At 34.3% G+C, this 70678-nt stretch overlaps 7 protein-coding genes and 2 long non-coding RNA genes across 10 annotated transcripts in view; 6 read left to right on the top strand and 3 right to left on the bottom strand.

The window, feature by feature from the left end:
* The first annotated feature begins 4982 nt into the window (after positions 1-4982).
* On the top strand, positions 4983-7599 carry LOC122609614 (cell division topological specificity factor homolog, chloroplastic). Its single transcript, XM_043782614.1, has 2 exons — positions 4983-5168; positions 6874-7599. The coding sequence occupies exons 1-2, from the start codon at positions 5085-5087 to the stop codon at positions 7465-7467; spliced, it is 678 nt and encodes a 225-aa protein (XP_043638549.1). The 5' UTR covers positions 4983-5084; the 3' UTR covers positions 7468-7599.
* A 2547-nt stretch (positions 7600-10146) lies between these two features.
* Positions 10147-14846, top strand: LOC122600826 (mitotic checkpoint protein BUB3.3). Its single transcript, XM_043773601.1, has 11 exons — positions 10147-10273; positions 10577-10693; positions 10798-10928; positions 11517-11599; positions 11771-12013; positions 12664-12736; positions 12893-12973; positions 13049-13130; positions 13298-13398; positions 14142-14220; positions 14345-14846. Exons 2-10 carry the CDS (start codon positions 10586-10588, stop codon positions 14218-14220), a joined length of 981 nt encoding a protein of 326 aa, XP_043629536.1. The 5' UTR covers positions 10147-10273; positions 10577-10585; the 3' UTR covers positions 14345-14846.
* Positions 14847-16520: 1674 nt separating this feature from the next.
* Positions 16521-19025, top strand: LOC122600832 (eukaryotic translation initiation factor 5A). Its single transcript, XM_043773610.1, has 5 exons — positions 16521-16740; positions 17549-17671; positions 17771-17827; positions 17911-17985; positions 18593-19025. The coding sequence occupies exons 1-5, from the start codon at positions 16618-16620 to the stop codon at positions 18692-18694; spliced, it is 480 nt and encodes a 159-aa protein (XP_043629545.1). The 5' UTR covers positions 16521-16617; the 3' UTR covers positions 18695-19025.
* A 1160-nt stretch (positions 19026-20185) lies between these two features.
* Positions 20186-23867, bottom strand: LOC122606880 (isopentenyl phosphate kinase). The gene is made up of 12 exons (XM_043779765.1): positions 23743-23867; positions 23127-23363; positions 22940-23037; positions 22443-22485; positions 22232-22293; positions 22086-22142; positions 21965-22000; positions 21812-21889; positions 21526-21592; positions 21370-21429; positions 20500-20603; positions 20186-20418 (listed from the first exon to the last, which is right to left on the bottom strand). Exons 1-12 carry the CDS (start codon positions 23801-23803, stop codon positions 20323-20325), a joined length of 999 nt encoding a protein of 332 aa, XP_043635700.1. The 5' UTR covers positions 23804-23867; the 3' UTR covers positions 20186-20322.
* A 956-nt stretch (positions 23868-24823) lies between these two features.
* Positions 24824-27017, top strand: LOC122592753. The gene is made up of 2 exons (XM_043765054.1): positions 24824-26896; positions 26952-27017. The coding sequence occupies exons 1-2, from the start codon at positions 24824-24826 to the stop codon at positions 27015-27017; spliced, it is 2139 nt and encodes a 712-aa protein (XP_043620989.1).
* An 830-nt stretch (positions 27018-27847) lies between these two features.
* On the bottom strand, positions 27848-34722 carry LOC122600914 (disease resistance protein Roq1-like). Of its 2 annotated transcripts, none has more exons than XM_043773701.1 (5): positions 34233-34722; positions 29917-31021; positions 29510-29731; positions 28715-29431; positions 27848-28583 (listed from the first exon to the last, which is right to left on the bottom strand). In XM_043773701.1, exons 1-5 carry the CDS (start codon positions 34709-34711, stop codon positions 28050-28052), a joined length of 3057 nt encoding a protein of 1018 aa, XP_043629636.1. In that variant the 5' UTR covers positions 34712-34722; the 3' UTR covers positions 27848-28049. The 2 variants fall into 2 exon arrangements, with proteins under 2 accessions (XP_043629636.1, XP_043629628.1); XM_043773693.1 differs by lacking the exon at positions 34233-34722 and adding an exon at positions 32356-32918.
* A 1955-nt stretch (positions 34723-36677) lies between these two features.
* On the top strand, positions 36678-39686 carry LOC122600947. The gene is made up of 4 exons (XR_006324114.1): positions 36678-36899; positions 39107-39228; positions 39401-39424; positions 39530-39686. It is a non-coding gene; the product is annotated as an uncharacterized LOC122600947 (long non-coding RNA).
* A 5-nt stretch (positions 39687-39691) lies between these two features.
* Positions 39692-49326, top strand: LOC122600941. The gene is made up of 5 exons (XR_006324110.1): positions 39692-39874; positions 39990-40061; positions 40662-40764; positions 47458-47602; positions 48979-49326. It is a non-coding gene; the product is annotated as an uncharacterized LOC122600941 (long non-coding RNA).
* An 18456-nt stretch (positions 49327-67782) lies between these two features.
* The window catches only part of LOC122600930 (disease resistance protein Roq1-like), a 6944-nt gene continuing 4048 nt past the window's right edge, over positions 67783-70678 (bottom strand). Inside the window, exons 3-6 of the mRNA XM_043773712.1 lie at positions 70386-70601; positions 68837-69614; positions 68688-68752; positions 67783-68098 (exon numbers count right to left, since the gene is read on the bottom strand). Of these exons, the coding sequence (XP_043629647.1) occupies positions 69450-69614; positions 70386-70601 (381 nt within the window). The 3' untranslated portion in view covers positions 67783-68098; positions 68688-68752; positions 68837-69449. The remainder of the gene's footprint in view (positions 68099-68687; positions 68753-68836; positions 69615-70385; positions 70602-70678) is intronic.

Raw genomic sequence — 70678 nt, forward strand, 5'->3', positions numbered from 1 at the left:
AAGAGATAAGGAGATCACGAATAAGAAGTTTATAGTTTTTTTTAGAGAAAGGAAAGAGGATACAAAGTGTGTAAGGTGAATTAAATTTATAACCAAAATATCCAAAATGCTCTTCTTTCCAAAAATGTAATTTAAGGATGCGTTTTGTCCATAAAATGTTAATGTTTTCTGAATGAATGAAACCTGTCAAAAGAATTAGAATTTAAAAGAAATAAATTTGACGGATATTTTTTATTCTTTGAAGATTAAAGTGACGAACGTAATGATGTTTTCCCTCATCCTTACCGAATGAAGATTCTATTAAATTGATAAATGTTTAGATTCAACAATATGATAGTTTTTAATTTTTGAATAACCAAACACACTAACAAATATAATTCATTTCCAATTATATCAGAAGTTATCAAATTCCGTAAAAGCACGATTTAAGACTTCGACTTCTTAAGACTAAATCATGAATGTCGATTTGGTCTTTACCTTTCAACTTAAAAGACTTTAAAAACGACTTCAAATAATGAACAAATATCTTTTTGTAAATTTAGACGAATACACGCGCAATGCGGGTTGTAGGCGGCGGCATGTCGGTGGTGGCGGTGATGACTTGTAGTGGCAACGACGACAAGTAAGATAGATAATTGATGTGAAATAACTCATGTGATTTAAGAATATAATGAAGGTAATTTAGTAAATAAAAAATGTATGTTATAAACTTTTAAAAGATTAAGAGATTCCAAAAATAGAATACTTAGTTTGCTTTATAAGTAGTTATAGACATAGATAAAAAAGATAGTTTGGTATTAAAGACATAAACTATATAATCAATAAAGTTGTAGTTAAATAAAAGTGTTATATAATACAAACCAACAATTTTAATTGTTATATAAGTGTTATATAATATAAACCAAAAATTTTATGGTTAAAATTAAAATGAAAAGACTCAAGTCAAAACACAATATGAGATGAAAATAATATTAAATCTAGATAATCGCTTGTATTTGGGCATTCCTATACGACATTTTTGCTTTAATATAATATACTATTTTGTTTTTCAAAATAATAAAACATAACAATATTTCATAAGGGTACATTAGTAAATTCATATATTGAAACATAACAATATAATATACTATTTTGATAGCGCAGTGGACATCCCCGTCTTGCAATGAAGTTTGGGCCTTGAGAGATCAAGGTTCGAATCCGAGCAAGCAAGGTTTTTCCCCAATTTATGGTTGTAGCGGCTAAATTGGTGTGTTTTTCCTTCTCATGTGGTTCTCTGACTTCGTAGATTGGTCGTTAGTGACTGTCTGCCCAAATGGATGTAACGGCTAGCCGTCCCGTGACACGAAAATTAAAAAAAAAAAAATAGTTTGTATGTTGTTTCTCTTTTTATTACTACATATGTATTTAAAGCGTAACTTTTAAACTTAGTTTGACATTAAAAACATGCCAAATCGATTCAATAACATATCAGTCATTAAACCCATTATACTTGGTTATTACAAAGTTAATGTCTAATTAAAAAGCTGAAGAAAAATTACAAACCAAAAGTCAAATTTTGTTATTCCTATTAATACATGCTTCATTTTGAATACTTCGATCAAATGGCCAAGTATAATTGCACAGATTTTGAGTTTGACTATCTAAAGGGAGTATTTTCCTGATCATTTATAAAGGCTCATGATCTTTATCTCGTAGCTTAAAGTATGTGTAGAACTTCATCATTGTATGATGAGGTATCTCTGATGATATAGAATACGGACTAATTAACTGTTAAAAGAAAAAGTAAGCAAATTTTATAAGGCCGGTCGTAGTAAACTCCTTCTGTGCTCTTCTTCCCCCTCTTCCTCTACTACTAGTAAGCTCTTTCTCAACCTCTTTTTCGTGGCTCGTCCATTTCAGGAAAAGGTTAGACGAGACTGATGTGTGTAGTGTTGCATATATTTTTATTATTATGTGTGTGTGGAGGAAGATGTGAAAAACAAGCCTTATTCAAAGTGGGTATTTTTTGGTATGTCTAGGAGAGTAAAAAGGTGATATAACAATGTGAAGAAAATGATCTTATTGAAAATGGCTTATAAAATTAAATTTCTTTTATATGTTTATAATGTAGAACACGTGATACACAAAACTATATATCAATTACGTGGCATCTATACTGGTAATTAGAAACAATAAAAGTCGGAATAAAACACCTACAAACAAACGTGCATACACATTATATGCATTACTATCACTCAATTCCCTAATACACCTATAATATTTTTTCAATAACATTTTTACCACAATCACCAATTGCCTATATCACTACCAATCGCCTCCATCACTACCAACAGTCACTGTCACCATTACACCAGCGTCATCGCATTGAGAGTAGGAATGACAATGGGGCAGGTTCGGGGCAGGTACTATCATACCCGATCCCGATCAAAAACATAGTACTTGAACCTAACCCGATACCCGTTGGGGATGTTATCGGGGCACCCTATTGGGTCAGATGGTTTCCTCAAACCTGACCCGATACCCTATACCCGTTAATATACCCAAAATCCGACCCGAATTTTTTTGAAAAAAATACGTACGGTCCATGATCAGTGTGTAACTTTTGGCATTTCAAACCACTACTTTGATTATATAAATACAAAGGGTAATGATCAATCATACTAATTGGTTAGCCTAAAAATCCTCCTAATTTATAAGATTGTGACATGTGGAAAATCAAGGGGTGAGATTAGGAAAGAGAATTAGTGGATTACATGTGTTAACAAGTGAATATATTAAAGGAATTTTTAAGAGGATTAGTTAGGATGATTTATCATTTTCCAAATACAAATGATGCTTTACGTAGAGTGTGGAACTTCTGTCATTCCAAACCACTGCATTTGATGACGAGACTGTAAAACAACTTATAGTCCATGATGCTTTATCTAATACTTCATGTATATATATATATATATATATATATAATATTATTTTTAGCCTATCGGGTTCGGGTCGGGGTAGACATGTCCTAGTCCCTGCCCCGAAAAAATCCCCGTTAATTGCCCCGAAACCCAATCCGTGCCCCGTTAAGCTCGCCCTTACCCGATCCAAAATTTACTGGTATTGGTTTTTCTCATCGGGTTCGGATTTTATTGTCATCCCTAATTGAGAGGGTATTCTATAGAGATTTTTAATATTCACATTATAGATAATTAATACATAATTAATATCAAATGTAAAGTTTGAAGCAAAATGCAAATCAAAAGTCAACTTCATTGTACCTAACTAATACAGAATTACATATTTAACTTTATATTACACAGTTATAATTAATTATGACATTATAAAATGATCGAAGGGCGATAAAAAATGATTCAAAGTCTATAACAAGTCTTAAAACTCATCCACTATAAATAAAATATAGTATATGTTAATGAAGAAAATGAAACACAAATACACATTATGATTTCATGATATATCTATTATGGCAACAAAGAGTTTGTGGTATTCTAATTGTAAGGAAGTTTTTTATGAGAGTTTAGATTTAGGAAACTCAGGTTCAAGTTTTAAAGGACAAAGTTTTCTAATGTTCAATGGCGGATCTAAGAATGAAAATTACGTGTGTCCAAATTTAGTTAACTTGGGTCAAAAAAATTTCTTTCCCGATATCCAATAACGGGTCGGGTCTTCACAAAACATCATATATATTTAAATGAAATTTTTTCGCAACGAAAGTTCTTTCACAAAGTACCTATTAACGTTTACGCGAGATTCTTATAAGATTTTATAGTTCTACCTTGTCATATCGTTAACTCAAGTTCTATTCTGACCACTATCTTAAATACGAAAAGATAGTTTTTTATTATTGTACAATTTTTATTATAAGGGATTCTTGGCAAATCTTGTTTGGTTTTTTCTTCCTTTCATGACCACTTTTAAATCTTGCAAAATTAGTTGTTGAGTCATTATTATAAGTATACGATAGGATTACTCGAAAAAATCTTTTGATAATTAAGTTTAGTGTTTTAAGTGTTAGAGATTTTAAATTAGAAATGAAAGAAGAGTGATTAAAACTCTCAAAGTTTGAAGATATGCACTAGTGAACCATTAAGATTACAAGAACAACCTATGTTGTTTGTTTTTTTTAAAAAAAAATTGTTTTATTCTATAAATAACTGATATAAGAATTAAAGAATATGTATATCTAATTATAACTTATGTACTTCAAATGATTCAAAAGACTTGCTTTATAATATACCTAGGTCCGCATCCTTAAATAACATGTGTCCAATTATATTTTCTATATGTTTGTTATAAAAAATTCCGATCTAACTAGTTGGGTAACACATGGAACCGCCCTTACTGATGTTGTATCTTTAGATGGATTATTAGAAAGGTTTATTCTTATTAGGTATTGGATGAAAGTCTCTCAAGGATAAACCCAAGTAAAATAACATAATCTATATTATCTATATAAACAAACTATTCCTTAAAAATTTAACACTTTACCTTTAAAATCTCTAATTTATCCTTTTAATTTATACTACTATCAAACATTTCATCCATGAAATTCCAAAACTACCCTTAAAAAAAATCTTACGCGTGTCCCTTCCCTTCCCTGAAGTTGCTCACATAGTATACCAAAATAACACACATGCGTTACTGAATTTGATAATTAATCAACATAAAAAAAACGCTCGCTCTAAAATTACAACGGTGGTTTGCACTTTCAGCCGTACTAAGAAACACTTGAGTTGAATCATACATTCACGTAATAACACGGTACCGCTACTTAACCAACGTTTTTTCCCAATGTCCTACTGCATCGTGCGAGTACAAGGCTAGTCTAAACTATATTCGATTCGCAACTATTAAAAAAACAAGAAGGAAAAAAAGAGTCTGTGACACCAAATGGATGTGCGTTGCCGGGCCTTTATTGAAAGTGGAAGGGTTTCTTTGAAATAGAAACACACTTGAGGAGTTGAGCTGTAACAGTAAACTAGTCAATATTTCATCACATTTTGTCTCTGTTATACACTACTTACTAACCAGAGACCCGAAATTTATCAAAATCCTAACAAACCAAACACCCCCAAATCTTCCTAATGGCGATTTCCGGTGACTTTAGGGTTTCAGCTGCATTAGGTCCTTCTCCTACTAATCCCATCCGCATTACTTCACCACCTAAGGTCTGTATATATCTTTACACACACATATATATATTTCAATAATTTATACTTATGTGCTCTTATATTTTCGGATCCTTTTTTAATCATTAATTGTTACTTTTAGTACTCTTTCGATGAAATTGAATTGTAAAGTAAAAATTAGGGTTTTGATTTGGGGATTTTTGGAATACTGCTACTTAGTGTTGTTTACTAGACCTAAGAATAATCGAGTTTTGACAGTAGCATTGTATATGTTATGCGAAGTTGAATCGTATCGTTATTTTTTGGAATACTGCTACTTAGTGTTGTTTACCAGTAACCGGTATTTACAGATTTCTTCTTGTTTTCGCCAGCCGGATTGAATCTGTTTGTTTTGAAATCTGAACCCAGGCCTGACTGATTCATTGGAGTAGTTTGATAATCCTAGTCTAGTCGTTTGAGGTTTTACACGCCATTTTTGGTTCCAGTAGAGCCATGTTTATTTTGTATATTCCGACTCCATATGCTGCAGCAAGCTCTTGTGCGATTGTGCCCCTTCGAAAGCAGCATTTTTGTTTCCGCAGAAGTTCAATCTCAAGTGATTATTGCACATAGTAATTAAACAATTTCTTCACTTACGCTCCCCAAAAGCAGCATTTCAATATTGGCAGAGTTTTGGTCTAAACGATATCTGCGCCCATTAGTGACGAAACTTAAGAAATGATGATAGTATTGTTTTGGGTTCATAATGATTTCTTTCCATTTTGAGTTGTTGGTTTCAGTTTGGTTTTGGGGAATTATCAAAATAAAAAACTGGACCTAACCGGTAACCAGTCTATTAAATCTTTTGTTTTCCTAGCTGGATTGAACTTCTCTTTTACGAAAGACTAAACCCAGAGCAGACTGATTCGTTTATTTTAGTTAATATAGTCTGGACCTAACCAGTAACCAGTATGTTAAATCTTTTGTTTTTCCTACCTGGATTGATCTTCTTTGTTATGAAAGACTAAACCCAAAGCAGACTGATCCGTTTAATATAGTTGTTATAGTCTGGTTGAATGTGAGGTTTTACATGCCATTTTGGTTCCAGTAGACCCATATTTATCTCGTAATTACTGACCCCTTTCTCAGCAGCAAGTTCTTATGCCCTCCTGAAAGCGTCATTTTCATAGTAAGTTTATGTTAAAATGATTATTTGCACATACTAACATTTTTGTTCAGTTGTGTACCTTTATGCTATGTCTGCAAAAAAAGCATTCCTTTTTGGCAGAATTTCAGTCTAACATGTTCACTTTGCCCCATTAGTAACACTTCTGTAATTTTTGGTGGTATTGATTTGGGTCCTTAAGAATCTCTTATTTGGTAGTCATTAAGGAGCATTTTTGGATATTTTGATCAATACCCGAATACTACGTACTGAACCATCGTTAGACTACTTCCTCTGCACAAAGTCAATTTGATTTTGAGACAGATCTAGCCTACGGATTCTTATGTTTCTGTGTATATGTGATGTACATTGTATATTCAGTTCTCGTAGTTACTTTTGAACAGAGCTCGCAGAGTCTTTCTTTACAGTTTAACTTTACCTAGCGGATTTGATCAAGAATAAGCCTTTAACACGTCTATTTCAACATTGATATCATGATATGGAACATCTGTGATCTGTATACCTAAATAATGCATCTTCTTCATTCATTTTAGTACATATTTATGTTTATTCTCAATCATGTATCCTTCTTGACTACAGGCCGATTCTGTTAATTTCCTAAATGGAGGATCGAGTCTTTCTAGAAGTATGCCTAAATGGTCAACTTCTATAGCATATATGCAGAGCACACGATGCCATGTTAAACGGCCACTTGGGATCATCAGTGACTATGAAATGTCCACAAGGTCCTTTAACCAGGATGCAGAAAGCTTCCTGTTGAATGCCATAAACATGAATTTCTTTGAGCGTTTGAGTTTAGCTTGGAAGATTATCTTTCCATCACCATCATTGATAAAGAACTCAAATGCAAACGTGGCCAAACAACGGTTGAAAATGATTCTGTTTTCTGACCGGTGTGCAGTGAGTGAGGAGGCAAAACAGAAGATAGTCAGCAATGTCGTCAATGCCCTTTCAGATTTTGTTGTGATTGAATCTCAAGACAAAGTCCAGCTTAGCGTCTCCACCGATCCTGCCCTTGGGACTATCTACTCAGTCACAGTGCCTGTGAGACGCGTGAAAGCAGAATATCAAGAAGAAGATGGGGAGGGAACGATTATGAATATGGAATACAAGGACAATGGAGCATCTTCTGGCTCGATGGATGTGACATTTGATTTTTATGTTCCTGAGTGAATGATTTTTGGTGTTTTAGGTGATCATGAAATTTGTTTGGTCGACTGTGAGGGTGATGCTTGAAATTTGTTATAATTTGTAGCAAACATTGTAAATATTTGATATATCTTGACTCGTTTTAGATGCTTTAAATTCAAATTTGACAGGTGATATCTTTCCACTTGATTTAGTTATGAGCACTTGAGCAATGATATTTCGAACTACCAATCACCTATCGGCTATAAGATGGAACTTTAAAATCACAGACTTGGTAAATATTTTTAAAACTTCATTATCTATCTTCTTTGCACCGGACTTTTTAAAGAAGAAAGGTGAAGATGGGGAGTCCATGTTAGGGTCTGAACTAGACCGTTTAAAAAAAATTGGTTGCATTAGTGGTTCACGCCTTCTCGGTTAAACCGGCCTGTCGATTCCGGTGTCAAAACCATGATAAAAATCAAGTAATGCAATTAGAAAGTCATTATCTATTTTCTTTTATTCCACAACTATCACAAATTGCTATACAAGTCTAACAATTGCAAATTCAGACGTCGTAATCTTTAACCTTTAACTGTAACATTAAAATAACTCAACTATCGCATATTACGTGTGTAAAAAGTACAATAAAACCTATATAAATTAATAAAATTAAAGATTTTTGCCAATTAGTTCTCTTGGGGCACTAGTTATGGTGTATTTAATGATCTTCAAGTTTCCTAAAATATAAATGTATGCATTTTTTATTCGCATAATAATGATAACCGTTAGTGCTCAGGGGCACTCGATCCTATTAACATGTCTCAGCCTCCCAAGAACACTTTTTAACAAATATTGAAATATTTTATCAGTTTAGCAAGATATTTATTATATCGATAGATTAATAATTTATTTATTTAAATAGGTTTTATGATGTAAATCTGATTAATGGTGAAATTTAGGATGGTCTAATAGCTTTAAAACTGATCATTTAAAAATAAACATGACAAGCGACAACATGACAAACAACAAGAACTCTTCATAACTTTTGTTGCAGTACGTGATGGCAATGGCCTAACTCTTAGGTACAATGAAAAGATTTAAATATAAAACAATATAAATTTGCATTTAAACAAAAAGTTGTGATTATCCATTTATATTAGTAGGCAGTTTTAAATTTTGAAGTCTTTTAATAAATATTAATTAAAAGTTTTGTGGAGACTCGAGACTAAGAGCATCTCTAAAGGAAAAAAAAGTTTTTAAAAGCTTTTAACATATAATAATTTGAATGATAATAATCTCTTGTATAAATAAAACAAAATTCCTATGATATCATTATTTTCTAGAGAATGCTTACTTGTCACTATAAGACTTTTTTATATTAATTAATTTCTTTTTATTTTCTTGATTTATGACATCATCCTATTTAAAGTTTAAATTATTTTCTAATTAATTTATGATTTTTATTTTTTTTTGCCTTAGTCTTATGTAAGTTAAATGTAACTATTTGGTTTATTTTTTTTCTTAAAACGACTATAAGTCAATTTTTACAAATTGTATTATCATCACTTTTCGTTTTAATGTTATCAATCAACCCATATATATTATATAAAAGACAATTGTTATGACAACATCATTTTCTAAATAAGCCCGAGTTGAACCCGGATTAATTAACTAATCTAACAGTAAGTTAAAATGGAAGTTAAATATTCAGTTTTGTCATTTTCCTTTTACATTACTATTCTATATTTCTATTATTTAATATCCATATTTTATTTGTAATTGCAATTTTTCCATATAAATATCCATATCAAACAAAACTTTTACTAGCATATTTAAAAGGATATAAAATGATATTACAATTACAAATACAAAAAGAAGGTTAAAAATAAAACTTGAGACGAGTAAAATAAAATATTGATTAAAAACTTTTAATCAATAGCTTGACGTTTCAAGCTTTATTAAAAATAACTTTTGTACCCAATGACAAATTTTTTTAAAGACTTTTTTCTTAAAAAAAGCTTTCCATAAAGCTTTCATTGGACATTGGAGTTGCTCTAAGACCATCTCCATCGGTAACTCAATTCTTGGTTGGTCTCCATAAAGGGGAAAGAATAAATATTAAATAAAGTGAAGCCAACCAACTTGAGCCAACTTTGGTATCTTCACCCACTGAAAGTCGGCACAGGTTTACACACAATTGCATCTATTATCTTTTTTCTTTTTAAATTTATAAATTCATTTTTATATAATTGAAGTTGTTCCAAAGATATATGTGCAATATATAAATTTTTTAAAAAAATATAAAATACATATTTCTTTATATAATGTATCATTATCTTTTAAAGTATGTAATATGTACATTACAATTTTTTATTTTACTTTGAATGACGCACGTAGATATAATGTTAGTAGATTTAATCTAAAATACATAATTTTTAGATATATTTTAAATAATACTAATTATGTTAAAATAATAGTTTAGTTGGGTTGTTAATGAGAATGTAAAAAAGAGGATTTGGTTGGGTTGGATTGAGTAACAAAGAGCAATTAGTATTATAATGAATAGTACCGTTGAGTTGGATTGTGGATGAATATGGTCTAATATATTGCAATTTCAAAAACAAATTAATTTTATTAGGTATTACTGTAATTTATACTCGTAAAGAGTTTTACATAACTACGTGTAATTTTAGTATCCCTAAAATGTATTCTACCCTCCATATTTTACAAAGTTATTCAAAAGTATTCAAAAATAGGGAGCGGGAAACCCTTTCTACAGTCAACAATTCCAAAACTCCGGCTGCTCCCTCACCCCTTCGGTCGCATCACCGCCGTCAGCCACCCATAGGTAACCCATATTGAATCTAATTTTACTTTAGGGTTTTAGTATGTTAGGTTAATAAGTTAATTTATTGATTATAAGACAAAGATATAGAATTTTGATTTGTATTAAATTTACTTTAGGGTTTTAGTATGTCTTATGTTCTAAATAAGCAAACTACTGCACTAATAAAATGTAACAAGATTGAATCAACAAGTTAGGTATCCAGTTTGGTGAATATATCGGTTAAAGTAGTTGCATAAATAGGTAATTAGCTGTTATTCAAACCGTAATGTAACTTGAGGGCTAAATAAATTCAACTGTTTCCAGTTAACAAAGATGGACGGAAGTTGTTTAAACTTCGATGAAAACCCAATTCAAGACGGTATTTCCAGAATCCGTTTTGCTCCAGAATCTAACAATCTTCTCATCTCATCTTGGGATACTGTAAGTAATCGTTTCTATTTGAAGTTTGTTTGTGTGTTTGCAATTCTTTTTGCTTTTATAGTTGATGTCAATAACTACTGATTTATGAATTCTTGCATTCATAGAATCTTAGATTGTACGATGTGGATCGATCTAAGCTGGTTTTTGAAGCTTCCGGGGAAGCTGCGCTTTTGGATTGTTGTTTCCAAGGGGAGGCGGCTGCATTTAGTGCTAATTCTGACTGTTCCATAATCAGGTACGTTTCGAGGTGTATGCTGTCCTTTTTTACAGAATGTCAGGTTTATACGTTTTAGGTATAATTAGTCGAGAGTTCAAATTTCGTACTCAAAATCTAGTAATAATTGTGCTTCTTGGTTCCGTTTTTGATATATTTTTTAAGGAAAAGTCAAAAACACCTTTTGTTTTGAACGGAAAACTGGGAACATTGATTGGTCACTAGCCCACCCGATCATCTCCACGTTATAATGATAGTAACAATTGTGGACCTTATGGTTGTCTTAAATGCAACTGAGCTCATCTTCAGTTACCAATGTAGGATTGTATGTTCGACCTTCATTAAATGCGTATATAGGTGACACTTGTACATTGAACTTATGGTGCAGCAACAAGATAAACTAATTTCGATAGAACAGCTGAATCTTGGTTAAAACTTCCCATTCTTTTCCTTAAATACTGACTCAAGAATACTGGAAATATCTTTTAGCTGTTGAACTCCTTAACATGTACTAAATTGATACGCTATTCAGTTTTTGTCCATCACATATTCATTTTACTTCTTTTGAATTTTGATTCAAGCAATACCCATCTATTGAATCATTTGTAGGTATGATTTGCACTCAGGTGTCAGCAATTTTTTTGGAAAGCATGATGATTTAGCCACTTCTGTTGAATATTCTGTTGAAACAGGTAAACCGTTAGTAGTTGTTATTTCCAAACTGCTAGTTGGAGAAGGGTACTAATTTAAAATCACAATTTAATAAGTTATAAATGGTTACTGTGAATAACGAACTCATATTTCACCTGTTTCTCCACTTCTTTTGTATCTGAATTTTTTGAAATATGCCTTCATTTCTGCAGGTCAAGTTATAACTGGTGGGTGGGATAAAAAGATAAAATGTTGGGATTCACGTTCAAATATGGCACTGACTTGTGAAAATACTGTTGATGTGGCTGTTAAATCTCTGTCCCTCAGGGGGTATATCGCAATGGTTGCTGTTGGAACATCAGTTAATTTGTATGATTTACGCAAATTCAGCAAATTATATAATAGCAGAGACTTTAACTTCCGAATTAAATGTGTTCGGCCATATCTTGATCGAGGTAACAAGTAATATATTTTCACGACCCTTATGGTACTTATGTATTGATGTTTAATGCTAGTAATTTATTTTCTAAGCTTAGTATGTTGACCAAATCTTCACCTTTTTTTTCTTTAAATTGTTCTGTTAAGACATACTGTAGGAATATCGTACAATGATAATTACTAGGCGACATTATTATTTTACAGATACTGCAAGGTTTAAACCTCTTGTTGCAAACTTGTACAGAAAGTAGTTGTTCTATGCCTATTGATCTACTTATCGTTCTTGTGTAAGAAAAGAATTATGTGGAATTTTTCAGACAGGGAAATATGGGTGGGTTGGGCAGGTTGGATGGCAAGTCAAAACATGATTGGCTTCAAGTGTGTAAGGATTGAAACAGGCTGGGCCAGGTTGCATTGTCCATTTGACCCACATACACTTCTTTTGTCCATTACTATTTTTTATAAATAACTGTGCATTAGTTATGAATAAAATAACAATGTTGTTATACCTTTGATCTAAATATCTGAGTAAATTAGTTTCGAAAGTTGTATGCACTTGAAATAAACTTAGGGTGACGTCCATCCTGTTTTACTGGTTTTCATAAAACCAAGACAATCAACGAGTCATTATTTTTCACATCTACTTCATATATTCATTTTAATACAGGATTTGCGGTTGGATCAGTTGAAGGACGTGCTGCATTGAAGTATTTCAATCCATCCAACCAAAACAATGATGGGTATGTTTATGCATCTTGCAACTACACAAGCTAAAGGTGTATACTTTGGATGTGGTACTCTATCCGGGCATGAAAATGAGTTACATTTTTCATTTTAAGCATCATTTAAATATTCATGTATAAATTGTGAATTTTACTTTTCCTTTTCCTTTGTAGATACACTTTTCTATGCCATCCAAAGGCAAAGGAGAAAAGGCATAACACTGCAGCTGTGAACGATATTGTTTTCAGTCCATCGTATGTTTTTCCCTTAAGTACTCAAAAATTATGAATCAGAGGTTTACAACTGATGATAGTTTTTTTTGTGATTAGGATTCACGGCGTATTTGTAACTGGTGACAATGACGGTTATGTCACGATATGGGATGCTCAAAGTAAAAAGAGAGTATTTGAGGTATGTTACATAATCCTACTATGAAGTTCTTTCCGAAATAAAGTAAAAATATCAATGGCATTCTGTATGTATTCAATTATAGGCAATCATAATTGGAAGTTTTTTTTTTTTTTTTTTGTCAAAAGGATTCATGGGGCTTGACACAGTTTTGATATTGTGTTATTTAGATGCTGAAGTTTGAAAACAGTATAGCTTCATTATCTTATAGCCGTGAAGGACGATTTTTGGCTGTTGCATCAAGCTACACATTCCAAGAAGCGAATGAACTGTTAGTATATATTCTCATGCCTTCTCTTGCTAGCTGCATTATTATTGTCATGCTGTTTAATCTGCCATACGCACAAGACATGCCTGGACATAAGCGTTACACCTGTGTTGTCTTAAAAAGGTTGAGACCTTTGTTAACCCTGTTGAGCCATTTACCCTATCTTACTGAGCCTATGCTGAATAACTAGCAGAGTAAATGTGACAAAATGGGTGGGTGGTCATCCAGGCTGGGTAACAGGTCAGAATGGGAATATACTAGTATGAGTCTATCGGGTCAGGTAGGTTAGGTAATCATTCAGACGGGTAATTTCTAATTCAAGTCAAACAGGTCAGGTGAGGATGACACATTGGCACTTTTTGTTAGATACTTGAATTTTATATATAAAATAATGTAATAGGCATGATTGTAGGGTTTAAGCAACCAAATACGTGTACATTGTTGACATTTGTTGATCTGTTATGCATGAGCTGTTTTAGCTTAATCCTTAAATTCTACCTTTTGACCTGTCCGGTAGTGATACACCTAGTACACTGTATTGTCCAAATCGAACAATGCTTTGGTAAATAGGCTTAAATTTCCACCTGTACAAGACTACAACAGAAAATAGATTATTTTTTTATCGCTTGTCCTCTCTACTCCTGGTTTGCATATGAATTTACCCTGGTAGCTTTATCTCTATCTTCCATTCTTGTCAAATACTTCCTTAGGGTATTATTGTTATCTGATCTTGAAATTTTATACAGGGAAATACCTCCAAAGATATACATACATCAAATGGATGAGCAATACATCGGTTCCTTTTCAGCTGGAAGGTCAAATTAGGTTAGTTTTTTTAAATCAAAATTACAAAGGTCAAATCTTCTGTACATAAATGTAACTTAGTTTTTTGGTTGAAGGGTGTCAGGAATGCATATTATTCTAAACTATTGGTTTTATGTCTTTGCAGCTTTTTGTTTGCTCAGTGATGAATCTGTTGTGTCTCTAGCTCATTTTCTTGTACAAAGGTTCAAAACTTGTCCCAGATTCATATCCTTCTCCAACCCCACAAGGTGGTGGTTGATTAATTTATCAGCTACGGCCATGTAATGCAAAGCGTGGAGCAAATGGCAGAAAAATAAATGACACCGGGGTAGTTTGTATTCATTCTTCCTGTATCGGTCTGTTGTTGGCAAGCGAGGTATCCTCAATCATTACATAGTGTTTGTATTATTGTATAGAGTCGTACTTGTTAGACTTTTATGAGTTGTGTTGAATTACACCAAAAACAAGGCGACTCTTAAGGTGACTCTTATTTGCTCCCGACTCTCGAGTCGGGGTGTGGCTCGGTCCGAGTCAAGGCGATCACTTACTCCTTCGAGTTAGGAGAAGAACAAATGAATCAATGGTTGTAGTTTTATACTTATGATGTCTAGATATAATATATTATTATATACTATACTTATGGTTTATACTTATGATGTCTAGATATTATATATTATTATATACTATACTTATGGTTTAGATCATTTTGTATATTATATATGTATTTTTGATTTTTAATACAGGGCTAGTTGGCTACCTACTAGTTTTGGTCTAATTGTACGCAACCTCTTGTACTGATAACTAGATAGACGATTTTCCGTTGTTGTATGTACAAGATAGTCATTAACACATTAGTGTAATCACGTTGAAAGTTAGGGGAGTTGATTGTATCAATCTTGTTTGAGATGAAAGTGCATTGAAATGTTTACTTTGTTAAGGGTGTTGACCTCTTTCAACCATTTCAAATGCATATGCAACTAAGTTATCGAGCCAAGATAAGTCGAAACATTGAAATGGATATGAGTACATGACCTCTAAACTTGATGCTCAAAAATGAAACACGCCTTTTGTTTTCAAGTTGAAACTTTAAGTAATTAACATGTTAACATGCAACGTCGGTTTAAGGTTTTTTGAGGCCTTAAACGAAATCAAATTTAGGAGCCTATTTCATTAACATACTAATTAAAGTAAAAAAAAAACGGATAACTAATTTATGCTGTTGAACCACTAGTAAAAAATCTGTAAAAGTTGATGAAAAAACAATAAGAGTGTTACTGTAATGCAAATTGTCTAATAATATGTGGCTCAAATTCCAAACATTAAGCCTATTATACAAAAAGAGAATGCCCTTTACATTGAGAATAGGATAACTTATCTACACGACTATACATTGAGAATAACACGACTATACATTGAGAATATAAGATAAAGGATCTTTTAAAGTTAGATCAACTTTATGGGATGAAGTTGGTTGGATCTTAACCATTGGATAAAAATTAAAGGTTAAAATTTAAATCTTAACCTTTGATTTCAATAGAAAGGCTAAGAATTGTACAACTTATATGTAAAAAAGTTTTTACACTTTTATTTTAATAGGTTGAAAGATGTGAAAGCTTTTCGAAGAAGTAAGAGCGCGTTTAGTTCGATAAAACACCCCTTATTTTTCATGTTTGTTTTCCATATAACAAGAAAAACAGAAAACGCATTCAAATTGCATTTTCCTAAAACAATTTTCCAAGAAAACAAAAATACTTGTTTTCACTTTTTGAACTAAAATTAGAAAACTACTTTTTTTTTTTTATTTTCGTTTTCTATTTTCTGTTTTCCAAACTAATAACATGCAGAAATAAAAAACAAAAACAAATGAATTTGAACATGTTTTTTTCCAAGTTGGAAAAATGAAAATTGCATCTTTTATTTTGAACGCGTTTTCAAAATTTCTAAAGGTTTTTCCTAAAAATGAAAAACTTTTTAATTTTTAAACTAGAAAATATTTTCTTGAACTAAACGCACCGAAGCTATTACTCTCTATGATTTAAAAAAAAAATTGTCAATAGTCTTTTGTGTGGATGACAAAAAAGGTGTTTTTATCACGTTATGTTAGTAATTTCTAATGTTGAAGCTTTTAGGGTTATAAAAAAAGAGATGTAAAGTCGTGTTATATTTGATAAGATAAATATAAAATAAGGGGGCTAATAGCAAAGAGAAAAGAAGCAGAGGGACGACAAAAAGCAAATAAAACTTAATCCAACGGCCAGGATATCACAATCCTTCGCATAACTTATAAACCCTAATAAAAAGCAAAAGACATCAATATATATAACAAGTAGCCCCAAGCTGGCGGTGGTGGTGGTGTAAAGTTTTATTTTGCAAAAATCAAAAGAAAAGAAGAAGAAGAATTGAAAGAAGAAGAAGAAGATGTCGGACGAAGAGCATCACTTCGAGTCAGGGGCAGATGCCGGCGCATCAAAAACTTTCCCACAGCAAGCTGGTGCTATCAGGAAGGGTGGTTACATCGTTATTAAGAATCGTGCTTGCAAGGTATTTTTTTTTTCTATTTATTATTTTTTTTTGTATTTTATATCTATATATATTTTTGTTAGAGTTTTAGATCTATTTTGATTTATTTTTATTTTAAGGTGTTGGATTAACTTTTGGTTATAGATTTGATAATATGTTTGTTAAGATCTGATGCTATTTGTTTAATATTTGTATGTATATGTCCATCTGTGTATATATATTTGTGTATATGTATGTTTATTTGTGTGTATGTGTCTATATATGTATGTGTGCATGATATATCTGTGTGTGTATGTATATAGTCAGGTATGTCTGTGTATATATGTATATGTATGTATATATTCTTGTGTGTGTGTATGTAATTATTCTGCTATGTGTTTGTATTTGTATGTTCAGGTATATGTGTGTATGCATTTATTCATGTATATGTGTGTGTATGTATTCAGGTATGTGTGTGTGTGTAAATTCAGGTAGATCTGTGTTGTATGTCTATTGTAGCTGTTATGTGGAGAACGTTTATGTAATTTTTTGTTGTAAAAAACTAATGTCGTGACCTGTTTACATAACTCCATGTGATATATTGAGAGTGGTTTGACTTGTATTATTGCGACAAGCGATTTGTGTGATGGCAAATATATGATATACTGTTTGATGTATTACCACTCACTCATACAGATCTACGAGCAATGGTTATCCACTTTGAGTGCGTGTTGTTTGAGCTTGTCATGGATGTTTGTGACGGAAAATTATGTCGTTGCAGATTGTGATAGATTGATATTTATGTTTATCAGCCTGTTTCATGACTTGAATATGTAAATCGTTGCTGCAGGTTGTGGAAGTGTCAACATCAAAGACTGGCAAGCATGGTCACGCCAAATGTCATTTCGTTGCACTTGATATCTTCAATGGAAAGAAACTTGAGGATATTGTTCCTTCTTCGCACAATTGCGATGTATGTTTTGTGTTTTCATTGACAAGTTATTATCAAACTACTTTTGTTTTGTGTTTTTTTGATTTATGGTCTTACCTATGATGAAATTATTGATTGCAGGTTCCAAATGTTAGCCGTACTGACTACCAGCTCATTGATATTTCTGAGGATGATTATGTATGTGTTCCTTGTTTTTCTCTAATTCCTTTACTCTACTGTATAGTTTGTAGATGCTGATACTGTACTTGATTTCTGTATAGGTGAGTCTATTGACTGAGAGTGGTGGTACCAAGGATGACCTCAAGCTTCCAACTGATGACGCTCTACTCAAGCAGGTTAGCATGTACAACTTATTAATGTCGGTTTCATCTCCTATTGTTTAACACTCCCACCACATCGAAATTACCATCTTTTGACTTGGCAATTTGTCTTATAGAGAGTGATTATGATTATTTGTTAAATGTACAAATACAAGGGTGGTGGTCTGATAGGTGAAAATACCTGGACCCAAAAATAATATCCCTCTTGTGGCCACTGAAGTTCACCTCCGATGCCTATGGGCTATCTGCATAGTGGGTGGTCGCCCTAGAATTGGTTGGCTCCTAAAGGGGGGCAGATACCTTGGATTACCGATTACCAAATTAAAATAAAATGTTTTAATGATGCTAATTCTGTTTTTTTAAACCAAAACTAGGTATGTTTGAAATGATGATCATGGTCAAATAAGCAAGTTTAATTTAGATGTTTCTAATTTGATCTTGTTGACACAAATGTTAAGCTTTGTTGAAAGATTGCTTATTTCTATAGTAATTGTAAGGGTTCTTACATATGTACATTAGTATGTATAATGATTTTTATATTTGTAAAACGTGAGAGATTTGGTGAATATTTTCATGTTATGCTCATCATTGCATACTAGATAAGTGTTGAAATCGTTTGCAGATTAAGGATGGTTTTGAGGAAGGAAAGGACCTTGTTGTGACAGTCATGTCTGCCATGGGTGAAGAGCAAATCTGTGCCATCAAGGATATTGGTCCCAAGTAAAATGAGCTTCTGGAAAAATACTTGTTGAAAAGGGCAAGACTTACTTTTAGATTTACTATATATGGTTTTTGAGCAGTTAATGGCTTATTCAGAAACATATACTGGATTTATGGTGGTTATTTGATGTCTATTAGGGTTTATGCAGCTCCTAGTTTTATTTCAGTTTCTATGTGTTTTCAAGATTTTGGCTGTTAGGGAGAAGGATATGTACACTTCGCATCTCATTTGTTGGGAAGCCACTTGTGTGAACTTATGAAGTGCCTATCTTTGTTCTTTTGGCCTGTCTTTCTAGGTTTCAACTATTATGCTATTAAGTATTTTCTTTCCTCTATGTGATTAATCATTATATCTTTGATTTTAGGCGTTCAATTTAAAATTAAATATAACGATATACGTTATCCGGGCGTTGCCTCGAGAGACATTATATGAATTGTGTTCCGTACTATTTAAAAAATTACTACATACTTTTAGTAACATTATATTGCTCAAAACATGAGTTGATATTGATTTTTTTTAATGAGTAACTAATTATAAATTAAAAAAATCGATATTATATTTTTATAATAGAGTAATATTATATATAAATTCTAAAAGATAATAAGTATGCAAGTAGAATATTTAAAATAAAAATACAAATTAATAATACAAACATAGTTAAAGCTAATTTGCCAAATCATTGAAAATAAAAAGTGAAACAAAATAATCCATAATAATAAAACATTAACCGAAATAACATTGAAACTAATAAGTATTGCAAACAAATTTTTTAGAGATAGTTAGGTGTATATATTCAAAACATACACCCTACTGTTATATGTATATATATATATGTAATAGTTCACTTATGATAGGATGAGATAATTTTTAAAATGTTACAAATTTAAAAAAAAATATATGCAATTAAATTAAATGATCATTGTAAACAAACTGGAAACAATTTAAAAAATCATAACATAATTTGTCAAGCCCAAAATTATGAATATAAGATGGTGTAAAAGAAAATAAAGTTGGCCCATTAAGAAAGTAAAAACGGGTCGAAAGAAATAAAATGGTCTGTTACTATTCTTTGTACGCATTTCCGTATATTTGTTTTTAATATATATATTAATAGTTTATATTAAAAATATTTTAATAGTTTTAAGTCTAAGATATTTATCATTACTAATGTAGTGCCACATCTGCAACGATATGTTGCTTTGACGCCTGTTCGTTGTATCTTGTTTTACTCTTTGATTATTCAACCTGTCCTCTTTGTTCTGCATAGGAGTTCCAACTTTTCAGGTGTACATTACAAAGGTCTTTAATTCGACTGGTCTGCTATTAATAAAAAGGTTAGAGAGCCAAATTTAAATGAATCTGTAACTATACAAAAACAGAGAATTCGTCTGATGACAATGAGATGTTAACTAACCTAGTAAATTAATGAAAAGGTAAGAGGGCGGCCAATTTTCAAAATTAAAATGGCCAAAAGTTAATTAAAATGGCCAAATGTATTTCCAAATTCTGATGATATTTATTATTATGAATGTGTAAAATTGCATGATACAACAACAAAGAGCAGAAGTGCAGATGCCCAACACTCGGTTTTGTGAAAAAATATAGTTGCAGAATGCACTTTGATGATCATTTTATGAAACATAACGGATAATTGTTCCAAGCCAATCTTCTGGGATTTCCTCTCTCAATTTGCCGCTTAGGGCTGTCAACGAGTGTTTCGTTGCTGCCTGTAAAGAGAAAAATACTCACAGTGAATAATGGCTATACAAACTTACAAAGTAATGAAGAAATAAATGGATTATATGTACCTTCACAATATACACATCAATCCCAAGTTTAGCAATCAATGCGGCTTCAGATATTTTAGTTACCATCCCCCCTGTTGTATCATGGGATGCTACACTAATCTCAACTGTTACATAAAAAGTCATAAATCAAATTTTAGTCATATATGCCCCTTGAAGATTACAGCAGTATATATTCTGGTAAACCACTCATCATCATGTCTGAGAGGGACTTTTGAATAACATAGAATCGGACTTTATTCCGGTTCCCAAATCTAGAAAAAAGAAACAATTAACAAAATTTGAAAGTTGATTTTAATTTTAGAAACTTTTCATAGTTGCTTTCTAGATTTGGGAATTAAGTAAAGTTCGTTTTTATTGTGCAAAAAACCCTTTTTGAGAAGGTAAAATTTTTTATTATGTTTTAAGACTTGCGCATACAAGATTATATAAGAACCAAATAACATAAAACCAAATAAGAATCTGAATAACATCCACAAACAGAGACCAAAACCGGCTGAAAATCCATTAATATCAGAACAAACACGGAGAAAGGTTTGTGGAGAGATGCAAATACATGTATTGTGAGTCCTACGATTCAATGAACAAAATAGTTTGCTAGATTTTTAGGCTACAAAGATGGAAGCAACGAAAAATATATTATCCAGATTTCTCTCACTTTGAAGAGAAACAATTTCTGTCATATCCTTATTACCATTCTTTATACTTCGACCTACCAAATATCCCTAAGATAATCGTATCATCCCCTAGTTGCCATATATCTTAGACTAGATTTAGTTATCTGCCAATCATCAATCCTTATTGAAGAGTCGCATAAAATTCCATTTTGTAATTGTGTTCAAGATAATTCACAAACGGTTAAGAAATGCTAACCTTGCTTAGTGCCTTCAAATGTTGGTTTTACAACGGACCAGCTGCCATCTTCACGTACAGCTGTCATTGCCATCATCAGATCAAGTCGAATACTGATATAAACATGAATCATGGTTATGATACATATATGGAAGTGGAGGTAAAAGGTGTGCTCACCAATCTCCCTGAGGAGTATGGCATTAGGTTCTGAGGGAGGACGATCATATACTCCAGAAACATCTGTCTTCATTGCTTGTTATATAGGAAAACTTGCAGATAATATGACTACAAAAATGACTATGACAACAAAAATGACAGATGCACATCCTGGAATGCTACGTTTAGCTGAAACTGAGCATATTAACCTTTCACAAAAACAGGCTCACCCAATATATAAATCTAACTTTTTTGGTTTCAAGCTATTGATATTGCAGAAAAAAAAAAGTACAATGGCTAAGGATACAAGGAAAACAACGAATTGAGGCCTCAGGTGGGCTGCCAGATGGCTTATGATTACATCTCCACTTAATATAGTGCAACCCTGGAACAATTAGAAACAAATGCTAATCAATATAATCGTTGGCATACACAAAGTCTCTTATTAGACACCACATACCAGTGATTCATCAAGAACAGCATCACCGTGCAGAACCTAGATCACAATTACCGAGCAGAATTACCATTAATATGATAATCTATGGAAAATAGTACGATATAGTGAGAAACTTAAAACTTACTGGAACAAAACCAGAGTCAAGAGCCTCAACCACATTCGACACATCAGCAGAAACTATCTGTAACAGCATAAGCCTTTTCAGTGTTTTGTTTTTCACATTTAAAAGACTAAAAGGTGCAAAAGGAAAGTTTATAAGCACATCCTGACATTTCTTTGACGGGTTGACCATCCACATGAAAATGGAGACATTGCAACTGACGGAATACCCTCTGCAAAAACCAATAAACAAAAGTAAGAGATAACATCAACCACATGTCTTCAATAGTAAAGATACCTGAAAACATTGTATAAAAGTTATATAATATATACATAAAGAGGAAGAATAACTAGCAAGCTAATACTAGTAACCAAGTTCTACCTCTTGCAAGAGCTCTAACTATTTCAAGATTGAGCGAAGTTACCTAATAACATGAGATACATTAGACATAATCTGAGCACTAAATGTAGATTCTCTTCGACATCAAAGGGAAAAAGGAGACGTAGATTATAGATTATAATATAATGGCAATGAAGGTTAAGTGTAAAAGAGTGGACCACAAAGTCTTTAGATAAACTCGATAATAAAACAGAGAATATCGCCATGTACCAAATCACAGCACCTGGACTTTGACAGAGAGAATCAGATCATGCGACACGGATTGTTCAAGTGGCCAGGACTTTGCTCAGAGGAACGACTAGCACTATTAAGTGCCAAATAGTTTTGGCATTATTAGTACTGTCGGGTTTCACTTTATAAGTTGGACTTGATTCAAGCAAAGAATAATTACTAGTATAGGATGAGGTATTAATAAATATTCAGTTCAGATTGCCTAAGAAACCATAATGAAAAGTTGCTGTTAAAAGAGAAGAGCTTACCGAAATACGAGTGGCAACAAAACCTGCTTTCACAAGAGGTTGATTTAGCCCCCCTTTATGAACACCGGATTTGCTAGCTTGAAAGTGACCAAAAGAACCTAAGACACAAGATAAGTGGAGATAATGTTTTACTAACGTTATGGAACATAGCCAATAGAATAAATAACTAACAAGATTCTTAACTGACCCGCGCCATGAATAACAACGAAATTGTGGTAATGTAAAACCTGCTGTCCCGCAAAATCATCAACTCTACTTAGAGTTTCTGAAATTCCAGGTCTTTTGCTCCAGTCCATCTCAAGTACGGGCCCAGGTGAAAAAGATTTAGACATGATCATTGCCTCCCGCAATTGTGAAGAAACTGTAATGAGGTCGTCTTCATTGATCTTTTCAAAGTCATTTTTGCATGTAATTGCAGCACCTCCTATATTAAATTCACACATAAAGAGCTACCAATCAGTAGGAAATGCAGATAAATCTGCAAAGAAGTTGGGCATCACAAAATTCGATTTAAGAGGTACATAGCCCTGTTGAATGATAACTTTGTTTCTTCACAAACGCTCATCACCAGAAACAAGTCTATAGTAGCAGCATTAATTTCTCTTTACATCAATATGTAAGAGAACCAAATTTCGAAATGAACAAATTTTGTGGGCAAAAATTCCGACATAATAGTAATAAACACTAGGCTAAAAAGTGAATTAACCTACTAAGCATGAGGAATGAATTAATCAACACTAGGCTAAATAAGGTATAGAAATAAAAAGAAAAGGGGTGGGGGGATGTAATTAGCTGAAGCTGACCGAGTTTGACGATGCAACGGATTGGGGATTTAAGTTTGATTTCCTCCTCCTTCTTTTCCATTCTTCAGTCCTGTTGAAATATGTCAATCCTTGCTTATTATCATATCCTTAATTCTTATTTTCTATGTTGAGTACTGTGTAGGTACTTGGACTAAAGGAGCCAAACTTATCAAAGAAGGACTGTATATGTCAAGCTGGATATTCCTGAAGTAACCTTTGGACTATATTCATTCAAAAAAAGAAGATCAAGATCAGAGTGTCAACTTATCTAAACTTGGAGGACTTATTATGTATTTTGAGTGATGAGATTGTTGTTCATATGTGGCCTTATATACACATCTCTGTCACTTAACTATTCATTTATTCGACACTCTCTTTTGTGACAGTACGATGTAGTATTCCATGATTGTTCGTTTGAATCATTCCTCTTTTATATTTTCCGTTAGAATATTGTACTAAAACCTTTTTGTAAATAAGTTTCTTTATCAATTCAATCAATCATTCAGCTGCGTAATTATTAGCCTTATTTCTTTATAAAAGTTTTCATGGTATCAGAGCCAGGTTCCTTCAAATTTAATCAATTGATTTTCGTTATCTCAAACTCTTCTTAGGATTTGGGATCATCATTGATTGAAAATATTAAAACTTTCCCAATATTAAAGATTCTGCTCCTTTGTTTTTTAGGGTTTGGATTATTATTTCATATATAATCAGAATTATATTGATTCTCTGTGTTGGGCTCAATCTTCTTAGATTCTGAGCTTGACCATTGAAGAATCTTTTTTTCTTTGTCCCTGGATACATATTTCAGTCCCGATTTAAGTATTAAGGAATTATTGTTGGCGACCCCACTGTAAGTTATCTTCTCCTACCCATATCAGTAGCAAATAACCCTTACTTGAAGTGCTTTAAGTCTTGGGAGTTTGGCCTATAGGTTGGGACCCCTACTTGGTTAAATTCAGTGTTGCCCTTTCTTTTTTTTTTTTCTGCATTCTTGTTTGAATCTGGTTGTTTGTCTTTTTTCTTGTAGTATTATTGTTTTTTTGCTTGCCTGCTAAGTGTTTATTTATTCTAACTTGCTATGGCTGATATTAATCCTATTGCTGATATAAATCAACAAAATAATGAAGACTTCAATGATAATTCCAGTGACCACTCTTTTTACCCAACACAAATAAGTAAACTTGATTTTGGTGACCCCTTGTATCTTCATGCAAGTGACACCTCTGGAACACCCCTTATCAACTTTAAACTTAAAGGGACTGAGAATTACAAGGTTTGGGCTTGTGCTATGACTTTAGCTCTTGAAACAAAAAACAAAGTTGGTTTTATTGATGGTTCTGTTGTTAAAAATGAGGAAGATGAAATTTTGTCAAAACAGTGGGACAGGTGCAACTCTGTTGTCCTATCTTGGATCTTAAGTTCTCTTAATGAAGAAGTGTATATGAGTCAAATTTTTTCAAAACATGCTAATCTGGTATGGGAAGAACTAAAAGAGACCTATGACAAAGTTGATGGCTCCATAATTTTTAACCTTCATCACAGTATTCACTCTCTAACTCAAAATGGAACACCCTTGTCTGAATATTATCATAAACTGAACTCTCTTTGGAAACAATATGATGCCTTGGTACATCTGCCTACTTGTGTTTGTAATGCTACTAAGGAAATTAAAAGTCATACTCAGGTTATGAAACTCATGCAGTTTCTGATGGGATTGGATGATGAATACATTCCCATAAGGAGCACTTTGTTGACCAGAGAACCTTTACCCACTGTAAAAGTTGCCTTTGCCATTATGTCTAGGGAAGAGTCTCACAGAGGAACCACTGTGAGAGACTCCAGGCAGAAACCACAGGCCTCTGCCTTTGTGTCAAAAAGTTTTGAAACCAAAAGACCCTTCTCTAGACCCACCTTCAACAAGGGTTCAAATTCTGAAATGAAATGCACTAAATGTAACAGAACTGGTCATACTATTGACAAATGCTTTGAAATTCATGGTGTTCCTTCACATTACAACAACCCTAATTTTAAAAGAAACTCTGGTGTGCATCAAAACACTTCTAGATATACCATTCCTCAAAACAGATTTTTTAATGAGCAAAACAGATTTTCTAGTGACACTTATGGCAATAGAAGGTTCTCTAATAACAGCATGGTTCCTGAAACTGTTCAACCTAATTTCAATTCTCCTTCTTCCTCTTCTCAAATTATCAATCCTTCTTCTATGCAATTTACCCCTGATCAGTTTTCTCAAATCCTGAGTCTCCTTAATGAAAGGAATGGATCTCAAAAGACTCAAGCCAATATGGCAGGTACTATTCAAAACTCAAATCATTTTTTCAATCAAAATTTCAATAGGTTCTATTGTGCTACTGTCCATATAAAACATGACAAGGAATCTCTGGGTTGGGTTGTAGATTATGGTGCAAATTCACACATGGTGTGCACTGAAAATGATTTAATTGATCCCATTGACATTACCAGTCTCAACCTTACTGTTGGACACCCAAATGGAACCAATGCTAAGATCATAAAAATTGGGAATCTTAAAATTTCAGATGAAATTACTATCTTTGATGCTCTGTTTGTACCTGAATATTGTGTAAACTTGTTATCTGTTCATAAATTAGCTAAAGATAGTAAGTTATTCATTGGATTTGATGAGGATAAGTGTTATATACAGGATTTGAGAACAAAGAAAGTCCTGGGGACTGGTAGTGAGAGTGGTTGCCTTTATCTATTTGATTCACATAGAAAAGGTAGGAGTTTTGTGCTTAGCAATAATACTTTAGGCAATACTTGTTCTACTAATATTTGGCATAATAGACTTGGTCATCCTGCTGATCAAGTCCTGAATGTTTTAAAGTTAAAACTGGATAACTCTTCACCTTGTGAAGTCTGTCTTAAAGCCAAACATGTGAGGGAACCCTTTCCCTTAAGTGACCACACTAGCAAAGCTATTGGTGATCTTGTGCACATTGACCTTTGGGGACCATATAGGGTCACTAGTAGAGAAGGATACAAACTGTTTTTGACCATTGTTGATGACTTTTCCAGGGCAGTATGGGTCTATATACTTAAAACTAAAGCTGAAACATTTGATAACCTTATGAATTTTTACAACTTGCTTCACACTCAATTTAATGTAAGGGTAAATAAGAATTAAGGATATGATAATTTACAAACTGTTTTTGACCATTGTGTAGGTACTTGGACTAAAGGAGCTAAACTTATCAAAGAAGGACTGTATATGTCAAGCTGGATATTCCTGAAGTAACCTTTGGACTATATTCATTCAAGAAAAGAAGATCAAGATCAGAGGGTCAACTTATCTAAACTTGGAGGACTTATTATGTATTTTGAGTGATGTGATTGTTGTTCATCTGTGGCCTTATATACACATCTCTGTCACTTAACTATTCATTTATTCGACACTCTCTTTTGTGACAGTACGATGTAGTATTCCATGATTGTTCGTTTGAATTATTCCTCTTTTATATTTTCCGTTAGAATATTGTACTAAAACCTTTTTGTAAATAAGTTTCTTTATCAATTCAATCAATCATTCAGCTGCGTAATTATTAGCATTATTTCTTTATAAAAGTGTTCAAGTCCTCAGTCTAATGTTGGGTTATTTGGTACGCCTCTTGTTTTCAGTAGTACTCCCCCTTTTATCTTTTGGTCATTCTACTCACAAAATTCTACCAAAAACAAAAGTTATTTATTTAATTTGACCAAAATTATTATAGCATATAAAATGCTACATCTAAACTTTGATATTGGTAATGATTACTGATAACATAATTTAAAGTGGTAAACATGGTTCATATCGTTTGAAAACTTTCATCCATGTTTATTTAGTTTTTTTTTTTTAAAAAAAGCGTGGATCAGTTGCTCGCAACAGGGGATCTAGTTTACATTGACTTAACCGGGTCGGACTTTACTTAACGTGCGTAAAAATGTTGTATATTTTCATATTAAAAGTTCACCCGTGAATTTATTGTAAGTGTACAACTAATTAATGCACTTTGACAAAAGTCCTTAGAGCTTTGTTTATAGATGAATAAATAATTAAGATATAAGAAAAATCAACTATGTTTACTTATTAGATAAAATCTTTATTAGCAATCTTTATTAGATAAAAATGATAGGTAATTAGTCATTGGGAAAGAATAGAAACTAGAAATCAAAGCCTAATTAATTAAGCAAAACTACAACGTCTTAAAAAACTACTAGTCATGATGATATTAGAATTGGAACCAATAAAACCCAAAGATCCATGATTTTTAAGAATCCAATGAGGTTCAGCATGGGCACCACAAGAGGTTGATAGAGGTTTTCGAATCATGTTGAATCGTAAACGTTTTTCTATCTTCTCGTTCCCCGTCCCAAAATTCTGAGCAATCCGATGTCGTGTCTTCTGTTGTTTCAACGTAATGACTACCTTTACCTGTCTTAGGAACGAGTTCGACTTCAAACTTAGTACCGCCTAAGGAAAAGGAAATCACACTGAATGCTGGATTCCACCATGTGGTGTGCCTCAATGAAGTGAAGGAAATATATCCTATATATGTTGGAGGATGTCGACTCACTGATGACTCGTTTTGATGATTACCCTCTTCCTTGTCTAGCTGCACCACTTCCTGCTCGATAATGATCGTAACGTTGGGTTCCTGATGCTCAATAACACAATGTATTAAGAACCCGGAAAAGTCATTGCACCAATTATCTGGAACCCACAATATACATTTACTTTCATCAACGACGCTCTCTTCATACAGCTTTAGAACTCGGTGTTCAAGAGCTAGACTCATAAAATGATGTTTGACCGCATTTCCCTGCCGTACATACACACACAATACAAAAAGGGAAAAGATTTATGGTCAAAATTGAAAGAAAAGACTCAAAAAGTCAAACTATGACATTTGAAATAAGACAGAGGAAGACTAGTTTAGGTTCATATAACAACCTGTAGCATGGAATCCAGGATTAATTTATCAACAGCAGGGTCTAGTTTATTCTTGCCAAAAAATGAGACTTTCCATAACCATTTGCAATTTGAAATATTTCCAAGAGTATCAAGTGAGTAACAATAATCAGCTCTAAGAACCGCGATGCTGGATGGGAGCTCTAACAGCTCCACGAGACGGTTGCAAAGTGAAACATCAAGCCATTTAAGCCGTGGAAGTTGCAAGAGGTCAAAACTTAGCCTTGTAAAGTCATTTAGTGATAGATCTAGTTCTTGCAGGTTGGATAAATCCCATACATTAGAGCTAATTATATCTTCATCTCCCAAATGGCAACTGCTAAGAACCAACTTTGTTAAGCTTTTGCTAATAAATTGTAACCCTTCATGGTTTATGCCACTGCGAAATAAAAAGCTTGTTACATATTGTGATAACGATGCAACTTCATTCCGACTCTTGGAAAGTTTGCCACACTTTGATAGCGAAAGAGTCTTAAGTTTCTTTATCCCGGAAATGGATGGAATCGTCTTTAAATGATCACAACGTGTAATAAGTAAGAAAGCAAGTGCTTTTGAGCGTTCAATTGACGAATCAATCTCTTCTAAACACGGAGAATTATGAACAATAAATCTTTCAAGATTTGGAAGTCCACGAAAATCTGGTGTCATGATTAGGTTGGTTAATCCATGAAGTTTGATCATCTTCAAATTTGGTAGATTCTGTTGCATTTAAGTAAAGATACGTTAAACGATTAAAATCATTCTATAATCTAAGCTTATCTTTTGCTAGTTACATACCTTATTGCCATTCCAAAGTTGTTTTTGTTGGCCGCTACTCATGATTAGACAACAAAGCTTCCTTTGTGGAAAATTTGTGGGTAAGGAATTTGCTTGATGACCTTTCCAATCAATCCACCTAAGATTTTTCATCTTTGAAACAACATGATGATTACTGTCTGGCAATGTATCAGAGTCAGACATATCGGAAATAATTCTTATCGCTTCAATCTTGTCAAGTTCCTGCCACATATTAAAGAAGCAAGGTGGTGTACGTTAGATCATATCGACTCACACCTTCATTAGGTGGATGCATAAGCTAGTTCTTATGCATCTCACGACTATTATTTTTATATTTGATTGTGAATATATATGTGTGCGTGTGTATACATAATGCCATGCTAGACTGCTAGGTTATAAACTAGTACCGTTGTTAAATCCATAGAACATATGTTGTCAACTTCATCCACTTGCCAAACTCTACTATGCTCTTCAGGATTCTTACTGATTTTTTCTCCTCTAACAATGTAGTGTCCCATTTCTTGTATCAAATCATGCATATCAAACTTTCCATCTGATATGGTAATGAGAGCCTTTTGTATCAGCACTTTTACTCCTATAACCGGATAAAAACCACAAGAATCAAGTGACTCCATTGCATCAGTTTTCTTTTCTCCCCTAAAAAAACATGCAATATCTAGAAACAACTCTCTCTCTACTGGTTTAAGCCCATCAAAACTTATTTTCAACTTTCCTAAAATATCGGTTTCAGGGATCTCTTTTAGCCGGGCTAAGGCACTTACCCACTCATTCGTGTCTTTGTCAGAAAGAAAAGAACTTAGAACTACGAGCGCTAAAGGGAGTCCACCAGCATAAGAAACCAATTTTTTTGAAAGTAACCCATAATCTTTTATAGGACGTCGGTGATTCTGAGGTGCATGTTTGCGAAAGAGCTTAATTCCTTCATCATTATTCAACAATCTAATACTGTGAATTGCATTTACTTTGTGTACATTTAGTAAATGCTCATCTCTGGTTGTGATTACTATTCTACTCCCTTCACCAAACCAACTATGCGATCCGGCTAAAGCCTTTAGGTGGTCAACGTGATCAACATCATCAAGGACAATCAAGACTTTTCTATGACATAACCTATTCATTATCATCTGTCTTCCTTCCTCAACTCCATCTACTTTTATGTGCCTTTGTTTCAAAACGGCACATATAACTTTTTCTTGAAGTCTCTCCAAACCATGCTTTGATTCCTCACGAATATTCTCTAAGAAGCAGCAACCAACAAACTTGTTGGAGATTTCTTTATAAACAGAATTTGCAAGAGTAGTCTTACCACCACCCCCAACTCCCCATATTCCAACTATGCGAACACCTCCGGACTCAATTTCTAACTTTGATTTCAAATCTTGTAAACGGGTCTCTATCCCGATGAGGTCTTCATTGCTATATGAGATTGACGTGGGAATCAATCTACTTGAAATTGCATCAACAATTTCTTGGATGCCTTTTGCTTCATGCCTGCACATCAATAGAAGAGTAGGTTTAGGTTTAGTTACAACAACAATGCTCAATCGATTCAGTTATGACCATGCTATGTAAAACAATTTTGGTACTTAACAAGTAACCGTGAAAAAACACAATCCACATGTGAAGCTTTTGTATTCAAAGTATATATTCACATGTAAACATGTGTTAAATTTGGAAAATAGCATCTCAAAGTTGAGAACTAATGTAAACATGTATCATCCTTACATAGTATATACTAAGTGCTACACCATTGTCATAACATGCGCCTGCCATACTATAAGTAATGTCCCATCAATTCAAGATCAAAATTGGCCAAAAACTAAACAAGATAGATGGTGATTTGATTAAAGTAATGTTCCATTGATTCGTTCTTGAAGCACTAATTGAATTTCTGTTATATATATTTCTATCTGTTTTTCCCTCTAATTTACTAATAGGAATAGAGAAAAAGAGAAGTGGTATCCTTAAATTTCTATATTGATACATGTTTACATATTAGTTCTCAACTTTGATCCCTCTATCATCCTTACATTTCATAATATAGAATATCTTAACATGTATCGACATTGGCATAACTATGATCCCTCTATCATCCTTATATTATGAAATGTAAGGATGATAGAGGGATCCTTCTATATGTCGATAATGACATATAGAATATCTTATGTATATGAGAATCATGTTAAACATTTTGTCTCATGCAATATCCAAGTTAACTATCAGCAGACATTTTGTTACATGAACCAAAACACTGAAAAGAAAGGAAAAAGAGCCTTACATGCATATTCTCATCTACATCAAATGATATTTTAATATCTTATGAATTACATGAAATACGTAGTACAAAACCATCTCTAGCACTTAAATTTTAGAACTAATATATGTTTCGAAAAAAGAAATGTCACTAAAAGTGGTACTGACTTTATGCATTTTCAAATTTTGCACAAGATAAAAGGGGTACAACTTTAAAAGCCAATCAGTCACTACTAGAAACAGGATTATCCTTGACCCGCTTTTTATGACCCACGCTAATAGATAGACGGATAACGCCCAAATGTGGGTCATGAAAATTTATGACTGGTCCATCCTTGACGCGCATTTGCGCGTCATCTGACCCCTTTATGACGCGCATTGCGCGTCAAGAGTAGCTGTTTTTCTAGTAGTGAGTGGTGTAAAGGGTGAGAAAGGTGAAACTGACGTGACAAGAAAAAATATAGGTGAAGCGGGTGAAGGATTAAGGATGGTCTAAGTGACTTGTATAGTACAATATTTGATGTATATACACTATGATATTAGTAATTAAAAAGTGAAGAAGATAAAATTACCCATTGTGCTTTATTACCCATCCAGAAATATTACTTGCACCTACAAGTGCATTCCTCCATTCTTCAATTTTGCTGTTGTTTCGGGACATATGTTTGACTAATGCATCTCCATATTTCCCTGTTTGTTGTCGCACTTCTGATGGATCAACATGATAGAATATTGGCATAACTATGATCCCTCTCTCATGCTTACATTTCATAATATATTCAAGCTCGTCCAAGCACCACGAAGAATCAGCATAGTTTTCTGAGAATACAATGACAGAAATACTTGATTCGCTAATAGCTTCACACAGTGATGAACCAATGGTTTCGCCTGGTGGAATTGCTCTGTCGTCCTTGTAAGTATTTATATGTAGTTCTTCAAGAGCCGAGTAGAGATTATGCACAAAAGTGTCGCGAGTATCTTCCCCTCTAAAACTAAGAAAAACGTCATAGGTCCATGATTGAAAAGAGGAGTCGGAAGATGAGCTAGAAGATGATGATAAATCTGCCATAATGTGGTGTTTGTGGAATGAAAGCTAGAGTCAGACTCAGACTTTTGTACAAGGCCAAATGCATTGGGAAGTTCATCCACTTTTAAGAAGAAAAAAAAAAGAGTCAAACAACCCTTTGGTGGACAGAAAGAAAACGTCAAACAGCCCAACATGGAAAGTCAGCAAGACTTTGAAAGTCAAAGTATCGGATCAGTTCTTTGTATTCATCGACATGAAACTTGGAAGTTTCCGTTCCATCACAGGGTCTACCGACTCTAACCGCAGCTCTTTAGTCACTGTCTTGAACCACTCAAATATATATCTTTGATTTTCTATGTGACTTGAACCCAAAACGTACCTATATATTGGTTGATGGGTAAATTACCTATAACGCTAAGCCAAGGCCCTATGGTTTATCAGTAGCTCAAATTTCATACACTCCAAAATTTTGCTTGATCAACTTTGTATTTTGTCGCAAGGGGAATATTGTGTTCAGAAATCAGAATAAATATAACAGTAGTAGAATGTTCATAAAAAGAAAAAAACAAAACAAAATTAATTAAAGAAACAAAGCTTGTAGAAATTAACGTTTAAATTTGTCGAGTTAACTTGCAAATGTCCATCTTGCATAATCATATGTATACATAATACACACTGCTTTAAGGTTTATATATGCATTACCAACGAATTGGATACTAGAATATTATTGACTTGTAAAATGTATCTCAAAGTTGAGAACCAATGACATAAACATATGGATTTTTCTTATGACGGGCTAACGATAAACTGCATAATAATTTTGTAACTTTCATATCAATGATTAGATGAACCTCGTTAGATAGCCTCGCAAAATGGATTCTAAATTTAAACCACTTGATGAGAAACCTTTAGCTATCCCAAAATATGTCTATAGTATGACTCGAACATGAAACTGTATGAGAAAACAGGTGTCCTTGTTGCTAGACCAAATTGATTTAAATCAAATCAATGGTTTTAAGTATAGCTTATATATTAAAATTTAAGAGATGTTTCTTGACCTTTGCATTAGACTTTTGATTTTAATTCAAGAGCAAGGTTCACAATTTTATTAGTAAATTTAATTTCAAACTTTAATAATCTCAATCGCTAAAAATCAACATTTGCTTAATTTGTAGTATGATTGATAGGATTGTTATATGACCACCGCTTTGTTTTATGGCGGCACAATTGTTAGACAATTTATTTTTGGGTATCATTCTTAATTGGGTATACTTTTCTAAATTTTTCTTTGCGGCCGGTACAAATGGTTTTGTACACTTGCTACTTGATGCTTTAATGAAACTAGCTAACGGTGTAAGTGACTTGTATAATGTATAATGTATGATATATGATATTAATAGTAAAAAGTGAAGATATAATTACCCATTGGCAATGTGCTTTATTTCCCATCCAGAAATATCACATGCACCTTCAAGTGCTTTTCTCCAATCTTCAACTTTCTTGTTGTTTTCGGACATATGTTTGACAAATGCTTCTCCAAATTTCCCTTTCTGATTTGCCACTTCTGATGGATCGACATGATAGAATATTGGCATAACAATGATCCCTCTATCATCCTTGCATTTCATTATATATTCAAGCTCGTCCAAGCACCACGGAGAATCAGCATAGTGTTCCGAGAATACAATGACAGAAATATTCGATTCTCTAATAGCTTTCAAGAGGGCTGGAACGATGGATTCTCCCCGAGGAAGTGTTTCATCGTCCTTGTAAGTGCGGAATCCTTGTTGCACAAGAGCCGTATAGAGATGATCTACAAACGTCTTGCGAGTGTCTTCTCCTCTAAAACTAAGAAACACATCGTGATTCCATGTTTGAGAAGAGGACCTTAATGAAGCCATTGATTTTTTTAGGCGTGCTCAAAAGGAGAAATGTGGTTTTGATTGTACCTCGGCCGATTAGTAGATGAAATGATGTTAATATAGAGAAAGTTGAAATGAAATGTTACCTACCACTCATGTCATTGTCTCTTGAAATTTCCTTACTATGCCCCATATGAGTAAAGGCAGAGAAATAACGCTTCCGTACGTACCGGGTGAAATTTATACGTTGTTGGCAATCTATACACTAGAAAAATTATTTGTTTGTTGGCAATTTATACATTATAAATAATTATTTTAATGTACGATTTTTAAGCAAACTTGTACACGCCGATTCAACTATATATATGCCCGCACAATATATCAGGGATGATGGTAAAATGACGGCGGTATAGTGGTAGTGGTGACGAGTAGTGATGATGACGGTGGCGGCAACTGTGTAGCATCGGCGGTGGTGTCGAAAGTGGTGATATGGTTATTAATGTAAAAGTAATTGATGTAAAAGTGGTAGTGTAATTATTTTAAAAGTTACGGATATATATTGTAACATATTTCATTAAAGGTAATTTAGGTGAACCATAGATCTGATGGTAGAATATAATTTAAAGGTAAGAGTCATATTAGTCTATTCAACTAGTACAGGGGTTAAGGTTCCTCCCATTATCTTTTTTTTTCCCCCTTAAAATCTTTTGTTGAAAAGATAAGGGTTCCGAAGTATTAAAAGATACCCAGGTTATACGGGGTGATGACGAGAAGGTCCAGAAAGGTATTATAGTTTAGTATTCCTGTATTGGGTTTACGTAAAAGTAAACCAGACCTCTGTATTAATCAAAAGCTTCATATAAAGAACTCATCACTGATGACACGTTATGCATGTACATAACTAGTTAAATTAAAGCATAATATAGTCCAAAATCAGTTGGAAGCTTTCCTAATTATAGTATGCCCGTACAATGCGATAACGATAGTGTGATGGAGACGGAGGCGGTAATGACGGTAGCAGGTGATGATGACGTTGGCGGCGACGATGACAAGTGACGGTGTTGGCAGCTTTGTTAGTGGGACAATGGTAGCGTGATTATTAATGTAAAATTGAAAAAGTAATTGATATAATAGGATGCAATATTGTTTTTCTAAATATTGAGTAATGTATATTGTAATATTTTTTTTTATTATTGATCGTTTAATTAATCATAAATGTGATGATAAAATACAATCTAAAAGTATTGATTTTTGTTGAAAGGAGAGTAAAAAAGATGTTATTTTTTTTTAAACTAAAGATCGGGCTTAGCTTAACACCAAACACTGGTGGTTCTTTCTTGTTGACTTAACACCCAAGCAGTCAAGCTTGGTAGTAAATTAGCAATGTGAAAATGTAAAGTTTAAAAAGATAAAATATTTAAGCGATATTTATTTTTTTATGTGAATATTTTATATGTGAATTAAAAATGACATAATTTAAGGAAAATGTAATTGTTGTAATATGTGTTATTGTCATTTAAATATTTATGGTGAATATGTGAGTAAATAAAGATCAAAATTTAGGTTTTTTTTTAATAATGATAACAGTTAAGGTGGAGTAGGAGTAAGTTTTCTTTGAAGATCGAGGAATTAATCTTCCAATTAGTATTAAATATTTAGGTATACTAAAAATTTATACTCCGTATTTATTATGCAACAATTTTAGGATGATTTTTAATATATATTAAACAATTATTTTCTATGAATGTAATAAGCTAGTGACTACTAACTACAATTCAATTATTATCATTTTCCTCAAAATTTTGAGCATGTATAAGATAAAAAGATTAAAAATAAATTTGACACAATTAATTTGAAAATAAAATAGGAAAATTGCAACAAGGACTCCCGCGTTGGAGCACCGCCAAATCCAGAAACCGACATAGTATTCCCAATCCCACAATACATACAATCCAACTATATTATAAATCTAATCTGATATTTCACGCGTACAGAAACCCCAAATTCGATCGTAAACCCTAAAAATGTATATTTTCAAACCATATGTATAATAAATTACAACAATAATCAAACCATATGCATATTTTCAATATCCGTGTATGAGTAATATCTCGTTTTCAATTTCAATGTTATTTATACTCCATCCAGTTAGGGTTTTGGACGGCGCTCGAAGGAATTGGGGTTTTGTAACTGGATCGTATTGGCCAACATTCTCTTTGCATATCAGGTTTTTCTCTTTTTCCCCCTCTCTTCTTAATCTTTATCTTTTATCTAGTAAAATCTTGTTGAATTTATCTGCTTTTCGCCTTATTAGTTGGTTACTCGATCTTTTACTAATAATAGTAATGGCAATATAAAAGAGAAACGATAATGATAATGTCTGTCTGAAAAAAGCTATCTGTTATGATTAATGATTCTAAAGATTTCAAAGCTATCTATTTATATATATATATATTTTGTCTTCCACGGGTTTTAGCAAGATTTACGCAGTATACTTGGTTTATCTTTTGGTTTTGTCCTGCCTTTCGTTTATTATTTGGGGGTTACGAGCAATAGTATGTGATTTTTGGTTAGGTTTGACATGATAATTGTTTTGGTAAAATACTAAAATCATCCACTTAACATCATTGATGCCTTCTAAAATGTTTGTTTGGATATATTTCAGTAGGAATTGTTGTTGTCATATACTCCATATTGTTGTGTTACTATATGTTTAGATATGTAATGACAAAAGTTGTTTTGGTAAGTATCTAAAAACGTGACATTCAAGAACCCATAATCCACAACTACAAAAAATGCTCATACTACCTGTTTTATCCTCTCTGAAACGAGCACTTTCAGGTTTTTTGCTGTAGCGCGTGATGCATTCTAGATAAGGGGTTTCTCTGTTTATTTTTTTGATATTCACCATTTGTGTTTGCTTTTATACTTTCAATCGCTTTTGCTGTTCCTAACTACTAGAACACTTGAATACTTCTTCCAGCTTCTCTTGTACTTTGAGGCTTGTACTTGAGAGTTGATTGTGGATATCTAGGTTGTTTTTGTGGCGGGGATTGCTCTAGCCTTTGAGTTTTTCTACTTTTGGTGCTTTTGAAATATTAAATTTAAAGGTTACATATATATTTAAAAAATTTCCGAATGTTTTTGTTTTCCCTAAGTACTACATCACTTAAACACTTGTTTCAACTTCTCATCTACTTTGAGGCTTGTACTTGAGGGTTGATCGTGTGTATATAGGTGGTTGTTGTAGTGAGGTTAGCATTTGCTTTTGAATTCCCCAGCTATTTTATGTTTTGATGCTTTCCCATTGGATTGAGTTACATATGTTCATGAAGTTTTCAATTCCTTTTGTATTTTCCATCTACTAACAGATTACTAGAACACTCGTTTCAACTTCTTTTGTACTTTGAGGCTTGTGCTTGAGGGTTGATCGTGTGTATCTAGGTTCTTGTATGTGGAATTGCTCTAGGTTTTGACTTCCCTTCTCATTGTGATTTTTTACATTTTTTTAATGATGAGGTTGCACATGTTTTTAAAAGGTTCAACTGCTTTTGTATTTCCCACTATTAGAACTCTCGAACACTCGTTTCAGCTTCTCTTGTACTTTGAGGCTTGTACTTGACCGTTGATCGTGTGTTTGTAGGTTCTTCTAGGGGAGATTGCTTTAGCTTTTGACATTTTCTACTTTATCTGGTTTTTGGCATTTTCAATAATGGGGTTACATATGTTTCTGAGGTGTACAATTGCTTTTGTATTCACATACTAGAGCGCTTAAACATTTGTTTCAACTTTTCTTGTACTTTGAGGCTTGTACTTGAGGGTTGATCTTTTGTATGTAGGCTGTTCTTGTAGTGGGAATTGCATTTGCGTTTGACTATCTCTATCATGTGTGATTTTGAAATTTTTATTGCTGGGATTGCAAAACTAAAGTTTTCTATTGCTTTCGATACCCCTGCTAGAACTATCCATGTACAGTAGTCAGTTAATTCTCTTGCAACAGTTTGACTAGAGATGACAACTTGATATCATATAGAACTATTGTTGAAACAAGATTGATTCAAATATTTCATGAGGCAATATTTTTTTCTGTGTGGTATACACCTGATCATGTGATAAGCTTTAGTAGAAATAGACTGTTTGATATCATATGGATTTAGCTTTAAATCTAGACCGAATTAAAAAAAATAATAAAGTACTTGTTTTGCTTATATGAACATGAAATTGATTTAAATAGACTAGAAATGGAGTATTTAGTATTATGTAAGACACCTTCAGAGTTAATTTTTTGTCTTGTTAGTATGGCATGCCAATTGAGGCCACACTGCACAACATGGATTTCAGGCACTGGTAACTAGTAATTATTTCCAAATAATGATAATAAATACTCCAACTACTGATATATATGTTTTTGTTTATGATCTTTCTCAATACGAGGTTCTTGTAAGAGTATATGCACGGGAAACCATGGACAGGTTTGCTATTATTAGACGTTAAGCCTCTTTGTTAGCTGTTTCACATTGGGGATAGAGTTTGTCAGCAGTCTCTTCGTAATGATGGTATACCAAAAATTCTCTTTTATTCTCATTACAAAGAGACACCAGGTATATATTTTGTATTTCTGACACCAGGGTTATGTCCTCTTCTATATTTCTTCATCTTTGGCTCTGCCATATAATCTTCTTACTTTGATCTCTTTTATGCTTTTGTATGTGACTCTGGATCATTCAGGTTGTAAGTGTTGTTGGCTCTCAGGTTTTTATTCTTTATTACTACCTTCTCTATTGTTTTTTTCTCCACATTCCATTAATATTTTTAGACTATCATACATAGTGGTTACGTCATTTCTTGTGTCTTTAGGTTCTGATGTTTTTTATGTGACCAATGGGTCATAGCTACAATAGCAACAATAGGATGACCATATTTGAAATCTGTAGTCATCAACCAAGGAATGTATGATGTCAGGTTCAATATTATGTATGTTTTATTTTTATAATTATTTTTCTGACTTTCAAAATTTAAATGCTGGTTTGCTTTTCTCTATTTTTTTTTTTAATATCTGCCACAGGAGGGGTAGGTAGATGTAAATTAAGGGACAAGTTGATTCACTCATTTTGATGGTTCTCTTTCCTCCAGTTCGTCAATATTATTTACCTTGATCTCTTAAATGCTTTTGTAGGTTCAGATCTTTTAGTTTGTTTGCAGGTTAGTAACTCTTACGCTACCTTGTATTCTTTCATTTTCTTATTTATGGTTATGGTTTATGTACTTTTGCTGTTGTATTGTGGTGATGTTTTCATTTTTCCTTCTTTTCTGCTAGGTTTCTGATTATGTGCATGATTACTAGGATGTCCTTGTTCCCTCATTGCAGGCTCCTCTGTACATCAGTATGGTTAGTATCTAAATCATGACCTCCGGTCAGTCCTCCTTTTACTTTGTAAATCTGAACAGTAAGGATACACTTTCATTACTAGTCTATCTTATGCGTAGTTTTGCTACATGCGCATTAGCCAGATGATGCACAGTATTTGGTGGTTTATTTTTACATCAAGATATAGCGGGTTTGGTTAGGTTACTTATTTTTGTCAGCTTTGTAGGTCTTAATTATGTATACAGGTTCTACCTTCAACAGTAATAGGGTTATTCACTTTATGTTATATCACAGTTAGGTATTTTTAATGGTAGAGATGCGGAGTAGATTATTTATGACTTTAAGTTTGGTTAACATTGTAATGTGTAGCACCTTTCACCATTTGTATACTTTGGTGTGTCCTATACTTGTTCATACCTTTTAGAAATAACATTGGTCACTTCGATTTTATGGGGCTTATGTAGGTTTCCGTTGCTGTTTCTTGTAGCCACTTTTTTTACATTCTTATTATTTGGTGGCTAATGAGTGAGTAGCTATATTGATACACGTGTTAGAACATGAAGGATTCTCAGACATGAAACAGTACTTATTGATTTGACATTTAATTACATGCTTATGTAGGAATGTAAAGGATGGATTCCTCTGAGCATGCTATTGGAGTTGAATTAAAGAACATAGAAGTTCTATATCTGACAATATGAAACCCCTAGTTGCTGCTTTCTATGTAAGTTGTTGATGCCTTTTGCATTTACATATCTTATAATTAGATGTGGTCTGGGTCGATACTGGGTTCTTTGGTTTACCTCAAAATAAAATCAATTGAACTAGGTATATGGGAACTGAAGATTTCAAATGGGTTGAAAGTTGTCCGGAATAAATTTTTAATGCCCAAATCAAATCTTGCTTTTTCAATCATAAACATATCTCCAAATATATGTAAATTCAAAAAGGATTATTAAGTGTATGCTACTCTATCTTTGTCGTGTTCTCCTCACATAGTGGGTGGTTCCACTGGGAATCAAAAATCATTTGAAGCTGCTCCATTAATATCCCCGCTTCTTTAGCTGACTTTCCCCTCTCCCTCTGTGAGTAAACCTTAAGCTGGGAATTATCAATACTACCCTCCTGGAAAGACGACTTGACAAGTCGGAATAATGGAAATTGATCTTTTAACACATCATAACCTTCCTAAGTTGCTTTATCACGTGAACGTCCTTGCCAAGAAATTAATAGTTCAAGACTGGTTGTCCAGCTTCTAGTAATCAACAGTGACACGGAACTGCTGCTGGTTGCAAGTCAATTTCCCGTATACAGCGCCGGAGGTGTGGTTGAAGTTTGACCATGTGCTGGCTTCAACATAGAGACTGGATGACTAGATGTACACGAGCCTCTTTGGGTAACTCGAGCTCATATGCCACTGAACCAATCTTGCATATGATAGGATAGAACCAGAAAATCATGGAGAGAGAGCTTCTCACACCTGCGTTTGGCAAGGGATTTCTGTCGATATGAATGAAGCTTTTAAAAAACGGTCACCCACTAGAAAGGATAGCCCACCTGCGTTTGGCAAGGGACTCTGGTGATAAGGCTGAAGCTTTTGAAAAAACAGTCACTCACTTGAAAGGATAACTCATGACGTTTGGTAAATGTCAAAGAATTTCAGTGATACTTGATGGATATCATTGCCGGAAGACTTTACTTGGAACTTCATTCTGTCTTGGGCTTTTTCAAGATTGCGTCGAAGTACCTTTAACATGTCATCGTGGTCGAGTAACTGTTGTTCCAATTCTGCATTCATGATTTCTCCATCTACATAAGGGAAAAGTTGGGCGGTGCACGCCCACAAACCACTCGAAAGGGAGTAGTACCAGCTGAAGTGTAGAAGCTAGTATTGTATAAGTATTTGATATAGATCATAAGTTACAGCAGATTGAAAGCAGAAAGAAAGTCGGGGGGGTTAAGTGTCGTTTTTAATAATTAGTTAGTTAATTATAGTAATGTCTTGGTGGACAAGTAGGTCTTAACTTGTCCTCTTTAATAAGGCTGAAAGCCAATTGTTTAGGGTATGGAGATTATTATTATTGTTCTTAGGAACTAGGGCTGCTGGGGCATTAATCTAGATAGGGCCACTTGGGCATTAATCCAGATTATCTATTGATTGTCTTCTTTTTTTCTTATTTTCTGTTTTATTCTTATTGTGTTGCTACTTTCGGGTCTGATACACATCAATTGGTATCAGAGCAATCTTTCCTGCAACCTGTGGTAGTAAAAAAAAAATACAGTTCATTGTGCGAACTGTTCACCGCATTACTGTTCGTCCAGAAAAGTTACTGTTCGTCGTGTTACTGTTCATTCGGGGGGAAAAATCAGCGGGCAACATGAAGTCTGCCTTGGAAAAGATCATGGCTATTAGCCAAGAGGGTACTGTTGAAGAATATTTGCCTTTCGTTTCAAATCTTATTCGATCAAGTTAAAAATCTAGAAGAAATTTCTGAGATCTACGCTATATTCTATTCATCTATGGTTTAGATACTGAAATTAGGGAGATATTTGTTAAATGGCATCAATATAGCTGCTCTAAGTTGAAAGATGTGATGTCATTGGCTTTGGAAATTGATTCTCATGGTTTGCAAGATTCATTCTCTCCTTTTGATCCTACTTCTTCTCTTTATAAAGAAGATTCGGAGTTTGATTTTAAAAAAGAAGAGAACAAGGCTGTTTTTAGTGCTGGAGTTGAAGACGTCACTGAAGGTACAAAACCATGTCAAGAAATCAGTATGGAGCTCGAGAAAGAAACCACGGTGTCTGTTAAACTGGTGGTGGTGGAAGATATACGTGAAGACTGTGCCAAACTAGCAGATGTTTGTGATAGTAGTGCTATAAAGCAAAACAGATATGATTCTGTAGCAAAGTGTTCTAATAAACTGCTTTGGGGTTGGTTACTTGGGACAAAGACAACAGCAGCGGAGACCTTTAAGGAGAAACCTATTGCAACAGATCAAAAACAGGAGTTACTAGAAAAGAAATTTTGTTGCAAAGGGGGTGGAAGAGAAGTTCATTTTGATACTGACTTCCCATGGGATCCCGGAATTACTCAAGGCTATTATTTAAAGCAACACCTTGAGGACAAGGTGTTTTTGGGGATGGGAGTAATGATATAGATCATAAGTTACAACAGATTGAAATCAGAAAGAAAGTCGGGGGGGTTAAGTGTCGTTTTTAATAATTAGTTAGTTAATTATAGTAATGTCTTGGTGGACAAGTTAGGTCTTAACTTGTCCTTCTTTAAATAAAGCTGAAAGCCAATTGTTTAGGGTATGGAGATTATTATTATTGTTCTTAGGAACTAGGGCTGCTGAGACATTAATCCAGGTAGGGCCACTGGGGCATTAATCAGGATTATCTATCGATTGTCTTCTCTTTTTCTTATTTTCTGTTTTGTTCTTATTGTGTTGCTACTTTCGGGTCTGATACACATCAGTATTCTGTCCAAAGAAGGCACTCACTCCAACGAGTTTGTTGCTCATGAGCTGAACACTTAAGGTAGGCTTTAAGGCAACGATTGACGACTTCCGTTTACCTGTCTGTTTGCGGGTGATACCGAGTACTCATCTTTCAAATTAGTTTGACTCGGACAGAACAATTCTTGCCAAAAGTGACGAGGCAAGATAACAACCTGGTCGGAAACAATGGAACAGGGAACCCCATGTTGTCTGGCCATTTGCTTACAGAAAACGGAAGCTACCTTTTTTGGCGTAGACGAGTGAGAAAGAGCGATGAAATGGGCATACTTGCTGAATCAATCAATTACTACAAGAGTGGTATCAACTTGATGCGGTTTTGGTAAACCAGTGATGGAAATTATCGAGTTATCTTCCCACACTTGAAGAGGTATAGTAGGGGATGAAGTAAACCGGCTCGAGGTAGTGTCTCATATTTGTTCTTTTGACAAACTAAACACAGCTGCACAAAAATACAAATATCGTCTTTTTGTTTTGGCCAATAATATTGGGCAGCCAGGCATTTAAGGGTCTTTAGATATCCCTCATGACCACCTGTCAGAGTCGAATGAGCCTCATGCAGAAGTGTGTCATGAAGTGATGGAACGCTGATAATGATAAAGCAATTTTGATACCAAAGAGTCTGACCAACCTGTATAGAACCAGGACACGATACCAATGGGTCCTCTAGCAGTCCTTTATTGATCTCTGATAGTTCCAGGAAGTGAAGAATAATGATCGTGCAGAATACCATCTGGCTGGGGACGATGGGACAGCACACCTGCTTTTTCGTTCTCCTTCCCAGCATTATAAGTCACTGAAAACTCATACGGCTTGAGCTTACGAAGTAGCCTTTGCTATACTTGCTGGTTAAGTAGATGTTTGAGTGTGTAATGGTCTGTTTTGATCACAAAGTGCCACCCTAATAGTTAGTAATTCCACTTTTGAGTAGCAAGCACCAAAGCCAGTAGTTTCCGGTCATAATCTGACTTTAACTTGTTTTTGGGCGAAAACTCTTTGCTAAAGTAAGCAATCAGGTGATTGTCTTAAATGGGAATAGCACCAACCCCTTCCAATGAGGCATGACACTCGATAATGAACTCTTTGGAGAAATGTGGTAATCTGAGAACAGGGGCAGATATCAATGCTTCTTTCAATCTGTTACAAGCAACCAATGCCTGCTTTGACCACTTGAACCATCTTTTTTGGTCAATTCAGTGAGTGGTCTGGCTAATAACCTGTCTTGTTTCACAAGCCGGCGATAGTACTCGGACCCAAAAACCCACTAACTCTCTTCACACTTTTGGGTGTTGGCTAAGATCTAATGATGGTGATTTTGTCTTGATCCACCTTGGGCTGTAATCACAGTCCAAAAACAGAACTTGATCTTGCCCAAAAACAGAACTTGAGCTTGGCCAAAAAACTGGTTATTAGTACTTTTTATGGAGCAACTATAAGGCCTGTTGTAGATGCTGAATGTTGTTCCATTGGGACTGTACACAAGTATGTAATCGAAAAATACCAATATAAAGCTGCATAAAAAGGGACAAAACAATTCCATCATTATGGATTGGAAAGTAGATGGTGCATTCGTCAAGACATCAACTCGAAGGGCTTGACTTTGAACTTCTAATGGCTTGAATGGCTCTGAAAAGCAGTTTTCTCAACATCTTGAGTGATCACTCGAATATGGAAATAGCCTGATTGCAAATCAAGCTTTGAGAAGGCAGTTGCCCCATATAATTCGTCTAAAATCATCAATATTAGGAATCCGGTATTTATTGGTTATAGTGATTTTGTTGAGGGCTTGTAGTCGTAAGTCAACACACATTCACCACAAGTTATCTTTTCTCTTGACCAAAAAAAAAAGGACTAGAAATCGGGCCAACACTTAGCTGAATAAAACCAGTAATTGAGGGTTACGGCATGGTCATAGGTTCGGTGGGGTAGAGTTTGGATGCAGGTGTTTAGAGTGGGATTGGAATCGAAGAGGGGGAAGAGTGGTGGGCTCTTGATAAACAGTATGGTAGGCAGTGATTAAGGGCGGTAGTGGAGCGGGTATTTCGGTTTTAGTGTCAAGATCAATGGTCATGTACTGAAAACTGGAAGACTTATGAGGCCCAGATGCCACTCCTCGCAGCTTGTTTTTCTTCCCAGGGATGTTATAGATCATGAACATCTTTTTCCAGGCAACTTGTATGGTATTCAAAGTAGTTACTAGTTACCCCCGAACACACACACACAGAGAAAACGGATGAATATCTTGAATGATGTTGAGCTCATTAATTTGCATTGAAACCTGCACACTTGGTCACACTGAATAATATTTCCATTTCCGATTTGGACACTGAAAGGTGTTATCAATTGGGAAATTAGTTTTGTTTCACGCACAAGAAAATCTGAAATAAAGTTATGGGTAGAACCCCCGTCAATCAAAATAAGTACCTTTGTGTTATTAAGGATACCCTGGACTTTCATGGTAGTACTTGAGGTTTACCCAGAATTGCGTGGAGACTAATTTGCGCAACATCTCCCTGATTTTCTTTGTTTTCTGTTAAAGCTATATCGGTTGCTCTTCTGTTTCTTCACCAGCCCCCAGAACTTAAAGTGTACCCGTTTTGCATCGATGTCTGGGTTCGTATTATGTCACTGCTGCGAAAACATTCACTCAAATAGCGTGCCTGTTAGTCAGTATCAGAAATGTGCGAATTGGTTTTTTGTTAGCCTGCCACCACGGTTGTTGAAGTGGTTTTGATCTTGCTAACTACAGGGGAAGGCTTAGGAGTGGTATTCAGGCAAGTCCTTCGTCACTTCGAGTATGTCCTTTTTTTGACTCAAACTCTCTTGCTAGGCACATAGCGTTATAAATGGTCCGGGGTTAAATAATGCGGACATTGGCTTTCAGTTTATCCGTAAGCCATTCAAAACCACCCCTAACAAACATTGATCAGGCCAGTTGGATACCTGGGCAATGTTTTGCATATTCCTGCCGATACTCCTGGAAGGTACCTATCTGTTTGATACTACAGAGATGTTCATCCGGATTCTGGAACTCCGCCAAACCAAATTTTGTGTAACGCTTCCGACTAGTTTCTCCCAATAAACCAATTGCTCATCAGAAGATAACCAATAGTACAGATCTAGGGAATCACCTTCAAGGTGCATGGCTGCAACACAACATCTACTCTGTCTTCATCGTAAACATTAGAGTACCTGAAGTACTTCTCGGCCTTAAGTATCCATACCCTTGGGTCACCCTTGCTAAAGGCTGGTAATAAAATTTTGGCTGAGTTTTGTGTGGATCATACCTCCATGATAAGTCAACATCCCGGCGTTTGAAACCGCCACTGGATATCTCTTTTAAATTAATGTGGGACCCGAGGGCTGTGACACCTTCACTTGACTATAGACTCTAGCCAAGTCTCGATTGTTGCTAACTGAGTTGCAATGAGATTCTGATTGGTGCTACTGGATTCTACGTTGGTGCTTTGGGTTGTTGGTGCTATTTGATTCCTGGCAATGGAACTAAAATGTTAAGAACAAGGAATGAAATTGGCAGGTTAGTGGAATGCAAGACCCGATTCGAAAAGGGTTTGGTCTCCGAACTTTGATCAAATTTTTGATAATGTCTTAAATAAACAAGCAAATGAACAAAACATGAAATAAAAGGGAAAGTAGGAAAGTTGCAAATAGAATTAACCGGCAATAACTCCCAACTACTCTCAGTTTTTCCGCAAATAGTGGGTTACACTGGGAGTTAAAAATTTATATTCCCGCCTCTTTAGATGACTTTTCCCTCTCCCTTCCTGAGTAAACCTTAATAAGTGGGGTCTTATCATTTCTTTAGTGGTTCCACTGGTAACTGTTATATGTTTATAAGTCGATTATAAGTTTGATTTTTTTTCTTCTTCTTGAAGCTAACAATGGATGTCCGGGGCTTGTACATATCCACGACAATCTTTGCGCTTTTATAATGTTTAAGCTTTGTCATGCTTGCCCTAAAATCCCTTCGCTACAAGTCAAAGAGTTGAGATATGGCTTAGCTAGTGGAACTTCTTGTTTGTGAGTACACTCTAACATAAACTATTTTATGCTTATGAATTAAGATCTTTAGGGCCCCTTACCACTAGGCTACCTTGTCAAATGGTTACATAAAACGCTCCTATTGTTTGATGAAATATTTAAATTGGTCACCTGTCATAGTAATTATGTTCAATAACCCACACACTCATGTCAAAGTGATATGGACCTAAATGTTCGTTCACTATTATCTTAGTATCGACTTGGGGTAAAGTGTGTCAGGAACAGGTTGCCTTACAAGGCTCACTGAGTACCGAATTTTGGCCCATTAAGTGTGTTATTAATGTAAAAGTAATTGGTGGCGGTAACGGAGGCGGCGGTGACGGTAGCGGTGTGATTATTAATGTAAAAGTAATTTGTGTAAAAGGTGGTAGTGTAGTTATTTTAAGGGTTGAAGGGTGTGCTGTTAATAATTTTATTAAGGTATCATAGATATATTAGATGAACATTTTCAAATTAGTGAATAAAAAAATAGATAGTTTGGGTAAATCAAGTTATTTTTGAGAAAATGGGAGTAGTCAAATGTATATAGATATATATACAGATTAAGGTATTTTTAATGGTTGACTTTGACTAAATCATATTTAATTGACTTTGATCAGAAACATAGTTGACTATTTGATTTTTCTTATGTAATCAACGTGGAGATTTATCATCTTGAAATATCTAAAAGATTATAAAAAATTATAAATATTTTACTAGTATATATAGAGTATTTCAAGTTTATAACATTAATAACTTCAACCTCTACTAGTAGAGCCAGTATGCATTCATACTTGATCGTTTTCAGTTTTTTCTGGTAAACCCGAATTTAAGTTTCCCACCTCTGTAAACTGAATTAATAACATCACAGGGTTATCAGGTCAATAAATAACAAACCCGTAAACTCTATAACCTAGCCCGATTAATCCAAACTCAAATCAGTTAAGCCAAGTTTTTCTGCCACTCGCATCATAGGCGAAAGATATAATATCATTTTTTTAGTATGTATCTCATTACCTTGACCTGATAATAGGATAAAAAGATAAAAATTAAATGGGTAACAGGGGAGGGGGATACACCGCTGAACATACCTAAATTTGTGGACTTCTTTTTCTACTTTATATTATATTAAAAATTTATGCAAGTAACTGTTTAGCAGGCATTTAATGAATGTAATGTAAATGAAAGGTTGAAATCAAGGACTATAAAACTTCTATACTAGTACCAGTAGCAAGGACGCCATAAAATCTTGGTAGATGACTCTGAATGATGTTGGATTGTAAATGTCTTTCCATATTCACGTTCTATGTCATAAAATTCTGAGCAATCTCTTGCGACTTTTGTTGTTTGCAATGGATATTGCTTATTTTTCCTAGGAATGAGTTCAACTGCAAACCTGCTTTCACCTTCATAAGATGTCTCATAATGAGTGCCTATAGATATGGAAATTGTATCGTATGTTGAATTCGACCGTGTGGATTGCCTTCTTAATGAGTTAAAGGAAACACATCCTACATATGTTGAACGGGAAGAAGGGAAGAAGACTCTCGGGTAGTGCTTCATCAGACTCCTGCGAAACCCCAGACCCGGAATCTTTTTCTAGATCCTGCTTGATACTTGTCGTAAAATTTAGTTCGTAGTAGTTGTTAGAGTTGAGCATCAAGAAACCAGAATAGTCATTGTATCAATTATCTGGAAGTCGCAATGTAAATGTCTTTCCCCTGCTTGACCTATCTACAAACCTCTCTGGAATGTGTCGCCCTGCAGAATGGGTGAAACTGATAAAGTGATCTTCAATAGCATTTCCCTGTGGCCACCAATATTAATTAAACGCTTATAATTGTGTGGGATTTTATATTTACAGATTGGAATTGATAAGGTAAAGCCTAACCTGGAGAATAGAATCTAGTAACATGTCACCACCCAGTGCACTTAGTCCACTATTCCTTCCAAAACCGAGACATTCCACAACCATTTACTTGATATCTTTCCAACAACTTCAAGCGAGTAACACCAGTTTGCTCTAAGAGAAGCTAAACTTGATGGAAGCCCCCACAATTCCACAGGGCTTATGCACTGCGACACATTAAGCCATTTGAGTCGAGGGACTTTCAAGATGCTAAAATTTAGTCATAATAAGTTTATTGAAAGATCCAGCTCTATTAAGTTGGGGGAAGTCCCAAGCATCATAGTCGATGTCTTCATCTCCCAAATGGCATTGTCTGAGAGTCAACCTTTTTAAGCACCTGCTTACAACTTGTAACCCTGTATGGTTCATGCCCTTTCAAAGTATGAAAGGCTCAGATACTTCATCGTCATAAGTATTGTTGCTGTGACAACATGGAAAACAAGTAACACAAAGTTTTGTACAGTGCTGTCCAAAGGAAGCGACTTTTTTCCCAATCTTAGTTCCTTGCAGTCTGAGATTATAAGAGTCTCGAGGTTTTTTTTTATCACATTCATGCTTAAATAAACAAGTCTTTCCAAGCGTCCAATCGATGGATGAATTTCCTCCACATGTGGACAATCAGAAAGCGTGAAGTTTTCCAGATTTGGAAGTCCACCAAAGTCTGGTGTTAAGATCAGGTTATCAAAAAATTAAAGTTTGAACATTTTCAAATTTGGCAGACACTGTTACATAGAAGGGCAGATAAGTCAGATAAGTTAGCCTACAATCTTTTTTAAGCAGAGTTGATGCGTAACTACTTATCTTCTTATTCCATTTAGGTGCAGCAATAAGTTGTTTAGGGTGTTTGGGATTTCTTATCAAACTGGTATCTGATTCTCTTTTGTGAGTGATATAAGTTGTTTTCGGTGAGCAGTTTTAGTAAATCTTTTATAACTGGTTATTTCCAAAAGCAATAAACAAACAAAAAGTGTTGGATCAGGGATTCGCTGAGGAACTCAGCGAGTGACTCACTCAGCGAGCTCGTATATCTGCAAGCACAATCTATCTTCAAAGTAAAGGATATGTTCAATGACTCATCGTCCAGTATTTGTAAGTCAAATATGAGCGGGAACTTAAAGAATAGAAAAATGGTCCCAAGGACACGTGTTGAAAGATCAAGATAAAGACATGTGACATGGTACTACTTCGGTGCAATGGAGTTTCTCTTTTATACCGCTTTTGGAAAGAAACAAGATGAAGGAAAGAGACCTCTGCAGATCTGAATGATCCACCAATAGATAGTTGACAACCTTCATGTGTCAACATCTACTAGAGTAGTCATGTGATTCCTTATCTGCCTATAAAAGGAATCACTTGACCTAGCCACAAAATGGGTTGGTGTGTTCCACAGTTTTACTTTATTCTCTCTAAGTTATTTGTTAAGTTTTTGTGTGTTCAAAAACTTAACATATTTTTCTGTTTATTGTTTATTGTTATTGTTGTTGTCAAACAACCATCCATGTTTTCATCGTTTAGTTTGAAATACATATAACTAAACAAAGTTCTTTACATCTCATCTCTATTCTTGTTATTTCGTATTTATATTACAAGTTATTTATCAAAAACACAAGTAGTGCATTCGAGGACCATCAAAAAGCTTTAACAAACTTTCAAAAACACCCCAACTATAAGCCATCTATCCAAAACACGCATATATGTGATATATTGCCTATGGAGAGAGTAATCAGCTTGGTGGTCAATATATCAGTATAGAGAAAGTCAACTTGGAGGTCAACATAACCAAGCTGTTAAGTTTTTTTACAGGATATACTTGAACCTTATGAGACATTAATCCACAACCTCATGGTTAGTTGGCTAACATGATACAAATGTCCACAAGGTCAAGGCTGTTGCCAAAGTATCATATTTATAGTTTCTCCCAAGTTATTTTTTTTTCACATGGCGTTTCACAGTGCAAGACATTATCTTAAGTTGATGATTACAGAATCACAACTATTCCAGGCAAAGTAATCTTCCTCAATGCTTATCAACAATTATAGGTGTCTATGAAATCAAAAACAGAAACTATGAGATTAAGATTCAAGCTCTCTATCTGTTAGGGTTATAGATATTAACTACTTAAAAACATAACCTAGTAAGTTTCAGGGATTATAGCTCACTATCTATTATGCTTTCAACCATATTATCATATTATAAATTACCTTATAACCCTTCCAAAGTTGTCTTTGCTGACCGCCTCTCAATATTAGACAACATAGCTCTCCTGGTGGAAATATTTTGGGCAATGAACTCGCATGATGATCACTCCAATCAATCCACCGGAGTTTCTTCATGTTTGAAATAACATGACGATTATGATGTGGCAACAAATCATACATATAGGAACCAAGACTTATTGCAAGAAAGGATATTGAACGGGCGTTTGGTGTTCTCAAGGGAAAATGGAAGATTTTGGACCATCCCCTCCGGCTATGGACAAAGGAGAAGATCGGAAAAGTCGTCGCCACGTGTACAATACTACACAACATGATCATAAAAGAAAACGGACGGACAATATCACCGGTTCATATTATGGATCCACCGGTGCCAAAAGTTTATAACCCGGAAGCAAACGGGAGTTACAAGGACGAGGATGTACATCATCGGCTCTGACTCATGCCTTGACGATCCAACGATGCAACCACCATCGGTTCAGAGTTTGATTTAGTTGTCTTCATTATCATGTAGAATTTAAATTTTTATGTACTTTTTATATGTTTATGTAATGTTTAGTTTTTTACAGGACATACTTGAACCTAATGAGACATAAACCCACAACCTCATAGTTTTTTTGTGATCCCTCACTCATCCTTACATTTATTAGATCAAGTTCAATGATTAAGATTAGCATTTGAAGTTTAAATCTTGACCATTGGATTTAATCTAATGGTTAAAGTTGATCTAACTTTAACTATAAAGTTGGATCAACTTTAGAGGATCTCAATCCTTCTTTAATAGCTTTCAAAAGGGCTGGAACGATGGACGTACTCACCCCGAGGAAGTGTTTCATCGTCCTTGTAAGTTCGGAATCCTTGTTGCACAAGAGCTGTATAGAGATGATCTACAAAGGTCTTGCAAGTGTCTTCTCCTCTAAAACTACGAAACACATCGTGATTCCACATTTGAGAAGAGGGAGGACAATTAAATTGGATAACAAAAACAGAAAGGGACGACAATAAAGTTACTGATCTTGAATAAATGTTAAGCTTACTTGGATTTCTAATCCCGTCTCTCTATTTACATGTAATACAAATGTAGCAACTTGCTTACCATTCAATAATAAGCTGTTAACAAGAGACAATAAAAATGAGACGGTTGGAGTATTGAATTTGTCAATATGACTCATCGAAATTCATCTACAAGTAGAGATAGCTGTTTAACATCCAATTGGAATTCGACTAGAAAACAATCTTCAAAGCAGACTTTGAATCATCTTTGATCTTGAATTTATGAGAATAATCCTTTTCATTATTAGAAAGTTCGGATGAAGCTGTCATTTCCATTATACCACTTTCACTTTTCTTGGGAACGAGTTTAACACCAAACCCGGTATCATAGCACCTGTCCTCATATGGAGTTGCATATGAGAAGTTGATAGAAAACCAGATTGTGTTAGATGCTGAGTCCCACCATTCAGTGTCTCTTAATGAACCAAATGAAACATAACCCACCCATGTTGCTAAACCACCTGCAGCAGACTCTTTCCAAACAGCAGATTCAGGATTCATGCCGATCATACTTCCCTTCTCGTGTTTCATGATTATATGTTGACTGCTGTTGTAGTTTTCACCCACAGCAGCACACATCAAGAATCCACAATAGTCATAGTACCAATTCTTTGGAAGTTGCAACGTACATGTTGTCCCTTTACGTAGAGAAGGGTCAAATGTCCTTGGAATCTCAAGGCCATGAAGTTGAAGACTCATTGAACTTTCAATTGCCTTTCCCTAATTAACACACATTCCATTTGATTAATTGTTACATAAATACCATTCTAATCTTCGATATAAGCTTGAAATTTAAAAATACAAGTTAATATACATACCTGAAGCATGGATTGGAGTAACCTTTCACCATTACTTACTGTACCTACCTTTCTAAGTGAGATTTGACTTAACCATATACAGTCTTTGCGAATATCTTTAACAACCTCAAGTGACTTGCAATCATTTGCGATGAGTATAGATATACTTGATGGGAGCTCAGGCAATACAACAAGCGAGTGGCAAGCTGTCAGGTTGAGAAATTTCAGCCGAGTAAGTTTGGAGATGCTGATTAGTAATCGTGAAAAAGAACTTTCACTTAGATCTAGCTCTTGTAAATTGGATAACTGACAAATATTAGATGGGATTTCTCCGTCTTTTAAAGAGCAACAGCTGAGACACAACTTTCTTAAGAGATGTGGCAGAAAGATGACAAGTGGTTGCCTCATCCGTGGCAAATGAAGCTCCTCTAAACAACATTTTTCATCAAAGAGATCTTCAGGTAGCGTCTCAATTTGCGTGAAACCGGTAAACTCAAACTTCTGCAAATGTTTTACGGCATGAAAGTTTCCTTCAATGCTTTTCAATTGTTGACACCGTTCCAACTTTAATGAAATAAGGTTGGTACAATGTTCTCCAATTGATGTAGGGAGAACTTCTATTCCAACATTGATCAAAGATAAATTTTCCAGGCTTTCCATATCTGCTTGGATCTCTGGGAACTCAAGGAGTGCCTCGCAAAACCATATTTCAAGAACCTTTAGTTTTTCCATCTGGACGATGGTTGGAAGCATTGAAAGCTTTTCGCATTGATGGATTGATGCGTAAACAAGACTTCTGTGGTGTCCAAGTGATGGATGAATCTTTTTTAAACTCTTACAAGACTGAAGTGTGAGCTTTTCAAGACATGGGAGTCCATCAAAATCAGGTGTCGTGACAAGGCCGTGTGCATTTTTGAGGTGAAGTTCTTTCAAACACGGTAGACGCTGATGCAAACACAAGTCCAATTTCCCAATATATTAATTAGCACAGTTTTTATGAGAAGTATGTATATGATATTAGAATACGTTACGTCTCATTATACATGTTATCAGCCCATCAATCACGTGAGAGTAGGACTGTCAATGGGTTCGCGTTGGCAGGTCAATCAGTAATACATAGCTGCTCATAGGGGGTGATGAAGAAGAAAAAATGTGGGGTAAGATGAGATGACAAGACAAAATATCAGACGCCAAATGGACTTTTGTGTACAAGTCTTATTTGAGGCAAAATTTAAAAAATGAAAGTACAATTGTTGTACAAGTCTTATTCTGAGGCAATTTGTAGAAATAGTAGATGGATAGGAGTATAAAGCTTTACCTTTAAACAAAAATTAAAAAATAGAAGCTTTTTGGTCGTTTTTTTGTCCCATTCCATGGCCCCTTACCTGAGTTACCTCCATAAGTAAAGTTGAAAAGAAAAGAAATTACTGTAATTCATTATCCAACCCGCCCAGAATGCAGCCTGTGAAATCATTTTATGGGTCCTCCACTAGCTGGACATTTAACGAAGATACACCTATGTCAGCCATCCTTACAAAGTCTATAATCTGCTATGCAACATGAAGACACAAAGATATCTCCATAAGACTTAAGCTATGCTACACTCCTGTTTCATTCAATATTTTAATGTGACAAAATGTGGTGAAAGAAATACAGGGACCAAAAGTTTATATGTAATATGGATAAAGCAAAAGGATGATCGTTGGAAGTTAAAAGTTTGTTAGAGACACTAAGTTTCATTCAAGTAATGTATATACATTTAGGTTGTCTCATCTCAATACTTCTATTTGCTATAAATTTACGCTAACTTACATGTATTATTAGTTAATATTCAGGGGTTGCTTATCATATGTTTTCCCCTATCATCTAATGTTGTTTGCAATACTGCACCAATATTCATTTCCATTACTAAGTGGTTGGAGACTTGTAGTCATATATCTACTAGAAAAACTTACAGTCGCCAGTCGGTTTACACTAGTACTACACTACTATTATCAAAGGAATGATCATATTACCTTAAAATCCTTCCAAAGTTCTTTGTGCAAGCTGTTATCCAACTTTAGGATAACTAGCTTCGTTGGTCGAAAATCTTCTGGCAATGGACTTGCAAGATAACCAGATAAATGAATGTACCGCAACTCATTTGAAAGAAAAGTAGGCGATTCAAAAACCATGGTTTCCTCCCTGAACTTAGAGTTAGACACCCAAAGAAACCTTAGTTTCTTCATATTTGAAACGAGCTCAGAAAAACGTGATGATCTGCCATCATATTTTATAGCTTCAACTTTGTCATTTTCCTGCAATTAAGGAACATAATGATGTAAGGATTAAGTTAGAGCATATCTTTTATGAATATTTAAGTATGTGTATGTATGTATCAGTCAGTTCACAAATAGGATATATTAATATATACCGTTGTTGTAGTCTCAGATGACAAGTTATCTATTTCTGCAGTTTTCCAAACCCTACTATGTTTATTAGGATCGTTGGGATATTCCCCTCGAACAATGTTATGTCCCATTTTTCGAACAGTATCATCCATATCAAACTCTTCATCAGAAATAGTTATGAGAGCCTTTTGTATCAACACCTTTACCCCTATACCAAGGTCATAACCACAAGCTTCAAGTATCTCAATTGCCTTCATTTTCTCTTCTCTCCTAAAAAAACATGCAATATCTAAGAATAACTCTTTCTGGTGTGGTTCGAGTCCATAGAAAGTTATTTTGTTTATATCTGTGATCATGCAACTTGGGACATCCTGTAACTTGGCCAAGACACTCTTCCAGTCGTCCTTGTCATTGTCATGTAGAAAAGAACCTAAGACTATAAGGGGTAAAGGGAGACCATCTGAATAAGAAACCACTTGTAATGAAAGCACCCCATAATCTTCTACGGGGTTATTTTCACGATATGCATATCTATAAAAGAGCCGTGCAGCCTCGTCATGAGATAACAAACTGGCCGGAGAGATGATATCTACCTCGTGACGTGTTAGCACAAACTCATATCTCGTTGTGATTATCACCCGGCTACCATCACCAAACCAATTATGTGATCCAGCCAATGCCTCTAGTTGGTCAAGGTCATCGACGCCATCAAGGAGAATCAAAACCTTCCTATGGCATAACGCACTTTTAATCAAGCGTTTTCCTTCTGCAACATCTGGCACTTCAAAATTTGTATTGGAAAAAGTTGATAGAAGTTTTTCTTGAAGATTTCCTAAACCATATTTGCTTGATTCTTCTCCAATATTGTCAATAATGCAGTGACCTTCAAATTGGTGATGGATTCCCATGCAAACAGATGTTGCAAGAGTAGTCTTACCACTGCCTCTAGGCCCCCATATCCCAATCATGCTCACACCAGCTGCCCCAATTTGTAGTTCTGATTTGAGATTTCTTGTGCGAGTTGCCATTCCAACAAGGGTTTCACCCATTTCTGAATTTCCGGATGACAATTCATCTAGAACGGTACCAACAACTATATTAATAAATTCTGCTTCATGCCTGCACATGGGAAATAGATGGGTATAATAATTGGTACGTATATACTCACTTACAGTCCTCTGAATTAAAATCGTTTCCAAAATTTCCTATTTACATTGAAATATCAAACTACTTGTCAAGACCACTATTTTTACAAACGGGAAACAGTCTGCGTACTTTCTAACAATTTGAATATCAGAAGTAAAGGGAATACGAGGTAGCATTAAATATTGAAATCCCATGAATTGAGGTAAGCACTAAGCAAAGGAAGAAAAGATTACCCAACGTTCCGGAAATCCCATCCAGCAAGGTTAGCGAATTCATTTAGTGCTTTTCTCCATGACTCAACTTTGTCATTGTGCGCCAACTCATGTTTGGCAAAAGCTTGACCAATATGGCCTCTCTGTCTTCTAACATCAGATGGGTCCGCGCCATAATAAATGGGGAGGACGAGTTGGCCTCTCTCCTCCTTGCATTTCATAATGTATTCAAGTTCATCCAAACACCATGATAAACCGGCATAGTTTTTGGAGAATACGACCAGAGCAATACGGGATTCTTGGATAGCGTTCAAGAGAGATGGCCCGATGGTATCACCCACGTCAATTGTTATGTCGTCTTTGTAAGTATGGACTAATTCTCGTTGAAGAGCATGGTAGAGATGGTCTACAAAAGACATGCAGATGTCTTCTCCTCTAAAACTAAGAAACACATCATATTTCCACGATCGAGACGAAGAGACAGGATCCAAGTGAGAAGCAGACGCATTCCATCTGTTAAGTTGCCAGGAACATATAATTTTAAACATTACTCTTATTAATAATCTATATATGTAAAGAAACACATGCATGTGGCTTATCTCTATTAAAATGAGTGAAAATAAAGGTTCTCCTATATTTTCTTGCTAATAAATTGAAAACATTTTGGGACGGGAGAAATTAAATGAAATAAAACAGAAAAAAATAAAAAGAAATTTAATAGAAAGAAATGAAACTTGTGGAGAAATGTAATAGATTTAATTGTTTGGTAATGATGGAAACATTGACTTAATACTTTATAACCAAAAACCTTAAACATTCAACCAATTTTATACAAACCCATTTACTAAAAGAAAAGGTTTTAAAATTTAAAACATCAAAAAACCATCTAATTATCATTTCCTTGTATTTTTCTTCCTTTTGGATGAAAATCAAACTAGAACAAAACTATTTCTTGAGAAAGTATCATGTCCTTGGCCATAGTAATTTCCCTTACCAACCAATTAATGGAAACAAAATCATTTTTCATTTCGTTTATCTCAATGCTTTCTATTAAACACTACGTACATCCGGGTGGGTGATATGTTCATGCTAAAATAGATTTACTAAGGAGTATCTTATATGTGTGTTTTAAATCAATATATACACTATAATTAATGATAAATCAATCTAATTTATATGCTTAAAAATCAACCTAATCATATGATTATGACATGTAGAGAAGTTTAGATATGATTAGAAAAGGTAATCAGAGGATTTCACATGTCAAATATTTAAGGTTTTAGGTTTTTTAGTTAGATGAGTTAGATTAATTTATTATTTTTCATATGATCCATTTTGAGTGTTTAAAAACGGAGGCAATGCAATTCTGGTGATTTTATTATTTATAGTAAGTTGTATGTAAAGGTTGAACAAATTTTTCCTCACAAAGAAATAAAACAGATAAAAGAATAAGTCTTTAAACAAATTAAGGATAAATGTCAAACTCAACATCATCATTTTTCTCATTTTTTTTCTATCGAAAATAATGATGTAACAATACAACTAAAAGCTGCCACATTATCATTGTTACTGTATAAAATAGAACAAAATAAAACGTTTCCAACTCCTTTCCATCCCATCTTTTCTCATCCATTTCCCTGCAATTTCTCTCTAGTCATTTTACCTTTCTGATACTTATCTAGATAAAGATTTTCCAAAGTTCAAATGACTTTATACGTAAAGTTAAAAGATCTTTTATCATTGAATTAAAATTAAAATTAAAAGTTCAGTATTTAAAATATTTTTTAATTTTAACCAGCTAACTTTAGTAAGAGGATTAGTTGTTGTTTGATAACCATTTCATATAGCAACAAAGAAAAAAAGCAGGCTTTCAGGTTTTTGTTGCTATTTCTAATCCAATAGTTAAAATCCTTTAACTTGACCTATATATAAAATTCATTTATACTTTAAAGGATCTCAATCCTACAAAATTACGGTTATGCACACCTAAACGAGAAGTGCAATATATTTTAGGTTTATGACTTAGTTTGAGGTAAACCATTTACCCTTCCAAATAAATAAATACAAAGTTTAACAAATTCCTTACAAAACCTTATTTTATGATAAATCTACGTTTTTGTAATTAACTTAATATCCTAAACAATAAAATAAATGATACAGTAAATGATACAGAGAATTTAGGAGAAAGAGAGAAATGATTTTATTTGATTATCAATTATGATTGTATTTCACTAAAATTGGGTATTTATACAAGGATAATCAGTCGTTGACTGATTTTGACCAAATAAGTGAATAACCGCCTCAAACGGCTAACATGAAACTTTCAAACTATTTGACACAAACACCCCCTGACTTATTTGTATTTTACATATCAACCTGAAACTAAAAGTAAAACTAATATTTAACGTTACATACCTTGATTGTTCAATGGGCACAGGGGAATATGTCACATTATCCTGGGCGCGTGATGCCTATTGGTAAAAACAGAAACATTCTACAAATCAGGTACCGTTTTATAAAACATTACAAGATACAATCAAAAGTGATTATCCAATCATATAACAGTGAAACATTCTCTAAATTAATAGTGTTGGGATTAAGATATTTTATTAATTTAATAAATTATTAATTTATCGAGTGCTAATTTTAACTAATTTTTTTAAGTTGGATTTGGACAAATTATTAATTTTATCCCGCTTTGATCCTACAAGTACTCCCTACATAGATGAGAGTACTCCAAACTCCCTAGTTGACCGATCTACAAACATCTAGTGACTTCGGCAATTGTTGTATTCAAATGATACTCCGCTAATCATACATGATCACTAATATGTTCTTGTGTTTTATGGTTTGTTAAACATGTCCTAAGATGTCTCTATGTTCTATGTTTTTGTATTCATTCTAAATTCTAGAGTATTATGTCTTAAGGGGCGTCTATGTTTATATCTTGTATTCGATCTATGGGCACCTAGCACACATGTCTATTTTGTCTTTTGATTGGAGGTTTTTCTGAAGTTAGTCTCTCAACTTTTAGAAGGAGGCAACTTACAAGTTTGTCTATATTATACCTTATCCTATGATTGAGTACCGTTGTTGTAGATATAACGTACATAGTTATTGAGAAAATTACTAGTGTAAATATGTGTCGAAAGGATACGTATATTCTACCAAGTTTAGAAATACTTACGAGCTGGCGACTCAAAGCCTTCTCAAGTTGCTCCACGACCACGCTCATAAATGGTCGGTTTTCTCTACGGGCATCCAAGCATTGAGAGGCAATGAACGAAAACCTGTCAAAGGAGTCTTTGGCCATTTGATTCCGCAGATTGGAATCAACGATTTGCTCTAACGCTCCTTGTTTGTAATATTCAAGGGCCACTTTAGCTAAAATCTGAGGTTCGTCCCCAGGCTTTTGTTCAACAATATACGCCGGCTTTCGACACAAAACCTCAAGCAATACCACCCCAAAAGAATAAACATCAGATTTCTGTGTGAAAGTATACGTACGAAAACATTCTGGGTCAACGTATCCCGGTGTGCCACAAACATTGGAGATAAGAAAAGTATGTGTCTGATGTGCAGGACCCATTTTGGATAGCCCAAAATCGGAAACCTTAGCTTTCATGTTCTCATCCAAAAGGATGTTTGAGCTCTTGACATCGCGGTGGATGATTCTTTGTTTAGATCCAACCTCATCGTGTAGGAACTGTAACCCACGCGCAGCGTCTATGCAAATCCGCAGACGCTGCACCCATGTTAGTTTGTTATTTTTTAATAGTGACTCAAGACTCCCATTGGTTTCAAACTTATAAACGAGTAACTGCTCACCACCTTCTTTACAAAATCCGAGAAGAGATACAATGTTTTCATGTTTGTATTCTGAAAGTAAAGTAACTTCGGTCACAAATTCACGCTCTCCTTGCCCACGCGTCTTATCTAACTGCTTTACGGCAACCTTGCCATATCGTTTGGATTCGCCTCGGTACACCTCCCAAATCCAGCCGATGCGATTAAGTTGTTTTCGGAAAAATTGTTAGTTTCCAATAATATGTCTTTGAGAGAAATCTCCAAGTGCTTTACATCTTTAAGGGGAGACATATGATCTTTAACTAGAATTGTGATGTAAATAATAATAACGAAGACAAGACACACACTAAATAATAAAGAGATGTGCAGAAGAACAAGAGGAGGGTAATGATTTGAAAAAGAAAAGTGTGATTATATAAAAGAAGAAAGAGACATGAAAGAGCAAAAACCGAACCAAAAACCAAAAAAACCATAAAAACCGAAAAAACCGAATAAAAAAATCAAAAATTATTGGTTTTGGTTTTTTAAAAACCGAAAGTTGTGGTTCGGTTTTGTTTTCTAATGAAAAACCGAACCATAAAAACCGAACCGAACCAAAACTATATTTTTACTTTATTTTATATTTATATCATTTTATTATTAATTTTTGATAAATATGTTATTATATTTGCATTTTTAGGTGTATATAATAATATCATTTATATGTTTTAAGTGAAAATACATAGTAAAAATAATTTGTTTTAATAATTGTATAATTAAAAAACGTGTAAAAGATATAAATAGTTATATATAAAATTTGTTTGAAGTTTGTACAACTTACTTTTATGGATTTGTTGTCATTGTTGTAGTGTTATATATTGTTACTAATATTGTTTTGAAAACTTGTTGAAATTAGTTAAGGTGTAATTATAGGGTATAAACTTATAAATTTTTGAAGCTCAATTTGACCCAAACCACAAGTGGTTAAAAAACCGACTAAAACCGAAAAACCGAACCGAAATAGACACAAACCGTAAAAACCAAAATTCAATGGTTTTAGTTTTTAAAAACCGAATTATAACAGTTCGGTTTCGGTTTTAATCAAAACCGAATCAAACCAAACCGTACTCACCCTAGAGTTTAACAGATAGGTTCTACATGTGTTCCATTATATAAGACGAAAATGTCGTTGACTGAACACTACTAACCGGAAATTGTGGAGGAATTTTCCTACTGTGGATTTAGTGGGTTGGTAGAACAATAATGCAACTGGGACAGCAACTTATATTATATTACATATGTACTAAAAAGGTAATATGAATATGGAAGAATGTTTGGTACCGCAAAACGATGAAGAAAAAAAATCTTTATTTTTTAAACAGCGAAGAGCCGAACTACGGGTATCCAAACTGGATACTAAGGGCCTACCCGATTCCCTCCCCCCGCCCGCCCCACCCGATAATTCAACTCGCACGCCAAGAATATTGGCTGGAAACAATGCTCGAGATGGGATTCGAATATGTGACCCTTGTTACAACATCCGGGGTGTCCAACCACTGCGCTAGCAAGTGAAGGACAGAAAAAAAATCATTTTACCTCTAGATTTTTATTAAATACACATTTCACATACTCAGGATGTGAGTAAAGAAGTTTTTCAAGCCAAGAGTGCAGTCGGCAACTTGCATTGGCTATGTATATCAACTCTATTTGGCAGATCCTTGTAAGTGTTGGGTGCATGTTATGTGACCGTTTTTTTGTGTTGTAGTGCCAAATTCTGTCATTCCACTGGAAACCTAATTTTATAATTGGGGATTTTCGACTTTGAGGCTAATATTATATTTTTTTTGTCGGAATCGATGCCGGAACCGGCTTGTCGGTGCTCCTAACGTACTACACCCCTTTCCGGCGAGATGTGAAACCCCTTTCTAGGGTTCCTTTACATCGCCGGCCATGGTTGTTCACTTTTCTAACAACCCCTTTTTTGGGGAATTCTGTTTATTGTTGTCGTTGTTTTTACGGTGGTCCTTTTTGGGGTTTCTGCTTTGAGTGGCGTTGCTGCTTATTCCAACGGCCTTTTTTTGGGGTTTCTGGTTTGAGTGGCACTGCGGCTGGTGACCCCTTTTTGGGGTTTCTGGTTAGTGTTACTTTATATTTCCAGCGAGCCCTTTTTGGGTTTTCCGATTAACTGTTTAAACATATAGGGAAATGTGAATCTAATCTTAATCATTACCCAAACCATTTCTTTCACCATATCAAAATTCCATTTCAAGATGTCAAGATTATTTGTTTCCTTTTGATAATTTATCTTAAAAATCCAACCTTTCATACAAACATACAAAATTTCAAGACTTTTGTTATGGCACGGATTGTTCAAGTAATTCATATCAAGGCTTATATCCGTCCGTTCATGAGAATCAGGAGCTAAAAGGTCCAGGGCTAGTTTAAATAATAAAAGATAATGCATGAAATTACTACTAGCTTTTAAATTAACCAATTTAATGCTTCCAAAACTATTTAAAGCATAAGAGGTTAGAAAGCTCCCTGAATAACCATGCTTGGGTTTCAAATCATCTTGACTAATGCCATGATCTTTCTTATCTGGCTCCTTCTTTCGTGCCATGACCTTCCTTATAGATGTGTTCGGCTTTGGCACTCCTACAAACAAATGAAAAGAAAGCATTTTAGTATATAATAAATCAATTAAATTTGAATGCTTACGTGATTGAGTGAGAATGGATTTCGCTTCAGCTTTCTTTGGTGGAATCATAGACTCCCCCACACTTAAAGTGTTGGGTGGTCTAAACTGGAAAAGTGAGAAACCCTCGAGCAAGACATTGGATTTCTCCCAAGTAACGTCTCCTGTATCTTCATTAATAGCTTCAATGATGGTTGGAAAATTCCTTATGGTGGATACAAGCTTGCTTCCCATGGTTGGAGTAGTCACTATCTCTTCATCCCATATGATTTCATGCTTGTCTTCCCATTCGGCTTCATCCCAAATGACTTCACTATTTTTCTCCAATTCTACATCAACACGGTCATTTCCATGCTCACTGTTCAACTCGTGTGGTTCCTTTCTAACCTTCAAAACAGAGTTAGTAATACCTGGAACACAAATAGATATAGAAATCACCTCACCATAAAGTGAAGTAAAATATTCCTCACAAACAATATCATTAAAATCCTCAGCGCTCATGGAAGGTATCTCGTGTGTCTCAAAATCATGCTCCTCATCCACGTTATCCTCATGCTCATCGATAATGGGCAACAACTCGTGTGATTCAGATGGAGACATTTTGATGATCTTCCCTTGTTTCTTCTTCTTCTTCTTCTTCTTCTTCTTCTTCTTCTTCTTCCGGTTGAGCATATTTTTCCATATACCTAAATATCTCATATACATTCATCGAGGAGAATTCATCACCAAGTATTTCCCTTGTTTCTTCTTCCAACCCACGACAATATATCGAAACAAATTGACGAATTTTAAGGTACTTGTTCAACTTATCAACTATTCCTTTTAACCTTAACCAAGCTTCCTCATAAGTTTCATCTAAAAACTGCTCAAAGTACCGAAGCTCGTTAGGATATTCTTCCTCGGATTTATAAGCTTGATATACCATAAGTGTCACTAAATCTGCAAAACAGACACTAGCACAACCCGTGAAAAGCACCGATGGTAAACAAAGTAAACTAAATAAAAATTAAAAATTAAAACTAAACTAAGCTAAACTAATAAAACAAGTAACTTCCTCGTAAAGAAATACAAGAAAGGATCAAACTACAAAATCTCAAACTAAACTCTTAAAATCAGTCCCCGGCAGTGGCGCCAAAAACTTGATGTGTAAAATCTAGTCTTAAGTTTATAAACAAGAACTACCTAATTACTGACTACTACACACTCTCGGGCAGTGGACCCGTTCGTATGCAATATAGTTTAAAGGTAAGTCCAGGATCGAACACAGGGACTGATTAAGAGTAAGCGAGTTTTAAGTAGCTAAAAAGAGTTTGGTTTTTAAAGACACCACGTCATCTTGAATTTTGAAAAAGAAGTTAACAAAGATTAAAGTTAGCAATTCCTAAGAATTCAATTGAAAAGAAGATTGTTGTAATCAAATTTAATTAAAAGGTCATCTACCTCGAATCCATGACACTATAAATTTAGGTTGCACTTAATTGAAGAACCAATTCAAATATGTTGATTAATAACCGAGAACTAAACAAAGACTCACCCCGTATCCGTCAAGTTCGTTACTTTGTTAAATTTCCTTAATTAACTAGTTCCATTACTAAGACCGGTACCCCAAGACGCCTTTCATAACTTTCCTAGCCAATTAGTTGTTTTGGTTAATTAGATAACAATTGTGTCTATTGATTGTACCCAACCAGTAACCCGTTAACCCTTATTAACTATCAATTACTTCCTACCGTACCCGTCATAGAAACAATTGTTTCCAACCAAGCAGTCAAAATAACTTCTACACAACCTAGTTACCACTAAGATCATGCAAAAACTATCCGCAATTAAGAGTTAAATAACAAAGAATTAATAAGCTAAGATTACGACACAACGTTAAATCAAATCAACTTGAATTATAAAAATAGTGCAACCATCATTCAATTGTATCACTTCATCTTAGTAGATGATTAAAAACACTTAGCTACACATATTAAAACCAATAAACATGAAAACAATAAATAAAATAAAAGAGTTCATGCTATAAAGTCTTTAAATTATTGTAACTAATAATAATAAAATAGAGAAGAAAATCAAACGCGAATTTTTAGTTATGCAGCTGCTGATGTCGACAAAACCAAAACAAAAGCCGAAGGCTCGGCTTTTGTCTTCTCTTGCGAATGTACGTACCACGAACGAACCTCAAAATTGGCGGCTCCCACTTGCACTGACTCTAAAACTCACGTCCAAAAATCCCCTCCCAATTAATTTTTTTCGATAGATGGCTCCAATTATATATATATATATATATATATATATCCCTACATTATATAAATCTCACTTCAAATTTTGTTAGTTATTGCCTATGTGGCATGCTTAAAAATACAAGAAAGCCCAAAAATCATTACAATAGTGCTCCTTGGAAGGTTTACGGATTAGTTACTTTTATAAAAAGTTCAAATTTTTGAAAACGGATTAGTTATGCTTTCAAGAAGTTCAAATTTTCGAAAATTTGAATATGTAACCGTTCGTGTATTGCTTGTGGCGGTTACTTCCTTGCATGTCTATGTCTATATAAGGCCACTTCCATTCAGTTTTAAGGCATTTCAAAACGTAAACACATAACAAATCAACTTTAGCATGGTTTCACTAAACCATGTTTCAATTAGAAATTTGCGTCCAAATAATAAGCCATGTATGATAACGGTTAGAATTCGCGGCTATGGAAGCAATCTCTCTATGGAGATGTTAATAACATAGGTAGTTTTGAGATGATCTCGATGGACGAACATGTAAGTATTCATTGTTTGTGAATTTTTCTTTTTTGATTAGATTACTTTTTAACATAACTTTCTTTTGAATTTATAACTAGCTTTTTAACATTCTAATGTATAAACATTTTTGTTTTGACAGTTTGATAAAGTGGTTGTTGTTGCAACAATCGGTTTTATTCCAACAGACCAGTTATGGTATTCAATGGAATGTGTAAACTGTTCTCAAGAAGTTAAGTTGACCGATCTCTACATGGATGCAGTCGACATTATTGATGCTTTAAGGGACAACAAAATGTAGATTTGTTGTTCATGTAACAAGGAAGGAGTTCTCATCAATCCTAGGTATATATTTATATTTCATATTAAAACTCTATAATCATTAAGTTGTGTGGTAAATTTGTATCTCTGTTTTTTTTTTGTAGGTTTAATGTGCAAGTTAGGATTTGTAGATGCCACTAGTGCTATTGGAGTTAAAATGAATGATCAACAAATTTCAAATCTTATACAAAGAACAACCTATCAAATTTGTGATGAAAATTATGAGGTAATTTTGGTTTATTTTAGTGCTAAATAAGACTTTTCTATGCATTTTAAGTCATTAATTTTTTTTAAAATGGTCATTAGTTGTAATAGGAGTACATTTACTTCGCTACATGCATGCTTGAACTGGTGTTAAAAAAATTATTTAAGGTTATAACGCATCTACGTGGGTTTATATATCAAAGTGGGGGAAAATTCATAATACCTATCACATCCAGGTAACCAACATAATCCTTCTTATATGCGCCTACTATGGGCAATCAATTTAATAATTTCTCTCTGGCGTGCAATGTACACGTTTTAAGCCCTCGTGTATCATTAATAAATCGCAAGGTATATCTAGCATTCTTCTTCTTTAAATTAATCAACTCATAAGAATATTTTTATTATGTCCAACTAAGTTATATTTATTCATTGATACAATCTTAAAATAAAGTTTAAGAAAAATTATTTAGGGTTGTCCGTGCATCGCACGGGGTCTAAGCACTAGTATATATATATATATATATTAGATGAGTTTCCATGTCATCTTGATTGCCAAGTTTTCCCTATTAACCGACTTCAACTCTATCTCTCGGCTCTCTTTCTTTCTTGTTTATTTCGGCCCAACCATAAAATCAACAGCCCAATATTTGGACTTCCCATTCAGCCCACCAAAAGATTGTAACTCTATTTCTTTTTAGGCCTAGTCCACAAATTCACCACCACATATTACATTGCTAATAAATTCTTTTTTTTTTTCTCCTCTGTTGACATCGACATCATATGTCTATGTAACTCAAAATATAGAATTAATGCCATAGTCTTTTTGACCCAAAACCAATTAAAAGCTTTTCCATTATTCTCAGCCGTGAATTGCATCTTTTCGGTCAAAAGGCCTTCTAGTTAAAAAGTCGAACAATTGAGATTAACAATTCACATGGACTTGATCTTGACTTTCTTCCAAAGCTTCATAAAATGACCATCTTTTAACTCATTAATATCATCATCAAGTAATTTAACCTACATCACAAAACAACATAAAATAAGTATCAAAAAGTCATCAAAATAATCAAGCATTGAAACACAAAAGAGATATATCGCATAAAATAATATGTATAAAATAGGCGACATCAATGACTTTGAATGATGTTGGATTGTAAATGTCTTTCCATATTCACGTTCCATGTCATAAAAATCTGAGCAATCTCTTGCGACTTTTGTTGTTTGCAACGGATACTGCTTATTATTCCTAGGAATGAGTTCAACTGCAAACCTGCTTTCACCTTCATAAGATGTCTCATAATGGGTGCCTATGGAAATGGAAATAGTATTGTATGCAGAATTCAACCATTTGGCATGCCTTATTAATGAATTAAAGGAAACATATCCTACATATGTTGAAAGGAAAGAAGACTCGGGTAGTGGTTCATCAGACTCCTATAAAACCCCTGACCCGAAATCTTCGTCTAGATCCTGCTTGATACTTATCGTAAAAAATAGTTCGTAGTAGTTGTTACAGTTGAACATCAAGAAACCAGAATAGTCATTGTACCAATTATCTGGAAGTCGCAATTTAAATGACTTTCCCCTACTTGACTTATCTACAAACCTCTCTGGAATGTGTCGCCCTGCAGAATGGGTGAAACTGATAAAGTGATCTTCAATAGCATTTCCCTGTGGCCACCAATATTAAATAAACGCCTGTAATTGTGTGGGATTATAAATTTACGGATTGGAATTGATAAGGTAAAGCCTAACCTGGAGAATAGAATCTAGTAACATGTCACCACCCGGTGCACTTAGTCCACTATTCCTTCCAAAAACCGAGACATTCCACAACCATTTACTTGATGTCTTTCCAACAACTTCAAGCGAGTAACACCAGTCTGCTCTAAGAGAAACTAAACTTGATGGAAGCCCCCGCAATTCCACAAGGCTTCTGCACTGCGACACATCAAGCCATTTGAGTCGAGGAACTTTCAAGATGCTAAAATTTAGTCGTGAAATTAAGTTTATTGAAAGATCCAGATCTATTAAGTTGGGCAAGTCCCAAGCATCATAGTCAATGTCTTCATCTCCCAAATGGCATTGTCTGAGAGTCAACTTTTTAAGCACCTGCTTACAACTTGTAACCCTATATGGTTCATGCCCTTTTGAAGTATGAAAGGCTCAGATACTTCATCGTCATAAGCATTGCTGCTGTGACAACATGGAAAACAAGTAACACAAAGTTTTGTAAAGTGTTGTCCAAAGGAAGCGACTTTTTTCTCAATCTTAGAAAGTTTCTTGCAGTCTGAGATTATAAGAGTCTCGAGTTTCTTTATCACATTCATGGGTGGAAACATCTTATATCTGTAACAGCTTTCTATGCTTAAATAAACAAGTCTTTCCAAGCGTCCGATCGATGGATGAATCTCCTCCACATGTGGACAATCAGAAAGCGTGAATTTTTCCAGATTTGGAAGTCCGCCAAGTCTGGTGTAACGATCAGGTTATCAAAAAATTGAAGTTTGATCATTTTCAAGTTTGGCAAAGACTGTTACATAGAACGGCAGATAAGTCAGATAAGTTAACCAACATATTCATCTTTTTTAAGCGGAGTTGATGCATAACTACTTATCCTCTTATTCCATTTAGATACAGCGATAAGCTGTTTGGGATCTCTTATCAAACTGGTATCTGATTCTTTTTTGTGAGTGATATAAGTTGTTTCGGTGAGTAGTTTAAGTAAAATTCTGATAACTGGTTATTTCCATAAGCAATAAAGAAACAAAAAGCTTTAATAAACTTTCAGAGATACCCTAATTATAAGCCATCTATGCAAAAGTCAACTTGGTGGTCAATGTATCAGTATACAGAAAGTCAACTTAGAGGTCAACACAACCAAGCTGTTAGTTATTTTACAGGACATACTTGAACCTGATAAGACATAAACCCAGAACCTCATGGTTAGTAGGCTACCGTGACACCAATGTCCACAAGGTCAAGGCTGTTAGTGTAAAAGATAGCCAGAGGATCATATTTATAGTTATTTTTTCACATGACGTTCATAGTGCAAGACATATTATCTTAAGTTGATGATTACAGAATCACAACTATTCCGGACAAACTAATCTTCCTCAATGCTTATCGACAAATATAGGTTTCTATGAAATCAAAAACAGAAACTACAAGATTAAGATTCAAGCTTTCAATCTGTTAGGGTTATAGATAATAATAACTGCTCAAAAACATAACCTATTAAGTATCAGGGTTATAACTCACCATCTATTATGCTTTCAACCATTTTATCAAAATATATATTTACCTTACAACCCTTCCAAAGTTGTCTTTGCTGACCGCCTCTCAATATTAGACAACATAGCTCCCCTGGTGGAAAATTTTTGGGCAATGAACTCGCATGACGATCACTCCAATCAATCCACCGGAGTTTCTTCATGTTTGAAATAACATGACGATTATGATGTGACAACGAATCATACATATAGGAACCAAGACTTATTGCTTCAATCTTGTCGAGTTCCTGTGATAAAGCAAAAAAATGGTGCCAGAATTGATTACTTAAGATTAGTACTTCTGTCTAGATGCATATTTAGATTA

This window comes from Erigeron canadensis, chromosome 1 (assembly GCF_010389155.1).
Source record: "Erigeron canadensis isolate Cc75 chromosome 1, C_canadensis_v1, whole genome shotgun sequence".
In the NCBI taxonomy this organism is placed as follows: Eukaryota; Viridiplantae; Streptophyta; class Magnoliopsida; order Asterales; family Asteraceae; genus Erigeron; species Erigeron canadensis.

What these genes read in the sequence shown, in the direction of transcription:
- LOC122609614 (XM_043782614.1), top strand. Translation starts at nt 5,085, where the DNA reads ATGGCGATTTCCGGTGACTTTAGGGTTTCAGCTGCATTAGGTCCTTCT. An exon ending in GCATTACTTCACCACCTAAG is followed by an intron (nt 5,169 to 6,873) that starts GTCTGTATATAT and finishes TCTTGACTACAG; the next exon opens with GCCGATTCTGTTAATTTCCT.
- LOC122600826 (XM_043773601.1), top strand. Translation starts at nt 10,586, where the DNA reads ATGGACGGAAGTTGTTTAAACTTCGATGAAAACCCAATTCAAGACGGT. An exon ending in TGAATATTCTGTTGAAACAG is followed by an intron (nt 11,600 to 11,770) that starts GTAAACCGTTAG and finishes TCATTTCTGCAG; the next exon opens with GTCAAGTTATAACTGGTGGG. An exon ending in TCCAACCAAAACAATGATGG is followed by an intron (nt 12,737 to 12,892) that starts GTATGTTTATGC and finishes TTTCCTTTGTAG; the next exon opens with ATACACTTTTCTATGCCATC.
- LOC122600832 (XM_043773610.1), top strand. Translation starts at nt 16,618, where the DNA reads ATGTCGGACGAAGAGCATCACTTCGAGTCAGGGGCAGATGCCGGCGCA. An exon ending in TTAAGAATCGTGCTTGCAAG is followed by an intron (nt 16,741 to 17,548) that starts GTATTTTTTTTT and finishes TCGTTGCTGCAG; the next exon opens with GTTGTGGAAGTGTCAACATC. An exon ending in ATATTTCTGAGGATGATTAT is followed by an intron (nt 17,828 to 17,910) that starts GTATGTGTTCCT and finishes ATTTCTGTATAG; the next exon opens with GTGAGTCTATTGACTGAGAG.
- LOC122606880 (XM_043779765.1), bottom strand. Translation starts at nt 23,803, where the DNA reads ATGGAAAAGAAGGAGGAGGAAATCAAACTTAAATCCCCAATCCGTTGC. An exon ending in TTGTTGCCACTCGTATTTCG is followed by an intron (nt 22,486 to 22,939) that starts GTAAGCTCTTCT and finishes TCATGTTATTAG; the next exon opens with GTAACTTCGCTCAATCTTGA. An exon ending in TTGATGTGTATATTGTGAAG is followed by an intron (nt 20,419 to 20,499) that starts GTACATATAATC and finishes TTCTCTTTACAG; the next exon opens with GCAGCAACGAAACACTCGTT.
- LOC122592753 (XM_043765054.1), top strand. Translation starts at nt 24,824, where the DNA reads ATGGCTGATATTAATCCTATTGCTGATATAAATCAACAAAATAATGAA. An exon ending in ACACTCAATTTAATGTAAGG is followed by an intron (nt 26,897 to 26,951) that starts GTAAATAAGAAT and finishes ACCATTGTGTAG; the next exon opens with GTACTTGGACTAAAGGAGCT.
- LOC122600914 (XM_043773693.1), bottom strand. Translation starts at nt 32,852, where the DNA reads ATGGCAGATTTATCATCATCTTCTAGCTCATCTTCCGACTCCTCTTTT. An exon ending in TGGGTAATAAAGCACAATGG is followed by an intron (nt 31,022 to 32,355) that starts GTAATTTTATCT and finishes ATTGATGTGCAG; the next exon opens with GCATGAAGCAAAAGGCATCC. An exon ending in GTTCTATGGATTTAACAACG is followed by an intron (nt 29,732 to 29,916) that starts GTACTAGTTTAT and finishes AATATGTGGCAG; the next exon opens with GAACTTGACAAGATTGAAGC.